We start from the raw sequence: 72,089 nt of genomic DNA, 5'->3' as shown, positions 1-72,089 counted from the left end.
TACAATAAAAAGATGAAATTACTTGGGTTTTTAAAAAATGTTTTAACCAACTTAGAAAAATAGGAATAATCAATATGGACAGACCAGCCACTTTCTGAAATCCATTCTTTTGTAAGTGCTTTGATATTACAGAGACTCCAAGCCAAATAAGATTAATGACAAATAAAGAAGTTGATGAAATTTGCCTTTGTCACCTTTTCCCTTAACTATTAGCATTATTTTACTACTTCACATGGCTCCAACTCCAGTTTCTTTATGCTTTCTTGTAGCTGCCTAAAAATTCTTATTGTAATGTTTTGTTTCTCAGTCCTTGAGGCAGTTCAGCTGGGTTAAAAGGACAGTGTCATTCTTTTTCTTCAATTAAAATAAAACTAAGCAAATTTAGCCTGGGATTATCTTCTTTTCAATGTAGACTTTTCAGAAACTGGGAGAGAGCCCCTTTGTAATTGGTACTACTATTTGAAAATAGGAAAATAAATTTGTTTTCACATAATTTCATACGAAAATGAGATTCATGCTGAGACAAAAAATTAAGTGGGTAGGCTATGGAGAAGCCGGATGCCATATTACCCTCTAGTGAGGGAAACTAGGGAAGCGATGTAGAGAGATACAGCGTTAGCCTCCAGGGATTCCTCTATCCTGTTTATTATCTTTATTCTTTGAAATTTGTGAATGGGGTAAATTCTGGATAATACATCCCACAGTTTGGCTGTAACTTCCAATAAATGTCTTTCTTTCCGCTCATATTGGTCAACCATAGCCAGAGGCATTCTTTTGGCCTTGCCCTCTCCCTAAGTTACACTACCACTGAAATCTCAATTTCAGGCATTCCACTTTCTGACCATGACTCCTAGCCTTTCAATTATTTTTTTCCCTATTTTAGCAATCTCTATTCATATGATCTTGCCTCCTACTTTATTGAAAATATATAAGCAATTGGTTGTGAGTTCCCTTACTATCAAATTTATTAATCTTCCTGCATATGTACTCAAAATCCCTGCTTCTAACAAAGGTCTAAATCCCTTATGATCTGAATCCAATGTCCTTTTGGTCTTCTCAAAGAATCCTTCAGCCATGGTCCACTATTTCCCGAGTCATCATTTATTTTCACTGTCTTCTAGATGTTTCTCATCACCAAATAAAAATGTTTTATCAAATATTTTTAAAGTTTGAAAACCAATAAACCTGAAAAACAACAGAAATACTCTCCTATTCACACATCTCCCCTTCAGCTATCATTTCATTTTGGGTTCCTTTGTAGTAAAACCACTTTATAATATCTTTTGGAGTCACTATTACCAAGTGCTCAAATATTGTTTCTTTCTCAACCCACTCTACGCAGGTTGTTTTTACCAACACTTTATAGAAATTAATCTTCTTTGAATTAATAATGACTTGCATGTTCCTTAAGATCTCTTTAATGATCTTCATTTGAGCAGCTGTGAAAATTATCATTGGTGATTACTTCCTCCTCCTTGAAAAGCTTTGTTTTATTGGTACCTGCGCCACTACCTCTTCTGATTTTCCTTCCTGTCTAGCCTTCTCTGCTTCCTTTGCTAGCTCATCTACTCTTTGGTATCTACATGTTGCAGAGTCTCAATGCTCTGTTCTCATCCCCATTTCTTCTGATTTTATTCACTTCAATGGCTTTAAGTGCTATTCTTAAAGCAACATCTCCAAAATTAGAAATTTTATCTTTGACCTCTCCATTAGGTTGCAGACTCAGAATATCCAAATTTCTGCTGTTCCAATTTGATGTCAGGTAGGCATTTCAAAATGTTCATGTCCCAAACAGAAATTTCCTTCTTAATATAAATATGTTTATGAATTTCAATCTCCACTATTACTTTCATTTTTCACCAGGACTACATCAATATTTCCTTAATTTGTCATACTCTTCTACTCCTGTCCTTCTGCTATCCATATAATTTCCTTAAGTTCTTTTCATTTCCCAGCCTTTTTCTTCCTGGAAGTAACTACGGTAGTATTTCATGTATATGTTCACCCATTTACTACATTGCCTATTTATACCCACTTATTTTAAAAATCTCCTTTAAGTAAAAGTGGTCTGTGATAATATTTAACACCTAAATCAGAGGCAAGCTTGATGATATTTTGTAGTCGGAAGGGTACAAATGTTTTCTTAGTCTAATGAAATGATTATGTAGTATACTTCTGTTAGACCAGGTTTACTGATGACCAAATCAACAGTTAATTTAATTTAAGCATAAAATAATCTTCATATCAATATATGAATATTAACACATACTGAAAAACAAACCTAACTCCATACTAAGAATGTACATGGGAAACTGAAATACATACTTTGATCTACTGCAAAATTTCTTAGAACTTTAAAAAGAAAAAAAAAAATCTATATCTATAAACATAGATATAGATATATAGATATACACATATCCAAAAGAATTGAGAGCAGGAACTCAGGCAGATATTTGCACACCCATGTTCAAAGCAGCATTATCAACAATATCTAAAAGGTGAAAGATACTAAAGTGTCTACTGACAGATGAACTGATAAAGGATGCACAACAGAATATTATTCAGCCTTAAAATTAAGGAAATTCTGACACATGCTACAATATGAATGGACCTTGAGGCTCCTATGCTAAGTGAAATAAACAGGCTAGGCACAAAAGGACAAGCACTGTGTGGTTTTACTTATATGAGGCACCTGAGATACTAAGGTGTTCAAATTCATAGAGACAGAAAGTAAAATGGTGGTTGCCAGGGGCTGAGAGGAGAGGGGAATAGGGAGATGTTGTATAATGGGTAGATTATCTGTATTATTTCCTGCGTATATGTGTGTGTGCATACACACAAATTCAGTGATATGGGGCCCATGCGTCTTCTAGCCTTCAAATCCAGAAGACTCACACCACATTAGAATGGCCCTCTCCTACTAGTCCCAATCCCTGTTTAAAGCTAGCACTTGGCTGCTTTTATTTCTTTTCCCTATAATACTCTCTCATTCTCTTTGTTCAAGGAGATAGTCCCTTTGGGATTTCCATTGATCCAACAGCCTGAGTAAAGTACCCCTGGCATTTTGAGTCTTGGAGAATTTGTGAGGCTGATTAAACACATACTGTTTAGCGATATTAGTACTTTTTAAAAATTAAAGTATAGTTGACATACATGATGTTAGTTTCAGGTGCACAACCTAATGACTCAGCATTTATATACCTTATGATATAATCACCATGATAAGTCTAGTAACCACCTGTCACCATACGATGTTATTATGATAGTATTGATTATATTCCTTATACCAACATTACTGCCCTGTGACTTAGTTATTTAATAACTGAAATTTTGTACCACTTAATCCCCTCCCCCTTATTCAGCAATCCCCTCATCCCTCTCCCATCTGGCAATGATCAAGTACTTTTATGACATGGAAGCAGAGATCACAAGAAATAGCCTGTGGGTCACATGGAAACATTTCATGGAAGAAGAAATGGAAGTTCAAAGAAAGAAAATAATTTAAGGGAAACAAAACAAAATAATCCCTCCACCCCCACAAAAAACACCTAACCTAGTTCTCTTTGATGTCAGAACCTATAATCTTTCCATTATGTCACCTTACTTTCATAATATCCTCTTACAAAATAGGTAAAAGTATAACGTTTTAGAAAGACTTTAAGTTTCAGTTTCAAATTGGCAAGTTTCAGTTATAAGGAACATTATGTTAAACGTCTTCGGACTGGATTACTAAAGAAAAGGAAAATGCTTACACAAACGACACTTTTGTGATATATTTGTATCCATTTAGGGCCCCAAAAAAGAGAATCATCCAAAAATAACTCCATCTTTCCATTTCACAATAGTTCAAATGGTAATGAAACAGAATATTAACTCTTGCCTGCATAACTTGACTCCTACAGGGAGGCAAGATTTTGATTGTTAGGTAAATCGCATTTGTGCAAAAGCTATTTCAGCACATATTCCTCTAACTAGTGATGTAATTCTCCAGTTCAGTCTCATTAGTGTTTACTGTGAGTGATTCTCACTTGTTACTGAGGTACTGGCTGCTCACTCAAAATTAGTTTGACTCTATAAAATCATCGTCATTAAAGGAATACTGACTCCTGGTTAGAGGTCAAAGTACAAAAGGAATCCGCTTCTGTGCATGTGCCCAAGACAGTTCTATATAGTCTTCACCTTCTCTTTTATTGACAAAGAGTAAGCATAGCAGGGACCTCAAAAGCGTAGGGCAGCCAAGTAAGGTTGAGCAATGTTTGTCTGGTGCAAAGATGCCAGGCCTGGAAGGGGTGTGGGCCTGATCTTACATCCAGCCAACACTCAGTCTCCAAGTATCCAGAGAGCAACTTCTTCCAATTTGTCCAGAATCTTGTATAGTCTGTCTCAGGCTGATGAGCTATGTGATCTTGAGCAAATACTCAAGCCCTTTGAGCCTCAATGTCTTCAATACAATACCATGTTTCCCTGAAAATAAGACCTCGCTGGACCATCAGCTCTAATGCGCCTTTTGGAGCAAAAATTAAGACTCAGTATTATATTATATTACATTACATTACATTTATACTATATATTATATTATATTATATATTATATCTGGTCTTATATAAGACCAGGTCTTATGTAATGTAATGTATATAATATAATATAATACCCGGTCTTATATAATATAATGTAATGTAATGTAAAACAATATAATACTGGGTCTTACATTAATTTTTGCTCCAAAACATGCATTAGAGCTGATGACCCTGCTAGGTCTTATTTTTGGGGAAACACGGTAATAATACTAATATTTAAACCATGGGATGCACATATATGTAACTACAGTTGACCTTTGAACCACACAGGTTTGAACTCCATGGGTCCACCTATACACTGATTTTTTTTGGTAAATATTCAGTTGGCCCTCCATGTTCCCAGGTTCCCCATCCACAGATTCAACCAACTATAGATCGAAAACAGTTTTTTCCATCTGAGGTTGGAAATCTGTGGATGTGGAGAGCCAACTGTATGCACTGTTCTAAGCTATTTTATATAAGGGACTTTGGCATCCAAGGATTTGCTGTCCACAGGGGTACTGGGACCAATCCCTGGCAGATAGCGAGGACTGACTGCAAAGCTTTTGGGGAGTAAAAAGTTATACCTGGATTTTCCACTGTGTGGCAGGGGGGTTTGGACCCTAACTCCCATGCTGTTCGAGTCAACTGTACATTGTAAATTCTACATTCAAGCACACATGTGTTTTCAGTCACAATTTTAATGCAATTGGTCCTTTTCCTAGATATATCCTTCCTGATAACAATTTTTCCTGATAACAATATTTAGTAAAGTAACATTAACTGATAATTATTCTGTATTAAAACAAATTCTGTTCCAAAAGTGTTAAAACTGATTCCACTTTGAAAAGAAAATTATTTTGGCAAATGCTGGTGTTACAAATAATTTATGGACAAGTTAGCACAAGAGATTGAATACTCTGAAATACATTTTAAGAAGTTTCTAACATATATCCTTGTTTTGGTTAGAAACAAAAGATGTGGTTTAGAAAATATGTTCAAACTCATTTTGTAGTTAAAAATGAAAGATGCAACATAAATTTCTAGCTATTCATTTCCCACATACTATATCTCTAAGTAGGTACTCCCTGCTGACTTTGCACTGTTTGACACAGAACTCAATGCATTACCCAGAAATAAGACACTTGAATGAAAAATGTCAGTAACCTATGGAAATTTCGTTCAAAAAATTATAAGATGTTTACATCACACATTCCACAGCAAACTTCTTAAAATCGGGCATGTCTAGCTCCAAAATCCTATAGTTCCCAGAAGGCTGTCAATAGGATTAATCTCCTTCAGTTATAATCATGCAGTGACCACCCACCATTTTTCAGCCTCCATCTCCTGTCCCCGGATTCCCCAAAAGCAATTGGTACATTACTGTACTATGCAGAACAGTTCAGCAAACTTGCACACCCACACCTGTTCTACAGGACCAAGCAAGGTCTATTTATCAGGACCCACCGGAGATGGGGATGATGATGATGATGATTAAACCTTGACACTTAAGATACATACATTTTCTTATTTCATTTGCTAGACAAGATTTTACCAAGTTGATTTTTCTGAAGCCCATCTGGCAATCCCACACAGGTGGGTATATCCACTGCATTTTAAAGGTAATTCTGCTGCCAAGGCTAAATTCATTCCTCTGCACAGTCGCTTCCTTCAAACACTTCGGAGTCAGGCAGTGTGAGCTCAGTCATTTGTCTGCAGTGACCTAAAACTGTAGAAGCTGAGACTTTGGAAGATTCTTTTATAAATCAGGAGACTCTTTGGAGAATTTGGTCCACTGCTGCCTGTTGCAAGGATTCCCCCATAGCTGGGAGGTCAGGGGATGTATGTGGGTGCACAGATGCTCTAGGGTATAAAGACCCTGGCATTTTATATCCATCCACTATATGCTCTTCCCCCAAAAATAAAGAAAACAATTACTCATGATATTGAACACATATGAATGTTAGGCTGGTTGCACTAGGTCACAGATGACGCTGGTGCAGAATTTAAATTTACATTTATAATCAATTATTTTTAAATTATAATGATGGGGAAAAAATATCCCAAACTTGATCTGAGATAGAAACATCCTGCTTAATGTAACTGACAACCTCTTTCCTGGCAGCTAAAATTCTCAAGAAATTACCTGATGTACTTTAAGAAGATTAAAATTTGTTCAAGGAAACCAACCCATCATCTCGTCTATCCTCTATCAGTCAAGGGTCTAGAGAACTTTAACCAACATATTTTTCTTGCATTATCTCCTCTGACAATATTTATCTTGCCAATATCCTGTCCCAGAAAATGTCCCTACCAAGAAGGAGATCATTAAGTCTGCTGCACAGCAAGTTTGTAATAAAACTTTGACACGTTCGGCATACTAAATTGCCTGAATTTTTGAACAGTGGACAGTTCCTGCTTCTGACATTACTTGTGCACATATGCACGGGTTGACTCTCACTCACAATATCAATACATATTAGTAGGATGCATAACTGGAAAAGGTGGAGGTTACTTCTTAGAACCCTATACTTTCTCCATGCTTCTCTTTTTTTCAGAATAAAAGTTACCTGTCTTTGACATTTTCAATTTCATATTAACAGATTTATAGTTTAAACTAATCTGTCTCTTAAAAAAAGAAGTGCTTTGATTACCTCAGCCCATAAAACACTCAAACTGTCTTCTGTGGGGCTCACAGAGTATCCTATTATTAATCTGCAAAGTTTGGATTTGGAGAGCACTGTGGGCTCAGGCGGCCAGTCTTTGAGGAACTGCATTGTTCAAATAAAATGCCTGTCTCAGTGTGAGGCCATGATAAATCCTGGGGGAAACACTGCATGTTATCAAATCAGGAGAGTAAAACTAAAACTTCCATAAATAAAGAAAAGGCCTTGGGAGAGGAAATTTAGTGAAGAAAGGAAAGCTGATAAGGAGGTAAACAGAAATGCTAAGTCCAGCTGATTATCTGGAGGCAGTGATTGTAATCCACTGATGATAGGATCACTGCCTCAGACTAGAATAATTTATTTCTATAAAAGTTAACAGTTTATTTCCCACTGATAAAGTGAAACAAAAATTTAAAGAAAAATAAAACATAGGGAAAGTTTTCTGAGAAAATATTGATACAAAGTGATTCTAAGAGTCTAATTGCTGTTCAAGCATATCTATTTCCTTCTTCTTCATTTAACTCAGAAGGCTTTACATAAAGGGTAGAAAAGAGAAATGTCCCTATTGTAGCTACCATGAATGTATCAAAAAATACAAATCACAATATTTAGCTGAACCTTGATTTTTCAGAGACGAGATACAATTTCTGAATTATTTGTGCTACTTTAAAGGCGCCTATCATTTAATCCTCAAAATAACATCTGGTAAACAATATTATCCTCAATTTTCAGATGAGAAAAATAAGACCAAGACTGGATAAGAGACCTACAAAGTTGGTAGAAAAGTAATTCCCATTTAAAAGGTTAAAACAATTGCAAAAACCACAATTACTTTTGCACCAACATATCGATCTCAAAGTTAGTGGGTAGTAAATTCTTGAACCGTAGCTTGTTGTTTCCAGTCCACAGGGGGCTCAGAGATGTGTTGCGGGAGAGGATACAAAGCCAGCATGCCTTGGGAAGAGAAAACAGGAGGAGCGTCCAGAAAAAAACGAAAAAGGAGCACTATCTTCCTCTCTCTGAAAATTCTACCTTTCTCTGAGAAAGGTCTACAGTGAATTGATCCTAGAATTCATTTCTGGCAGGAGGGCATAGTGTAAAAATCAGAGCGAAATAGGTTCAGCCTTTCCATGATTGAGAAAGGTGAGAAAAAAATTAACCCAGATTAAGAGTGGAAGAAGAGTACAATTGAGATACAGAGAGATTTCTCAGCTACTCAGAAAGAGCAATTCTGACAAGAGGGTGAATGGCTACAGATCAGTAGGAAAAAAATAACTGCGATAAGAAAGTCACAGGTAGTCAAGGACAGGACCACGGTGGAGGACGTCAAGGCCCAGAAAAATAGTTTCAAAGTAGCTGACAGAAAAAATGTAGAGAAGGTAACTGGGTGGGAGGGGCTACCACATCAAACTGCAGAGTCAGCCAAGACAACAGCCCAGGTAGAGGGGGCCAATCAGCTTCAGATGTTTTAAGTTTAAAGAACTTACAGATTGCAGACTCAAGGACATATAGTCCCCAGTGCAGCTTAGCCTGTGGGGCATTCCACTTTTGGATCCCCCCTCTCTGAGGAGAGCTGTTCTCCTGCACTTTACAATAAAACTGTACCGCTTAAACCTTGCCTCTCCAATCCGCATCCCCGTTCTTTGGTGACTATGAGATCATGATCCTGGAAAAACACCAGGATCCTATATCAAAACTACTCAGAATTATGAGAATTATGAGATTATGAGAATTATGGAAAAATTGTGAGATTTTTCTAAATAAGAATAAACTCTTCAGAGTTGTCCTCATACTCTGCTCCTGCACATAGTAGGCCCAGATGCCACGTTACAGCACTGCAGCTGTAGAGGTTTTGTACCTTTGAGCTAATTGTCTCAAGCATTTGTTGGATCAACAAAGAAGAGCTAGTTGGCTTTTTTAGTGACAAGAAGAAAAAAATCCTGTCTTCCTAATTCTGTAAACACAAAATTTGAGAACCTCAATTTTGAGATGCTCTTCAAATACAATTTTGATAAATGTCCTTGACATTTATGTACATGGTACATTTTTCCTTTTTTCATTTATATATTCCTTTGGAGAATGTACAGAAAGAAATTAATGTTTGTTGGGTTTTGGTATTAACACCTATTCTTCATTCTGATGAATAATGGAATAAAGATTTCAGAATCCATCACATGCCATGGTAGATATATGTTATATCCAAATACCAATCCTTATTTCTGACGCAGCCTATTCCATGAGCTGAGAAGTCATTCATTCACTCAAGAAATACTTAATGGACACACAATATAGGTGGCAGAACTATGATATAACACAGTGTGGTGAGACATCATAAGATGGCTTCATGAACTATTAAGAAGGATATGTCTTTCTCTCTAAACTCTCCAGTCTAGACCATATTGCTTTCTCCTTTTCCAAAACTATGTTACTTGAAGCTGGTACTGCAAAGTTTAAGATTTACAATGTTCCAATTATTTTGTTGGTATCATCCCAAAACTAGAGTAATTATCATATATTTCTCCCTTTCTTTTAAGTTCCCATGATGCCATATGAAGCGCTGGTAATAGAAAAGATACCAAATATTTGTTGATTGACTGATAGATAAATGAATTACTAAGAATTGAAAATCATAACAAAGTACTCCACAGTAAATACTTAACTCTTCATTATAAAATCCTTTTAACAAAAAGAAATATCTGAGCAGCTCTTTAAAGGTTGCTAGGGAAGAATAAGTAAATAGGTACAATTGTTAAGACAGGGGATTGTAATCGTGGCACTACTTTGAGATTTGGATCGCTGGTATAATTTAATTTTACAAGTGTAACTTAGCTTCGAACTTTTTGTAAGTGTTTCTTTCTTTGCTTCCTATACATTTACTATGTATACCAGTTTCAATGGTCCTGTTCACTTCAACCATGCAGGCCCTGTGACTTGGGAGAGGTTTTACATCTGTGTGGGATCCACTCCTGGCTCCCACTTAAATCTACATAACATATGCAAAGGTTGTGATAACCAGCTTAATTACACCTTCCCCCACTCCCAACTACAGGCCAAAGCAATTTACATCCTGGTTATAAAGTATAAAACTTGAGACCTAACCAAGACTCAACGCCGTAGGTTGCAGTAGTTTCCAGCAGACTCTGCCCAGCAGACCCTTCTTTCACTTTAATAAATCTTCCTTCTCTATTTCTATCTGACTCGTGAATTCTTTCACAGCCAGCAATCGAGCAGACACAACAACAATGGCTTGGCGGGATGGCTAATACAACATATAACTTAATAAATATTTAGTGGCTACTGTACCTGCTACTGTTCTGTGTGCTTGTATATTGCCTCACCTAATACTCACAACCACTCTTGAAAATCATACTATAATTACTCCAATTTTACAAATTAGAAATTTGAAGTGCAAAGAGTTTAGGTAACTTGCCCAAAGTCATAGTTAGCAAGTGACATATAGCAAGATTTTGAATCCAGCAATCCAGTTCCTGAGTCCATGTTCTCAGCCAGCCTAAAATACCACACCTCAAAGTGAAAGGGTTTTTTGTGTGACTTGATAATGTTATAAAAAATAAAACATCAGAATAGAGAGACCAGTTGGGGTCAGATTCTGAAGAATCAATTACAACATACTAGGTAGAATGGAAATAATTTCTTAAACATAGGAATTTATGTAGATTTTAAGAATGAGGAACATTAAATTCCTTTTTTTAAGGAAATACTTTGGCAGGACTATATAGGAAAAACCGAGGATGTGAGGTAAATGGAGGATTTTTAAAAAATAGGGAGGCAACATAGTAATATTTTAAAAATATAAACTGTGGAATCAGTCTGATGTAGGCTCAAACCTTGGCTAGCAAATCCTTAGTGTTTCTCACTGAAATTTCCAGTTCTTCTCCTTCCAGGCATACTGCTTTATCCTCGTTCAGTTCAGTAACCCAAGTGTTCTGCTTTGACCAAAGATAGGTGAGTACAAGTTATATGTGTTTTTTCTGGGCAGAAGACTTTAAGACACATTGTATGATTTGCCAGTACCCCTATTCCTACAGTGGGAAGTGAGTCTTCAGTGTTTTCATCCTTGGAGATTTTGGTGCTTATTACTCCAGCATATCCGGGTCTATCCTGAGAGATACACAGGCTTTAGCATTTCATAGTTTTATCATAAATATTTAACAACTCTGAGCCTACAAACAACTGACAATAAGCATTGGAAACATGATTCTAACACTGTTTCATAAATTAAATTCACTTAAGTTATTTAACTTTCAAAGCCTGTGTCCCTTAACCGGAAAAAACAAACAAACAAACAAACAAACATGAAATGACACTGTATAACTAATAAAATTGTTCAAAGTTGAATTGGGATAATATGTGAGGAATGCTCACTGCAGCTCAGAGCCGGAACTCTGTAAATGTGTGTTTCCTTCTCTTTCTTCTACTAATTCTAGTTATTCTCTTTTCAGAGGAAATTTTCCAACTGACTATCATAAAATTCTCTCTGCATTTTATTCCTTCCAAATAAGATCTTATGGCTGGAAAATAAATCTATATTTTACTAATTTTTAAAAGAATTTTTAATAGACTCAGTTCTACAGTTCTGCAAATACCCACTTTCTATTTTGTTAAACAACATTTCTGATCTGACATGACTGAGTTTAAAAGAAAGGTTCTCAAGCAATAAGAAAAGGATCAATGTCTAAAATGTATTTTTGCTATAGGTGAATTCAACAATACGGTCATGAATATATTCCTCAGATATAACATTGAATCATTCAGGTTTTACAAGTAGGAGTAAAGAGGGGTTCAACTTACTGGGAGTAAGAATTAAGAGTCATAGCATGAAGTAAACCTGGCATCAGAGAAACATCTCATTTTTAAAGAAACATGGAAGAATTTATCCACAGAGTATATAGTAAAGTGAGAACAGTTGAAAGTTCTTTTCAAACTGACCTAGTTTAAATCAAGAACATAGTTTAACAAATGTGGATACTTTTGCAAACAAAAGATATAGGTAGGTAAGAAATATGTTGTAATTATTGATTGTCAAATGTTTTTAAGTCACCCATTCAAACTGTTTTCTATAAGTTTACTCCAAATTCTAAAATTGGGAACAAATGATTTAAGTATAAAAGATAGTCTAAATGATGTTGTGGGAAGGTACAGTTTCTATCAAAGATGCTAGTATGATGGATTGCAAAGAAACACTTCCTTTTAAGGGAAGAGAAAGGTGATGTAACAATGTTTTTTCCTGACTGCATGGTTAGACTATCCATATCTTCTATAAGCATTGCTAAAAAGAATATGCATTATTATCAATTAATTTTATTTATAATGAACAAAGTATGTTATGCAAAAATGACCTTAGTATTGCTATTGATAAACAGGATATTTAAATACATTGTGTAATTTGAGGCAAAATATAAATCAATAAAGTTCCTAAATATAAATATAATAGTATAGCAATCTTCTTGATATTTCTGAATCTCTACTTTTCCCTAATATTTCAACCATTTCAAAACTAAAAGGTGGAGATTTTCTCTCCTGGTCATGATAGAGTAACTGGGTACATCCTCCTTCCTTAAGCAAATTTAAAACTAGAAAAAACATACGAGGCAATGGTCACCAGCAATAAATAACAAGCTACAATCCTTTAGAGAAGAAAAGCATATAATGTGAACTTCACATTCTCCCCATCTTTATGCCCCAAGGTAACTGCCGAAGTGCTTGCAGAGAGATGGAGCCCGAGCATGCTGGTCTCCCTGAACTGGTGAAGCTGGCAGATCAGCCGTGAGCTACCCAAGGGCTAGAACTTGAATGTCAACTCTGACAAAAATAAATAAATTTTTTTTTTTTTACAAAACTGAAATGAAAGCGTATGTTCCTGAATGTAAAATCTAGTTCTCCTTTGAGTTGGAAGTCATGCCAACTACCTGTTAAGCAAGGGCATTTCTTGCTGGAAGTAAAAACGTATCTACCAGGGGTGCCAAAAAAAAAAAAAGTATACCCATGACTTGTATTCATCTTTTGTTATCAATATATATTGAGTACTATAATTTTAAAACTGTTTTTTCCTTTCTTAAAACATGTATATATTTTTTTGGCACCCTCTGCATCTGAAGTATTCCTTGATTTTTATTTTATTTTTTTAAATATCTCCCTTTATGAAGGCAGACATGAAAGGTAGTGGCACCTGATCATACATGGTTGAGCTTATGAAGTTTATCATTAACTCTTTAAAACTGATTAATTCAGTGCATTACATTAAGCATATCTTCTCTAGAAACAGAGAAAGGAACATACTAACAAGACTGTGAACACAAACATTTATCGAACGATTTGATTTTGATTGTCTAGCAATCAAATAAAAATATGACTTCATTTGTAATAGATTATTGATTCCAAGAGTGACATCATATGGCCCTCTCCTCCCCAAACCACAGTTTTTCACTAAACAGAAAGCCTCGTCCTCCTCCACCTCTCACCAAGTTCAGAACACGTACCACCTCAGCTGGGGAAGGTGTTGCCACATAAGTTCCAAATCACTCTGAATGCATTTCCTAGGGGCATACTATAAATCGTGGATAAGTAGGTTGGAGAGTCTGAGTCTTCTTAATTATTTACTTACCTGTTTGTTTCAACATTTATTAAGTGTTCTCTGTGCATAAAGAATTAAATACAAAAATATTGAAGACACAATGTCTACCTTGAAAGACTTCATAAGTTATTTTTGCACAGGAGGCTGTCTCCCTTCCACCTCCACCATACCACACTATAGGGATATTTAACCTTGCATGTGAAAATGTGTTATCACTATTCCTGGTAAATAGAAGTCTCCCAGGAATAATGAGACCTGGAATCAGTTACTTCTTTTGAATTTTATGTTGTTCACTCCATTCTAACAAAATCCCTAATATCATTATGAGAGCCTATATTGATTGAATATGGAAACCTTTAGATTTGTTGTAGCTATATCATCCTTCTGAAGTTTGAAAGACAGAATGCAATATAGAAAAAGTGAGTAAGAAAGGAGACCAAGTAAGAGCCAAAATTAAATAAGTATCTGTGTTATCTACTACCAAACATGGCTCTAAGTGATGTGAAAGAGAATTATCAAAAACACAATGTAAAATCTAATTGGATATAAATATAAAACTGAGTTCTCTCACTGTTATATTGAGTGCTAACTATGTTTCAGACACTGTTCTGTGCTTACCTCACAGAACTAACCACTGCAGTGAATCCCTTATAATAATAACTAAAGCTTTGCTAAAAGTTGGCCTAATGTTTCTCTAACCCTTAAATATCCTATTGATGTAGAAATTACCCTAATTTTGTAATCAAGGAAGTTGAACCCCAGTGATCTTAGGACATGTGCATGTGTTCAAAAAGACAGTAAGTCAAACAATCTAAAAACATTGATCTGTAAAGATACATGTGTTCCGATGTTCACTGCAGCTTTATTTATGGTGGCCAAGACATGGAAACAACCAAAGTGTCCTTCGATAGATGACTGGATAAAGATGAGGTACATATACACAATGGAACACTATTCTGCCATAAGATGAAATAGCACCATTTGTGACAACATGGATGGATCTTGACATTAAGAAATAAGTCAGACAGAAAAAGTCAAGAATCATATGATTTGACTGATATGTGGTTATGTTGAGCAAATAAAATATATTATAGATGTTGGATTGAGGTTTGCAAAACAAGTTGTTTACTAGTAGGGACGCAAGCTAGGAATATGGCCGCACATGTGTAAGACTGATAAGAGTGAAGGGAAAAGCATGTTTTTGTGTGAAACTGAGCATAACAAAATTGACTGATAAATGCATTCACCAAAAGAACTTCTGGTTATTACCTATGAGGTAAACAAGTAGTTGCAAACAACTCCTGGTTACCACTTAAGAAGTAAACAAGTCCAAGGAAAAGAGGATAAAAGCAGAGCTCCAGAGTAATGCTGTGAGCAATCTGGCTGGGCACTCTGGTTAAGACCATCTGCGAGGTGCAAGCTGCAATATTCCGGGACTCTCCAGGGTTCTTCCTTGCAAGACCAGCTTGCCTCAGACCCATCGTAGGCCCAGTTGCCTCTCCCAGACCAGGGACCTTCACCACCTCAATTGACTCTGGGACTTGGTTTGTTATTAAATTTGATTCTATCATGTGTAACCTACTGTGCTTACCAGAGCACTGGCCTCTGGAGGGACATTGGTTCCCAAATAAAGCTGTGTTACTCACTCTATCTGAACCTATGTGTCAGGACTTTGTTCACCACTCGTGTCACGAGTATCGCGCAGGGATGTAGGGCTCTGCTGAGGGGTTAATATCCCCTTCACTTTCAGGAAGAGACTCAAACGTGGCAACTGCCCTTTCAGGCGCTCACAACAGTGGTAGATAAAACTGAAAACAACAAAAGAACAAGACAAACAAATGAAGAAACAAAAACTCATAGACACAGACAACAGTGGTTACCAGAGGGGAAGGGGGGCTGGGGGGTGGTAGACGAGGGTAAAGGGGATTAAATATACGGTGACGGAAAGAGAACTGAGTCTGGGTGGTGAACACACAATGTGATATATAGATGATGTATTACAGAATTGTACACCTGAAACTTATGTAACTTCACTAACAATTGTCACCCCAATAAACTCTAATTGGAAAAAAAAAGATATTAAGTGAAAGAATTAGGATTTGAAACCGAATTTGACTCACTCCAAAACTCCTTTTCTTTTCATTTGGGAACTTTGCCCATGACGCTTCACCTATGGCCCTATAGTATTTTAGATACCTGTAATAGCAGAATCAGGGTATTAAAATAACTTTGTACAGAAGTTTTCATTTTTAATGTTGATCCTCCCAAAAATTCTGAGGAAGTCAAGTCAGTATTTTCATAGCCTATAATGCAGTGATAATTCATTTTAATTATTAGGTCATTGTCGTGTGGGAGACCCTGTTCCCTGTGCCATTTGTCATGCGGGAGACACTGCTTGCTGTGCCATTTGTTGTGCAGGGTGGCCTGAGGGGCCTCTAGTCCTGCTCCCCACATAAGAACGCAGGATATGGTGAGGCCAAAAAGGAACACCCACGGAGCCATAGGTAAGGGAGTCATACCACTATAGTCTCACTGAAGGCACTGTAGTCTCACTGGAGGCTGGATCCACATGACCTACAACCTGCTGTCCGATTCTCTGCCTGCCAACCAACCAACTGACCAACCAACGCAGCCATGGCAGTTATATCAGGAGCTAATTGGCTAACTGGTTACAGCTGATGGCCAACTAGCCACAGATGAGAGGCATCTACTACCCGAGCCAGCACCTTTCCATGTGAGGTTGAGAGCCTGAAAACTGCTCTCTGGGACTCTGTCCCCATAGTCATCTTATAAGTATTTGCTAAAATATCTTTGGCCAGACTGTGAGCTCTGTGATAGCAAGGACAATGTCTTATTCATCGTTGTATCTGGTGGTCTTGCAAAATGCTGGTCCCATAACAGGTCCTTTGTAAATTGTATTGCACTGGATCTCTCAACCTATTTTTTTCATCTTTCCTGATTGCAACAATACAAAATAATGGACAGCATGTTATTACATATTTAACATATATAGTTTGTTTAAAAGGATCTCAGGTAGACAGACTGCAGGTATAATACATATTAAGTGCTTTGAAACGGTATCATTATGTAAATAAAAGGAATTATTTTCCATAGCATACTTCTATTAAAAGCCACAGCACTATTTTGTTCATAAGAGCTCTACCAAGATAAAATTTACACACCTCTATTTTCATCTTTTGATCCTTATGGCAAAGCAGCTGAGGGATAAGAATATGCTGCCTGAGCACTTGTTACATGTTATCTCAGTTAATTCTTATAGCATTACTACTAACTAATTTGTAGGAGAGAGTGATAGCTGGGAGGGGTGTTGGGGGGCAGGATGAAAAAAAGGTAAAGGGATTAAGAAGCACAAATTGGTAGTTACAAAACAGTCATGGGGATATAAAGTAAAGCACAGGGAATATAGTCAATAATATGGTAATAACTATGTATAGTGCCAGGTGGGTACTAGACTAGTCAGGGGGATCACTTGTTAAATTATATAAATATCTAATCAGTATGCATACACCTGAAATTAATATAATACTGAATGTCAACTGTAATTAAAAATTTAAAAAGGGGGAAAGGTAAAGGGAAATAAATAGTTCAAATTTCCAGGTATAAAACATAAAAGTCATGGGGATATAATGCACAGCATAGGGAATATAGTCAACAATATTTTGATAACATGGTATGGTGTCAGATGGTTGCTTATCATGGCGATCACTTCTTTAGCAATATAAATGTTGAATAACTATGGTGTACTCCTGGAAATAATATAATATCATATATTAGCAATATTTTGATAAAAATCTTTAAACTATAAAAGTTTAAAATAGGACAATGTTCAATAAAAATAAATAAAGATAAGGAGACTGAGTTTTATAAAAGGTAAACAACTAACATTACCATTTAATTAGTAAATAACAGGACTGGAATTTAAGTTCAGCCTTTCTTGGTTCCAAATCTTCTCCTCTGGAAAGAGCCTATATTGAGGGTGGAGCCCTCCTAAATAAATTCTATGGAAGCTAAAAATTTGCATTCATTTCTTACATATCTAAGAATCCTAATCTTAAGGTCCTATGCTGTGATATATTCCTTTAACTTTTCTCTATAAAGAAAAATAAAGTTTAATTTGTATGTTGAATTTTGAAACAGACATCACGTTTAGAAACTTCCAGTTTGAAACTAGGGTTGATGAAAGGAGTAGACAATTAAGTAAAGAGATGTATTGGTGACATAAATGCTATAAAACCCACACTTGAGACTCAGTCAGTGAACAAGGTTCGGTTCCCATGTTGTGAATCAATTACCACAAAAAAGGTTGCATTGTATAATAATAATTCAAGCACTATCAGATATTGCCCAAACTTAAAAGAATACCTGAGTTTTTATATCCCAGTCCCAGTGGGAGGTAGCCTGAATGATCTCAATCTACTAGAAAAGGTAGTATTTAGGTAATGTTGTCTGGTTAAAGATAACATGTTTAGGTTAGCTTGAAAGATCAAAGAAGGCAGACACTTGTCTGTCTAATGTTGCATAGCCATCTCTTAGAACATAGCAAATACCTATATTACTTTGAATGAATGTATGCCAATAGGAATACAAAAAAATGCATGCACAGGGCAAATGACTGTTTCTATTTTATGGTGCTCATATATTTTAGGTTGTGCGTGACTTTTCAGATTGACAAATGGTAGATCCACGAGGAGATTTTCCCACCATCCATTAACCCAAATGGCTCAGCAAATTTTCATTAACTTCAACAATGTCAAATTAATAAATAAGATAGGGTCGCTGTGTTCAAGTTCATGAATGCCCAATACCAAAGCACTGATGGCAGTGAAGTCACTCTTCAATGCACAATGGAAAGATCCACCCATGAATAAGACTGGTTGCATCTCCATGGGAAACATGGCTAGGACCAAGAATGAGGGGTAGGTAGAACAGACATACCCAAGAGACCAACTTAGCAAAGTTGGAGCACCAAAGACGTATATCTTTGTCTGATAAATTTGGCTTTTCTGAACATAGAGGCCTGATGATTTCCAATTTCAGCAAGTCAGAGAAATTTCACCACCTTCACAGTACGCGGACAGGTTCAGTTCCTACAATTCATACATTATTGATTATATTAGGCTGCCACACCAAGCAAGAGAGTCTTAGCATATCTTTGAGAGTACAGGCTTAAAAAGGAACCTAGAAATTTGAATTTGTGAACTAAAACACATTCTGCAATCCTCAATTATAATTTCTCCTTCAGTCATTTCTAAATAGGCGAGAATTGTCTCCACTATTTTGTATACGCAGCTGTACATCCACGCAAACGTGTCTAATCCTTTCCCAACTTTCCAATCCTAAAACAAAAACCTGAAAGCATTAATTGTAAAGCATTTACAGTATTTCCAGCCTGGGAAATGTTATGGACATGGTTAAAAATCATTTATAACCTGAAAACTACATCTTATACAAGAGTACTCAGATTCTGTCCAATGGAAATGGCTCAAACTGGCCTTAGAAAGGTTAAAAAACCCTCCAAATTATTGCTCTAGGGAGTCACACAGCTGACACTAGTTATTCTGAAAAACTGCTACCTTGATTTATATTGCTGTTTTTGAAGTACATTTCTTGCACATCACCCAAACCATTCTTGGAATTCTGTAGGGAGTTGCAACATTCCTGGGGACTAGTAAAATACAAAGAAAGCAATGGGCGATTTTTGTTAAAAAAAAAAAAAAAAATCATCAAAAACCTCCAAAATATTTATAACTTGGGGCTATGTTCTTCATATTATAGGGTAACTGCCGGGTGCTGCAAAGTTTTTATTTTTTTTCCTGTCTTGACTCTTTCTGATGCCCAAATTTCCAATATCAAAAATTTATAAATTTAGCTAGAGGCTTCGATCTTTACTAAAGCACAAATTCTCCAGGGTTAGTTTTAGTTCCTGTGGTTCATTTACTCCTTACTGGAGCTTCAGAGGGAAGACTTGGACAGGAGGCAGGGAGAGAAGCTGAGGTGACCAGTCCTAGTGATGTCACTTCACCATTAAACGGAAGCACGGTCCCAACAGTCACTAAGGGTTCATCTTATGTTTAGCTTTTCACAACATATGTGGGGCATCTACTGCTTCAATGCAGCTATCTAGGCACTGGTAAGGCATTTTATTATACCAGCCTCCCAGGAAAACCGATTCTAGTTAGGGAAAACCACGTTTAAATATGAGAATAAATTCATGTACCAAATGAATTCCCATTTTGTATTTATACCTCTTTTATTTATTGAAGAATCGTTGGTAAAATCCCTAAAAGTCCCTAGACTTATATAGAACTACTGTAATGATTAAAGGAATATAGGAATTAACATCAGAAACTATATCCTAAATGAGTCAATGTCCACCTTATGTCAAAATAATCGGCCCATATTATTTTTATAAATATCCGTCTTCTCTTTAGACTATCCATCAAATTTTCATTTATTTTATAGAAGTGTAAGTCATCTAATTGAAGAACAGAGGGAAATGTATTAGATTAGGTACATTAAGTTTCAAGCTCTAACTGTGCATGAATATAACCTTTGTTAAGTCATTTAGCATCCCTGATCTTTTTCTTTCTTATAAATTAACAGAAATAGATGATTTGAAAAGTACCATCTGGGTCTAACTTTATTTAATAATATTATATTCTGTAAGGTTTAAGCTATTGGTTGTAAGGTCTAGGATGATTCACTTGTTAATTATGTTGAATGGATCTAGAATGACAGACCCCTCTAGGGAGATACAAGAAAAATCATGGATCTTTATGTTTAGCCCTCACAAGAAATGTATGTAGTGAATTTGTCACTGAGTTTCGAAAGGGGCACTTGCAAGTGCTTATGAGTTGAGTGAGTTTTAACATAAGAATTAGGTATTAAGGGATTGTGAGACCTTATTTAATATGAATGCTCTTACTTTAAGAATGTGCCCATTGTTTTGGTTTTTCTAATTATTGCAAATCTGACTTTCCTGCTATCCTATCTTGTAATAGAATGATAATTTCAGAACTTTTAGCTTATCGCTACATTCTATAATAGTAAGACCACATTCATTAGATGGCTTTTATAATTTTTAGAGTAGCGTTTTTGCTATATGCAAAAGTAAAAATTAATGGACTGCCAGGCAAAAATATTTTAAGAAGTCCTTTCTCCTTTAGAGAGAGTTTCAAGCTAAAATGCGACCAATTTAAAAATTTCTCTTTAAATAGGATTAATCAGTTCCTTTCTTATGAGCTTTTTTATTAAATAATATTCAACTGACCTGAACCACAGTTTAACTATAATACCTATTTTTTATTAAATTGATTTTTTAGTCTTTGAACTATAAATTTAGGTTTTGTGGACTTGGCAAAATATACTAGTGTTTGAAAATTCTAAATATATTGCAGGAATTACTTTTGTACTTCGATTAGAATATTTTCATTTCTATTCCTCAGAAACACTCATATAAATGCTAACGGAAAGAAAAACTGAACAATTGGGGACATTCTAACTGACATAAAAGTATGAAATGTAACTTAGTAAAGCACATAACAATGTGTCTTGTTGGCAGTTTTAATTCTTACCTAATATGGGTTTGCCTCCTTCTCGTTCCGCCTATTTTTTGAACTTCAGGTGAGATTACATGTTGTGTTAGAGGAAAGGACGTACTCAGGCTACAGAGAATACCTTCCCTAAAATATGTCTCATTTGTACATTATTAAATCATTTCCCTATGAACCTCGGGATTTCGGCATGCACTTTACCTATAAAGGAGCAAACACCTGTGCTAGAAAACAGCTCTATGAGCTTCTCTCTGTACTCAGTTTTGGTACCTCAAGAGAGGCGGTCTATAATTGCCCTCTGAGATGAACCATGTGTTTGGAATACAGATTTTTCCTGATAAACACAAACTGCTCTAATAGCAACCAGAAAATCTGGTCACACCTGCACTTTGAGAACTGAGTATTACCTAAATGAGAGCTGGTTTTTAAAAACATGTTTGAAGTATGAAAGCTCTCTTTTTGATAAAATGCCTCCTCAGGAATGAAGTCTTCTACAGTGCCAATGCCCAATATAAGCTCAAGCTGTTATTCCATAATTATGAAACCAAAAAATCTCCCATTGCTAAAGCTCTTTGTCATGTGTAATGCATTTTTCATATATTGTCTAATTTAATCTCATTGATTTATCATTGCATCGAGCCACTTCCACCTTTTCATCTAAAGCTGCTTTCCTATGAGTGGTTTTACACCATGAGTTTGTTTTTCTTTTGTTTTGTTTTGTTTTGTTTTTTTGTCCCTCATGAGTGGCAAAAGATTTTATTAAAAAGGAATAAAAAACCATGATGGATATTAGATTTTTGGAAAATTTCTCTATGTTCTTACATGCTGACATTGCTAATGATGCCAGGTTTTTAGACTAAAGATCGTGGTGTGTCTTTATTGGCAGATATCTTCTCTTGAGCAAAAATGGATTCCAGAAAGGACTGTTCTGTAGGACTTCTTCACACTCTTCTGCTATACATTTGCAGTATTCCTGCTCCTCTCCCCTCAGTTACTGATTTTCCACCTTAATTTTTCTAAAATTCTGGCACTTACCCAAATACAAATTTCAGTTTCTTTGTGGGGCCCTCTTTCCAATATAGTGCAAAAACGGCCAATAATTTTTTTTTTTTTTTTGGTCAAAAGATAATGTGATATAAAAATGAGCTACACATGATAAACGGGATTTGGAATATGTACTGGTACATCCTGTTTGCATAGGATGTGATTCCTCTGAGAGCTTCTGAATTGCTCAGTGTGCTCAGCAATCTCCTAGGTGGTCCTACTCGTAAAACACCTCGGACAAGCAAAGGTGTCTGTACCTGCACTTTTATCCCTGCCTGGTTCTGCCACACAACTGATTTTGGAAGCCCATCAGACCACATACCAATTACTGGGAAAGTTGTATTTTTTATATTTACCGATTAGAACTCAAAACAAAGCAGAAAAGATGTCTACAGAGGGGACTAAAATACTAAGTTCACAGACTATGCTGTTGTACCTTAAATGAGATAAAAACACTTTTAAAACATATGATTTATTGCTAAATATCAAATTATTTTCTACATGAAGTCAGTCAAATTTTCTGTATGAAACATTTTCTACCTGAAATCTTCAGTACAGGGATTCTCTAAATCCCTCGAAGATCCAACATTCCCGATCAATCTGTATTTGTCAAGCAGTGATAAAGAGTCCTGCACTGCTTTTCACTGCACTGTGGAAAATACTAAAAAGGCAGCTGTTTAAATTTGGCTGCTGTGCTCTAGAAGAGACAAAGCCAATTTGGGAAATATTAAAAGATGTTAATAGAACATGAAAGTAAGACTTCATTTTCTGAGCATTGTTTGGAGAATGAACGTGTTTAACTCAGAAAAGAAAAGGGAACAAAACACTGTTATTAAATATACCATGTACCAGGCAACAAGATAGTGAACTTTAATATTTTAAGGATGTTCTTACAGGGGAAAAAAAGAACACAGAATTCTTCTGGCTGGCCTGTGGGTTACAGTTAGGATGGAAGTGAAGGTCTTATATTCAGCAATATTTTAATTCCACATTAAGGAATTTATTGAAGAACTTTGCAACACCAAAACAAGCTACCTCAACAAGAACTGAACTGCCTTTGAGCATAAACAGTTTTAAAAAGTTGGCAGTTATTCTATTGAAGATGATTAAGTATAGTGTGACTTTTAAGATGCAGATAATCTATGACTGATTGAATATTGAATACGAACAGTAGGCCCCTTATCTTCCAGTGGCTGACATGTGCAAGAGGTGAACAGACTAATCAAAATGACATACAGAATGACAACTTAAATTTACATTCATTGTGAGATTATCATTTAACAGACTGCAGAAATTATAGCCACGCTAAAGCATAAGATTGACATAAAGAGCAGCTTGTTTTCATTTCCTAGGATCACTGGTAGGATGGTACCAACAAAATGCTCTAAGTGGAGGTGCTACAAAGAGATCCCCGCTCTTCCTTGGTATTCATTCCCTAGGACTGCTTCAACAAATTACAACAAACTTGGTGGCTTAAAATAACTGAAATTGATCCTCACAGTTTTGGAGGGTACAAGTCTGAAATCAAGGTGTCAGCAGGATCATGCTTCCTATGAAAACTAGGGAGAAACCCTTCCTTGCTTCTTCCTGGTTTCTGCTGACTCCTGACAATCCTTGGTATTCCTTGGCTCTTACCTGCATCCTCCTAATGTCTGCATCTATCTTCACATGGTTTCTTGTCTGAGCCTCTTTCCAAACATTCCTCTCCTTTCTCTTTCAATGACATCAGTTATGAGATTTAGTTCCCAGTCTAAATCTAGGATGATTTCCTCACCTAATTACATCTGCAAAGACCCGATTAGTAAATAAGGTCACATTTTGAGTTTCTAGGTAAACAGATTTTGGAGACACAACACCTAGGCATCTCAAAAACCACTGAGAGGGAGGTGGGTCTGTGATTTTATTGTATTTCTGTAACCATGGTTCTACTCTTAAGGTTTTGGTGGTATTGCAAATGGCAGAACCACGTCAGGGCAATCAAAAAGATTGAGGTGGTAAATTGAATTTAAACAAAATTTTAATGTCACAATAGTTCACTGACGCTACGGACGCTGTGTTAGGAAATCCCTTGATTGGAGGGGGTTGTCAAATTATTTACATAAGGATCATGGTTAGATATAAATCCCATATAAGCAGAGCCGGGGACAGTGGGCAGCATGGCTCATGATCTTATGCTGTGTTGCACGATCATTTTTACTTCACTGTTTCAGGATCATAACGGACAGAAATAAATTTAAAAGATCAGCATAGGGTAAATACACATTTACCAGCATAGAGTAAATACAGGTTTACATCCTAACACATACATGACATGTAAGAGTGGACCTCAATCATGAGTAAAATTCTAAAGGACAGTGGATTGAAAGGTAAGTACCTGAAAAGAAACTGGCCTAAGCTACCAACAGCCACCTGACTGCCATCCTGTGGATAGCAAAGGATGCTCAGAAAGCAAAAAGCAGCAATAAAATCATCATCCTCTTCTTCACTATGAGAACAATAAAACATTGATTACAGCATCCCTTCAACGATCCACAGACAGCTGTCAGATAGCTGCCTGCCTTGTCTCAAGTAAACATGCTTTCATCTAACTTTTTTTTTCATTAGTTTCAGGTGTACAAAACAATGTAATAGACATTTACACTCCTTACAAAGTGATAACCTCCTCCCCCAATCTACTAACAGTATATAGCTGTTATAATTCTATTGACTCTATTCCCTATGCTGTACTCCACATCCCATGAATATATATATTTAATTATAGTTGACATTTAATATTATTCAGCTTCAGGTATACAGCATAATGATCAGGCATCTACCCAGTCCTTGAAGTGGTCTCCCTAATGAGACAAATACCCATCTGACACCCTACAAAATCTTTACATTACTGATTATCTTCCCCCAACTGTCTTTCATATCCCTGTGGCAATATGTGGCTACTACTTTGTGCTTTCTAATCCCTTTACCTTCTCCCCCATCCCCACTCCCCTCCCATCTAGCACAATGGAGTATCACTTGTCAATAAAGAAGAATGAAATCTTACCATTTGCAACGACAGGGATGGACCTAGAGAATATTATGCTAAGTGAAATATGTCAGATGGCAAAAGACAAATACCATATGATCTCACTTATATATGGAACCTAATAGAACAGAATAAAAGAGCAAACTAAACACTATATCTCCCAATATACCATTTCATCTTCCAAAGATGAATTCCCTAGATTAATTAAAATTTCCCTCTCTCTCTCAGTGCTTACTTTCATCCTAAGAAAGAAGGTGCTTTTGGTTACTCATTGGCTGTACCTGAATAGTTTCTATAGGAGTCCTACACTTTTAAAAATATGGTCTTCTGGACTCTCATGAAAAAAATATGAGCTTCACCTTGCCTGAACCTCCAGAAGGTCCAAGAATGTTTTTAGTATTCTCAATTACTCAGATACGCACAGTACATAAGCCAGTGAAGTTGCTTTGCAAAATATTCATATCTGAATTATTCTGGGTCAAACAAAGAAAGGAAATAATTGTGAAGACTCCTTCATGGGGCTATAACCTCATTATTAAGGTGTCAGGCTTCCAGGGCCACCCAAGGAAATGATAATTACTCATGTGTTTCTGGAATGGAATAAGAAGGCAGGTACTTTATGTTGTTAATAGAGCTGGGGATATAAATAAGACCAGAGATTTTATTGAAGGACAAAGGCCTTTGGAAAATATTGAGTTGTCATCTCTATTTTAGATTTGTGTGTTTGCTTATATCCCATAGACCATATTTACAGACTTTTAATTCCTTCTTGTACTTAACTAGAATTGCAGAAATAACAGAGGATCGGTGTCAATGAACACAGTCAATGTAAGAGCTCATTCGGACTTTTTAAAAAAGGCAATGATTAATAATGATTTAACTATATAAATAAAAGATTGATGTTTTGACACTGATCAAGTATTACATAGTAATGACTGTGAGATTTAAACAAACGCTATCTGTCTCCAAATTCTATATTCACTCCTTTCTACATACTGTCTCAAAAATAAAGATAGAGGCCATGAACGTCCTTCAGGGAATGACAATAACACATTGGTAAATTGTTATGCTTGTTTAATTCAACAAAACTGCCACAAACTCACACATACAGCCATCTGTATTTTTAATATTTCCCTATGAAAATTGACTGCCAGTAGATTCCTTATATTCTTCCAAAATAGATTAGGAAATAACATCAACATAAATAACTATATGGAATCCTTTTTTATTTGCCTCATGGAATTAAAATAAAACTGTGTATACTCGTATATGTTCATTTGGTTTTAGAGTAATGGGTACTTCATTAATGGAATAAAATGTTAAATGAAAATAATTCTTTGTCAGTCAGTGATCTCTGCTGATAACATTCAGAAAAGCAATTACATCTGAAAATTGTTAGTCAGAAGTCCCTGGAAAAGATGTAAATTTCAAAATGGCTGTACTATATCACAAATGTAATATTTGGCCTGTGATGAATTCAAATACTAAATGCTTAGATTGCAGATTCTTTAAAGAGACACAATTGAATACACTGCTAGTTGTGCAAAGTACTGAATTATAGAAAGTTTACATTCCAAACTCTGAATTTCATTTAAAATATAAACTTACCAACTTTCTAGAAACAAGAAAAGTACACCACATGCCCACCAATATCTCAACTGAACAGACCATCAAACTGCTATTCTGGGGTGCCTACATTCCTCACCCATAACAATATTTTCTTTATATCTGTTTAATTCTCTCCTTCTCCCAGCTATTTATTTTCTGCCTTATATTGGTTTGGCATATAAAAAATGCAACGAGCACTCTTCTAGGCTCTGGGATTGTGACAATAATTACCAAAGTCTCCCAGGAAGGAGGATGAACTAACATGGGAAACTGGATGCCCACCTGAACTCAACTCTCATGGATTAGAGAACTTAACCCTGTGAGAAACCCCAAATTGTGTGAAGGAACAGACAATATGTAGCTAGCATGATGTGCGCGTAGCTGATGGTCGATGAAAACTTAGAGCAGAAAAACACTCTGGTAGTGACTTTTCTCTCTGCACATTGTTCTGTGTAGATCTCTGATCACCCTGATTGCCCTGGGGTAGGCGCAGGCAGGCAGTAGATACAGCAAGGTCATATGGGGCAAACAGCTGCCCATCTCTGATAAGAGACAGATACCACATTGCTGGCAGGTGGGCAGTGGACCCCTGAGCATTCATTTCTCCCCTAGGTCCACTCTCCACACAGACTTTTGTCAAGTAGGACTTCCCTCCCTTAGCCCAATCAGAAATTGGTTTGTCATACCAATTTCTTCTCTTTTCCTCTAACTCTGTTTTGTACTTAGATTAGATTATAACTGTAGCTTAAAAAATAAATGTACTAATCTATGCTTCATTTGCCAGAATTTTTATTTTATCTTACATTCAGAGCTCAGATATTTGAAATTGGGAGGTAAATTCTGTCTTCCTGAGTCCTGCTCAGTGCTCTTATGGCAGAATATCAACTCATTTTTACCCAAAAGGAATAGATTTTACTGATAGAAAATTACTAGCCTATTGGAAACAACCCCATTATGGGTTGGGTAATCCATCCAAGATGGCATGGAATCCATCATTCTGAGAAAAATCACTGAACCATTCCACATTACATGAAACTACATTTCTAAAAGTTCTAACATCAGTAGAAGACAACAGTTGATCACTACATTAATGAGTCATCCTGTCTTAAATCTTCAATATTAGCCTTGACTAAATTGTCTTCTGAAAACAAAACAAAAATAATGTCTACCTGAATTTGGATATTTTGATATCTGTAAAGAATGGTGAATTAGCCCATTTTCACATTAGCAAAAATTGCTTTTATGACATAGCAATGCCTTTTGTGTAAGAAGAAAACAAGAAAACATTGTTAAGTTCTGTCATGAAAAAGACACTGAGAGGCAGTGTTAGAGAGATCATTAAAAATGGAGAGTTGAAACCTAACAAGTCATTTCCAACCTAACAACAAGAGAAGAAACAAAATAACATGAACTCATAAATTTTCTTGAGACCTTCAGAGAATTAAAATCACAAAACCAAGAAAACTGAACTTCCAAGAACTTCCAAGGAGATACTGGGGCACACAAACTGTTTTGCTTAATGGATAATGGCTGGGGTGGCTGGTTAGCTCAGCTAGTTAGAGCGTGGTGCTGATAACACCAAGGTTGCCGGTTCGATCCCCTCGTGGGCCACTGTGAGCTGCACCCTCCTAAAAAAAAAAAAAAAAAAAGAAAGAAAGAAAGAAAACAAGATCCAATAATATGTTCCACACAATAGATTCACATTAGTTTTAAGGACATTCATAGTTTGAAAGTGAAGGGATAGAAAAAGATTTTCCATGCAAATGGTAACCAAAAGAAAGCAGGAATGGTTATACCTACATCAGATAAAACAGAATTTCAGTCAAAATCTGTCACAAGAGACAAAGAAGGTAATGATAAAAGGACTTAATTTATCAAGAGGATATAAGAACTACAAATATTTATGTTCTCAACATTGGAGCACCTACATAATTACAGAAGCAAATATTAACAGAGCTGAAGGGAGAAATAGACAGCAATATAATAATGTTAGAAACCTTCAATATCCCACTTTCTACAGTGGATAGATCATCCAGACAGAAAATAAGGAAATAGGAGATGTATATCATAACATTTTAACCAGCAGCAATTGAATACACATTCTTTTCAAGTGCACACGGAACATTCTCCAAGATAAATCACATGTTGGGCCACAAAACAAGTCTTATCAAATTTAAGATTAAAATCATATCTAGTATCTTTTCTGACCATAGTAGTATGAAACTAGAAATCAATAACAAGAGGAAAACTGAAAATTTTCCTGACAGCTTTGCCACTTCCATCAATATATCTTCTTCTTCTTCCTCCTCACTCATTAAGGCTGAGTCACTGTTTTATTCTTGAAAATAGATTCTTATGATTTTGCAGGTATAAGTTGCTTAAGGATTATTTTAAAATGCTATATAGCTCTCATTCTGGAGCGGAAACTGTCAGGAGCACATTGCAATACTTTTTGGCAGTTTTCCTAAAATGGGATCCCCTTCAAGTTCTTCCCTCCTGCTCTCCTTTCTTTGTGCTCCCTCTTCTCTGATATATATTCAGATGACAAGGATTTCTATTCTCTCCCAGGCTCTGCCAGACTTTCCCTCCCATGAATCATCCTGACATCAGGGCTTCCCTCTCTTCATTCCTCTTTATTGGTTTATTCAGTTTTGCTGTAATTTTCCAAAAAGAAGGGCGTTCCTGTAATGTTGGTATTCAATGAGCAATTTTTGTATGTGTCCTGAATAAGAATCCATTTGCCAGAAAAATTTAGTCCAAGTGTAAAGCAAAACTTTCTCTTCAAAGGGAGCTTGAATACTTAGAAACAAAATAAAGAAATTTTTCTTTATTTTGGGGGTAGTCCCAAGACTCACACTAATAAGGTGTTTATCAAGCCTGTGTCAGCGTGGAATGACTTTGAACAGCAATCAAATGCTTGTAGTGAGATCAGTTTATCTCCCTATATTTGATCATGGTGAAATGGAATATTTTTAATTATTTTTTTGCAAAAAATGAAGTACATTTTAATTATTCTTTGCCAAAATACAACAGCATAACACATGTTGATGCTGCTATATGAGGACTGAACTTTGATTATGTAAAATAGAGTCTCAATATTAGATGCACTAAAACTCAAAGATGAAATTCTGGCAAAGCTGTTCCTGTGAGTCAATAAAGTCGTCTTTATCCCCTTCACTTGCCAGAGATGTAATTGCTTCATAATGAACCAACAAGAGAAACAATTCTAAGTGAACTGCTGACAAGTTAAACGGGTCCATGTAATTGGCATTTGGGGAGATATTTTCTGCCTGTTTGCTAGAGGGTACATGCAACTCAAGTTTGGAATGAAAATCCTCATTTGAGTGGAACTAGTTATTTTCAGAGAGTGGAAAGTGCATGGACTTTGGAGTAAGACAGACATGTAGCAAGTCACTTACAACATTAGCCACAGTTTTTGTCATTTATAAAACAGGAATAATTAAACTTATCTTGAAATACTGCTGTTAGTATAAGAGATAAGATATGTAAATTATCCATTATGTCAGTTGATACACAGCAAAGGGTCAATAAATAGTACTGTTAAAAGTGAAAATTTCTTTTAAAAATGAGGTATAAATAACACCTTTTCCCAAAACTATTTTGGGCCTTTAAACATCCATATAAATGCAGATTAAAAGGGGCCAAAGGAGATTATGCTCCCTTAATTCTTAATATGTCTGGTTGCTGCGAAAATGTATGCTTCAATAGTTGCAAAGTTAAATTGAGTATTAAATTGAACTAAATAAAATCATTAATATTAGAGATAAAATATCACTTTTACTTTAAAATGTTTACACTACATTAGCCACAATATGCAAAATGTTACCAATGTTTATAAAAACCATTCTGAATTTGGTTCTATAACTCCCAGTTCCTAATTTCATCTGCGTGGGAAAATCTGATGGCCTAGTAGAAATTGGGTCAACATTCTGTTCCTACCCTACACAAAGTTTCTGGACCCCTTATAAGTTTGTGAGTTATGCTGTTTTGAAAAGCTTCCTGAAATTTTACAAGAATTCAGTCATTGCATCTCCTCTCACAGGCCATTAGGGAGACAAAATGATATTTAATACATAACATTAAATGGGAACATCAATGACCCCTAAGAAACCACAGATATAACTAAGTGGGCATTAGAGCTCAGTAAATAAGAAGTTGAAAGGAAGGCCAGCACATTTGATGAGCTGTCATTTTAAGTTCTTCATCAGTGAGACTTAAAACCTAAATTACTTTAAAGAAATCAAAATGAAAGATTTACATAATTAACTAAGACTGGACTGGGTTGTTTGTTTGTTTTTTCCTTAATTACGTGCAGACATAACATTCTACAGTTTCATTCAAATTCAGTGTGAAAAAAATAATTCTTAAAGGTCATTTCTAGAGATGAGAAAACCATCTTAATTTACACTAAGAGTCCATAAGCAAACACCTAGAAAAGCAAATTAACATTTGATGATTCTGAACTGTAAGAGCTCTACATGTCAGACCAGTTTCCAGATATCAAGGATGACTTGTTCTTTCTCACGCTGAATAAAATTTAGGTATTAGAAAGTAATCCATCATTGAGATTACTTAATTATAACATTGTGAATATATATGTGCATATATATGTATCTGTATATATACACACACGTAACATTGCTGTACCTAGAATAAAAGGTTTTGAAAATCAAGTCCTAAAGCAAATGAAAAAATAATTTAATAGACATCTAATTTTAAATCACTTTAAGAGTGTTTGAAGTTTTCATTTCATTTTTCTTGACATATTGCCCAATTAATTTTTAAAATTAATAAGCACTATGGCTTTATATAGTGGAAGTTTATCTTGGCTTTTATTTCCTTCTAAGTTTAGACTTTCTTGTCTTCTAGTTCTAATTTTATTACTCCCAAATGTACTTCCAGTTTCTTCAAGGCTCATTTACTTGCTAGTATATTTACTCACTTATCAAGAATGAAAATAGTTATTATTTCCAGACTCCTGCTGACATTTTTTTCTGAATCCAGATACACTTCTTCTTGCCATAGCATCACTGGCAAGGTGATTTGTTTGGTGCTGTTTCACCCCTACTTGGAACTGAATCCATTCACACAAATTCTGCTTTTACATAGATTTTGTAATAAGGGAAAGTATTCTACGTGGCGCCTGTGCACACAGTATTTACAGAAAGAAATGAGAAGCATGACATTAAATTAGGTGAACAAAGTGAGGTGTGTTTTTTTTGTTTGTTTTTTGGGTTTTTTTTTTAGAGCTCATTACAGAATATTACAGAAAGAAACTAATTCTGAAATAACATTTGTCCTGGAAGTGTAGAACCAAAACTAAATGGAGTCACTTATGTCAAGAACAAAATGGAGCTGGTTGATGCAGGCACATTAAGGAAAGACAACCTAACCTTACAGGAATTTACAACTCCTCTCAGAAATCAACAGAGGACACCAGCCAATCCCCGAATGACAAGTCTGTTCATGCCATGTGTGGACTTTCTTGTACCCCGACTCAGCTACCTGATCCAAACAGGGCAGAAGACCACTAGGCAGCCAATCAGCTCAAAAAGCCATAAAACTTCTGCACTTACCTCACAAAAATCCCTTAGTCTGTGAACAACTCGACACTCATTGCTCCCATAGCTTTGAGATCCACAGCTTGCAGGTTGAAAGCCTTGCAATAAACTAGACTTTCTGTTTTGTTTTATTCAAAACACAGGGTTCAGTTTTTGACAGAAGGAGACAATAAAGGAGAACAAAAGGAAGAATACAGGCGTCTACATTTATTTCTAAATTGAAGAGGTAATAAGAAATGTAACATTCTAGTGGATATGTGTGAGTTATAAACTGGAAAATGATTTTAAAAAAAAGAAGTTTGACTGTCAGTAAATAATACATGTTTCTTTACATGGAAGAACATTTTCAACCGAAAAAGTCTATGGAAGCCTATAACTGAAGACTGTTAGACTGCAGTGGTAAGGTTTTAAAAGAATTATATGTAAGGATTTCTTAACGTATGAGAGTGTCTGTGTGTTTCAAAGGACAGGCAGGAACGCGACTGCAGAATTTCAAGAAAACAGTAAGTGAAGAGTGGGCTAGGGATTTTCCAACAGTTTCAACTACTCTTAGAACGCAATGAGAGAAAAAAGACTATCTCACGTAGCCCAAATATTTCACCTTGAGGCTAATCCGTGTTTAAGGACAAGTATTACGACTCATTAGGTCTTATCTAAAACATTACGCACAAGGCCTTGTCTGACTGATAAAAACATTGTAAAGTACCAAGAAAAGAAATTAACTTACACCTGCCGTCCAGAGCAGCTCTGAAGACGTGGGACTCGGGCGGAGAGCCTGCTGGAATCAGGCCGCAGAGGCTGCTGCCAGAAGCCGTCTTCCCAGATGGAAGCCCGATCCCACTGCATGTCGGGAGACCTATGGGGCCGGCAGGTAAGTCTCGAGATGAGAAACACCTGGGTGCCCTTGTGCGGGTAGCCCTCATGCAGGCTCACCAGTAAGGAGTCCAGCTCCCACCACCGATCTAGCAAACCCCAATCCTCATCAATGCCTCTGGACACCACTCAGAGTCACAGTGCCTGAGGCTCACCCCAGGGGCTCCCGTAGGCGGATGTGGGAAACCAGCTCTGGCACAGGGTCTGTGCAGGGTCAGGACCGCTGGAGGCAGGAAGGTTGGAAGTGAACTGCGCATACCTGGGCTCAAGTCTATCGACTTCTGGGAGGCTGAAGACCAGGGGCAGCAACTCAGCCTTCTAATGTGAGCTCCTAGTACCCCAATCCCGTGTCTGCCAAGGTCCACGGCTACAGCAATCCAATGGGCCATTTCATTGCACATCATTGGGGCCAGTTTTTCCCCTGCACAGCGCCCAGAGCAGCAGTTGGCCTAGAAGTCATCCCAACAGGCCTCAGCTGCCTGTTCCCACAGTCTTCTCTGAAGAAGAGCCTCAGGCAACTGCGCTCTTTCCGGGAATGTAAATTGGTTCAATCATTATTGAAAACTGTATGGTGGTTCCTAAAACATTTAAAAATAGAACTACAGTATGATCCAGCAATTCCACTTCTGGGTACACAACCAAAGGAAATGAAAACAAGATATGGAAAAGATACATGCACTCCCATTCATGTTGCAGTATTATTTACAATAGCTGAGATGTGGAAAAACCTAAGTGTCTGTCAATGGATGAAAGGATAAGAAGATGTGGTGTATGTACATACAATGGAATATGGATGGACCTCCATGGCATTATGCTAAGTGGGCTAAGTCAGAGAAAGATGAATACTATATGACACCACTAACATGCAAAATTTTAGAAAAGCCAAACTGGTAAAAAGAAAGATTAGAATGGTAGTTACCCGAGCCTGGGGGTTGGGAAATTGGGAATATGTTGTTTACAGGTACAAACTTAGAACTAGTAGATAAATAAGTCCTGGAGATCTAATGCACTGCATAGTGATTAAGGACAACAATACTATATTATAAACTTCAAAGTTGCTAAGAGACTAGATTTTACTTGTTCCCAACACACACACACACACACACACACACACACACACACACACAAGATTATTATGTGAAGTGATAGAGGTGTTAGCTAACATTACAGTGGTAATCATATCACAATATATAATTATATCAAATCAATATATTTTACACCTTAAACCCATTCAATGTTCTATGTCAATTATATCTCAATAAAAACATTTCCTTTTTCTAAATAGAACTTATTGCTCATTGCTGTGTCTCTGACTCTGCAACGCTTTTTGTGCTTCAGTGTTACTTGGCCCCATCATTCACCATGAAGGCACTTGCAACCTGTAATTCCAATCTTAGATACAGATGAATCCTTATCACTTGTTTCTGAAATGTACTGACGAGAATACTGACTCATAGTCGACACATCTGTCATCTCACATGTCATCTCAAAGGTAACCCTGCACATGCCAAATTTAGTTCAGATGTTGAGATATGATACCACATACACATACACACACCAAAAGGTTAAGAAAAAGTTTATGACCTAGATAACCGAGATCTCTGAGGAGAGCAGGACAAATCTCTCAAGCATGTTCAAAGATGGCTTGGAAGAGCAAGAAAAGGAGACTGGCCTGAGTTCTTATTGTGGTTAGGAGATGGGGCCTGGGGTGAGAGTTTCTGCATTAAGTCAGGGGCCTGTGTGGTTTGAATCCCCCTTTGTTACCAAAAGAGGGAGATTTTTAATCAGCTAGCCCAATTGTGGGGCAAAGGAGAAGAGACAAGAATAAGCTTAAAAACTGTCAGCAGTCAAACATCAAAAAATGGAATCAGAATTGTCATTAAACAGACCTAGCAATGGATCGTGTGACCATATGAAATGAAACTTTAATAATTATTATAAAAATTATAGAAGTTATAATAATCCTTGATCCCATCTATGTTTAACACCTCAATTTTCATACCTTATCCAAAATGACAGTTTTGCTGCTCCCTTTGCTTGTTCTCTTACTAGCAAGTTAATAAAATATGACACATGCTTGAGAAAAATTTGTCTAAAAAATTTTATTATTGGTAATTTTTTTTTAATTCCCTTAATTATTTTTTGTTCTCCTTCACTATTTCTCAAACTAAGCTTGATATTGTTGAGTGAGAGAGGAGCCAAAGTTAAAGCCAAAGAGGTAGGCATGATTTTGCATATAATGATGAGAGGCTGAGATTTTTCTCTTAAATCATTTTGAAGTCAGAGAATATCTTTTAACACAGGAATGATATGATTATATTTATAAACTACAAAGTTGATTTTGATAACATCATGAAGAATCATTTGAAGAAGCTAAGCAGGAAGATCAGACCTAAAATAAGGGGAGCTGATAAAAAATAATGAACAAAAATGACATTTGGGACATAAAAATAATAGAATTAATATAGGAAAGGAGCATGAGGACTATTTCTACAAAAGAAGGAAGTAGGAGGTTGGATTCCAAGCCTGCCGCTTATGTGCTCCAAGACACAGAACTCAGGCAGTCGTTAATCAGTCACACAGAACAGACCATCCAAAGCCTGTTGAGCAAAGAGATTTCATTCTGGCCATTCTCATAATTTAACCTGTTAAAAACGAGCCACAAGCTGTACCTTTCAAAAGTTAAAGGTAAACCTGCCCCTATTCTTGTATTTTCAGACGTTCCCCAAACCAAGAAATTTTCCATGGAAACAAGAAACACAAATAAACCGTAACTCGACCAGCAAAGGGCGTCAATCTCTCTTCCCCTAACATTTAGAGACCACCACTCTGTGGGTAGCCTGTCTTTTCTCACTTACTGTCTGCTAAACAAACTTACTATCACTTTAAACTCATATATTGGCTCCGTTTGAATTCTTTCCTATTATGTGAAGCCAAGAACCTTCTTAGCCCAGGGCTTGAGTCTCCACCCTGAGGTATCCACCTCACCAATATCAGAATCCTGAAGAGAAAAAAGTTTTATTTGACTCTGGCTTGGATTATTTGGCCACTGCAATAAATGAATGTATAAATGAATACATATATAAATGTGTGTATGAGACATATCAATCGATCGATAGATGATGATAGATGATAGATAGATAGATAGATAGATAGATAGATAGATAGATAGATAGATGCTGTCTTGACCCAGCTTTGAGGCCCTGATTAGAGGTTGGTCACTTCCCCTTCTTGAGCAACTAAGTTCACACCCCAACTACTTCCTATATTAGGCTCTTTCACTCTGTGGCCACCTGCCCTAGTTGCCCCAGAGCAAGAACCCACAAACTATATTCAAATTCCCCAATCCACAAAGATCCCTGCAAAAGCCCCACCTGCTTAACCTACATAAACTGCCCCCTATAGCTCAAGCATGCTATTACTCTGTCCCCAGGTGCAACCTCTGTGTGGTCCCTCCTGGCAATTTTCATTTGGAGCTGCAAGTAATGAAAAGCTCTGCTGTTCATCTGAGTGCCAAAATGTTGTTTCCTGTCATCTTAAAATCTTAAAAGCAGTCATTTACTCCGAGGAACTAAAGATGGAACATATATTTTAAGAAAAAAAGTATTAGTTTAGTTTTCATCATATTGCACGTAAGATGCTCGTGGGGCAGGCAGATGGAGATGTACAACATGCAGTTGGATATTTCGTTCTACAGAGAGAGAATTTGGAATTATTAGCCCTCAGATGACAGTTGAAAACATGGATGCAGACACAATTGTTTGGGAAATTAGTTTTAAGTGAAAAGAGGTATAACCATTAAATCCTGACAGGGAAGAGAAAGAATTGTTTACGTACTAGACATGTCATTTATGGTGAATGCCATACTCATAGTGATTTATACAACTCTCAATGGAAAACACACACACAAGCAAAGGATGCACCTAGCACCAGAGAAATCTGTCTCTTTGTGTTAAGTCTAATGAAGAATTTGGAAAAGAGCAGGAACTGATATCTCTACCTCCCACCTCCAACTAAGTCAGATAATACATAGGTTTGACACTAATTTGTTATGTATGAGAGAAAAAAAATGTGCTCATCCTATCTGAGACTGGCTTTTAGAAATTTGTAATGGGAAACATGTAGATTAAGCAGTTAGCAGTGGGTTCTGAAGTAGAATAAGAAACTATATGATGATGGTTCCCAAGCTATGCTTAAGTAGTTCACTTAGAGGATCTGAGATGTCAAATGGTTGGCTTTATCCATTATCGGGCTTTTAGAGCATCAATGTGATGGAGAGATGGGTGCTGAATGGTTCCAGGGTGTGGTAAAATGAGGTATTTTAGGGCATACGATGAATAAGTAAGAGATAGAAGCGAAAATAATAACTGAAAGTCTTGGAGAAAATTGCAATATAATTAGAATGGTAGTCATGTTTTCATTGGCCTCGCAGTTGGGGTGGCAGTATGCTCCTGTAGGAAGGGAAATGTGATCCGGAATGGGAGTGATAGCAGAGAATTAGGAAAAAGAATATGCCCACTGCAGGCCTTGATGATTAGAGTTTAAAAGCTCTAATAACCGTTAGTTGAATGACTCCCTAAAGAGTTGTTTCTTCAGTGTGGGAAGAAAAGTTTCAATAAAGTAAAATTGAAGGTAGAGGATTATTTCTATAAAAAGGATGAGAATGAAGAAGAGTTGCTCCTTGATACATGGGATAGCATGAGTGTCTAGAGAAAGTTTCGTACTGGTAAATGAGCTGAAGATGCGAAGAAGATACTGTGGGAGCAGGAGTGAGAGAGAATACACCAGTTTGGGAGCTTACATTTTGTGGAAATGACCAAGGAGACAGGGATACGAGATTTTGAACAACTTAACTGGTTTCAAAGTCATAAGTAACATTTTGGTATAAAGTTTTTTTTTTTTTTGGCTGTGAAACTAGTCTAGGTCTCCAGATATTGGGAAGGCATTGAATATAATCAATAGCCACACAGAGTTTGGGGAGGTGGGAATTAAAGCAAGACTCTATCTTATTGGAAGCACAGGATATCTCCCACAGTTGACTAAAGTATGTGTCTCTCTATGGTCCTTGAAATGGAATAGGTGGCTTCTGAACATTTGTCCCTTTGCTGGCAATTTCTTCTTTGGACTGAAATGTAGCATCCCCCACATAAACCTAATTAAGTGACTAATAATGAGGACAGAGGGGCTTGATGGTGTCTTACTTGCTGCCATGGCCAGAGCTAAGAGAATGATCATCAGGGAGTTACTTAAGGCAGAGCTAGATCTCAGCATCTAATTTATAATAAAAATTGAAGTTGGGTGAAAAAAAATACGCTTAAATGCCAATTAACAAATGTGCATCCATGTTATACTTCAGCTTATGGTTAAAAAATATAGTTTAGTTTCTTAAGAAATTTATAGGGCCACTAAAATTCCTAAATACATGAATTAATGACTAAAATTAAGTTAATTATTTTGCCATAAGGTAAGGAAGGAATAAGCAGTATTCGTCACTAATAAATAGCTATCATTTACAAAATGTGGGCTATTTGAGAGGTCAAACTGAAGTAACTATTAAATTTTTGAATATTTTCCATCTAATACTTAGTAAATTATTAAATTTAAGGCCTTATATTCTATAAGTAAACTTACAATTCATTAAGTATCATGATTCTTTGATCTAATAAATTCTATAAGTCCATATAATATTATAAAAATACTTGTGTTATAAAACAACGTAGAAATAAAGATGCTATATTTGCAGTACAATAATTGTACATTATCTCAATAGAATTCTATTAATTTAGAAGAATTCCTAAGAGCTGTAAAAGCTATTGATGAATGTTAGAGATAAAAATTTTGAACTTTTTTATATTTCATGTTTTAGTAGGAAATAACTAGATCATAGGAATCAAGGGATCTGGCTTCTAATACTATCCTCTTTCCTAATAAAATTAGATGCATGCCCCACACCAAGTCAGTTAAGCTACCAGTACCTCAATATTTCCCTCAGCTATAAATATCTTTAACTTCTTCTCCCAATAATTATTTTCATTCATCAAACTTTTATTGGGCAAAAGCTGTACACCTGTCACTACGCTAGCTTTGGGGTTATAAGATGACTGGTGGGGTTCCTGCCCTCACTGTGCTGGTGGTCTGGAAAATGGGAACATGTCTGTAAACTAGTAAGTACAACTCTAAGTTAGAACCAATAATTTAAGCAACTGTAACAGATAATAGAGGCTAACAGTAAATTCTACTTGGTTAAGTCAGAAAACTCTTCATAGAAAAGCAGTCACTTCCATAGAACAGATATGGTGAAGCACCTGATCAAAGCACGCAAAACGGATTTGCTATGGTGACAATGTATACGACGGTTGGGGGTAACTTTAGGAAGAGCTTGAAGGCAGACATGTCTTTAGATCGTCATTGTCATTGTCTAAGAAAGCATTTCTAAAATTTTTGTTATTCTCATGTTTACAAACTTTCAGTCGTTCCCCAAAGCCTATGAAAGGAAAGCCATACTTCTTATGTCTTCAACATTCTAGCCTCTCCATGATCTGGAAACCTACCTTTCCAGTGTTAATTCTCAACACACAATGGCCGACAAGCAACTATACTACAACAAACAATAATAACAAACTAATTTTTTCGTCAAAATCTTAACACCGATAGGGGGAAAGGATTACCTGTATGTTATGGGTTGAATTCTGTCACTCCCAAAACATACATTTTGAAATCCTAACCCCCAGTACTTCAGAAGGTGACCTTACTTGAAAACGAGGATCACTGCCGATATAATTAGTTGAGATGAGGCTATACTGAAGGAGGGTAGGCCCTTAATTCAATATGTCTGGTGTCCTCATAAAAAGAAGGTCCTGTGAAGATACAGACACATAAGGAGAACTCCTTGTGATAACAGAGGCAGAGATTGGCAAGACAAGGAATGAATGCCAAGGATTGACAGCAACACCAGAAGCAAAAGAAAGGCAAGGAACAAATACTCCCCTAGAGCTTTCAAAAGAACATGTCCCTGTCAGGAACTTAATTTAGGACTTATGGCCTCCAGAACTATGAGAGGATATATTTATGTTGTTTTAAGTCACCTAGTTTGTGGTACCTTGTTACAGCAGCCCTAGGGAACTAACACAGTGTCCCTTCAGGAGCTTCAATAATCTAGCATTATATTTTTGCAAGCAAAGGTTGACACATGGAGTTCCCCCTGGATCCATGAGGAAATTCTTATCATTTTTTGATGCCAAAGGAAAAAAATATCAACTGCTGGTTTTCACTTTCTGTGACCTTGATTTTACCCAATCCAATATGTCTGATTTGATGATAGCCTTCATCAGAATCAAAAACTCTGCTCATTTAAAACACCATCAAGAAAAAGGATAGAAAAGCCACAAACTGGGAGAAAATATTAGCAAAATCTATATCTGAAAAAGGACTTGTATGAAAATATATAAAGAATTCTTAGACCTCAATAATAAGTAAGCATATAACCCAGTATAACATAAGCAAAAATTTGAACAAACTCTTTACGCAAGCACTTACTCAAAAAAGTGCTCAACAAAACTGGTTCATCAGGACAATACAAGTTAAAACCACGACAAGATACTACTATATGCCCTTTTGAATGGCTAAAATTAAAAAAGGTTGAAAATACCAAACAGATAAGAGGATGTGGAAAATGGGAGCTTTCATACATTGCTGAGATAGGGTAAAATATTACAACCTCCTCAGCAAACTGTTGGCAGTTTCTAAATGGGCAAATAGCAGCTTTAGTCATAATAAACAAAAACTGGGAACAATGCAGAAATCTATTTACAGGAAAGTGATAAACTGTGTCATCTTCACAAAATGGAACACTTCTCCAACATTAATAGCAAGAAACTACCAGTGCCTGCATCCCTACAACACGGATCAACCTCAAGAATGTTAGTTAAGCTGAGTGAAGAAAGCTGGACACAAAATTCTATGTAAAAGGAAATAAAGAGTCATGAAAACTGAGGAGTCAGAAATCTATACTGATGGAAAACACATCAGCAGTTACTCCTGGGGTGAGAAGTAGATTAATGGACTAGAGGAATGAGTAACCTTCCTAGGATGATGGGAGTGTTCCAATCTTAATGTGCATTTGTGTAAAAAATGATAAAAAGATATCAAAATATGTAGATATTAAAATATATAGATCATGTATAAGAAATATAAATAATGTATAAATTACATACAGATTATTATCAAATCAATAATAAAACAATCATGACTAATTGAAATAAAACAAAGCAAATAAATGGAAAGAATTGCATTAAAAAATGCCCTCCAGTTTTTGGAAAAAAGGAAGATTAAGTACAAAGATGCTAACATTTTTAATAATGCAAATATTCTGGCATATAGTGAATTATAAACACTTTGGAATAGTGGTGTTTTCCAACACCAACAACCAATTCTCTGATTTTCTACACACCAACCTGGGTATCCAACAACTCGATTAATTCTGGCACTATCTACCTGGAGTTAGAATCAGATCACACATGTCAAAGGGCTTAGCACCACTATACTGCCCCTCACTAAAGATACCAATCACAAGTTCTGGGCCACCTGTACTTCTGACTGACTGGATATAAACCTGGGGTCCTCAGACCTCCTAAGTTTCAACAATTAGCTGAATGGCTCACAGAACTCAGGAACACACTTTACTTATGCTTACCAGATATTACAAAAGATACAAATGAGCAGTCAGATGAAGAGGTACATAGAATGAAGTTTGGAAGGGTCTCCAGCTCAGGAGCTTCTATCTGTGGAGTTGGGATGTGCTACCCTCCCTGCAGATGGATGCATTCACCATCCTGGAAGTGCTTTGGGTCCTGTAATTTCGAGATTTTTATGGAGATTTCATCACATATGCATGATGGATTTTTAACTTAATCTCCAATCTCTCTCTGCTCTCCTGAGGTTGGAGGAAGAGTAAAGCTGAAAGTTCCAGGCTTCTAACCAAGGCTTTGTCTTCATGGTGACCAGCCTAGGGCCCACCAAGAGTTGCCATATAAGGAAAAATATGTTTTTATCACCCAGGAAATTACATGGGATTTAGCAGCACTGTCAGGAACCAGAGACCACGACCAAATATTAGCATAAATGGCTCTTTTCACACCTATCACTCAGGAATTTACAAAGGTTTTAGGAGTTCTGTGTCAGGTACAAAAGACAAAACCAAATATATGTTTCTTCCTATGCAACAGGAATGAAGAAAATTTTCTATGGCTTAGGAAATTTTAAGATGAAGCTAAGAAAGAAAATAATTTCTTCCTACGTTTGCCTAAGATAAATGTAACTGATATAAGATATGTAAATACGATAAAATGGAGTCCTGTACATTCTGGGGGTGAACTGAGAAGAGAAGAGAGTTCCTAAGAGGAATAAATCATGAAGTACTTAGAAAAATAGAAAAGAATTCAAGAAAAAAGTATACATAGGCAGAAATGAAAAAAAGAGAAAATAGAGAAAGGTTTCTTGACAAGGGTTTGCCCTGATCATACATGTTAGTTACAATAATGTGTATTCTTGAGCCAAAGATGGATGGTCATTTTGATTTACTACTTTAATTCTCTAATCTATATTTAGATCTTTATTAGGTAGAGTCTGGTTTGAAAACCAGAAACCATGTTTTTATCCACAAACCTATTTCCCATACACCTTTGTTAGCAATCTTCCAGTCATTACAGTGGTCTGCCCTTATCCTGAGGGGATGACTGAAACCACGAATAGTAGTAAAGCATATATATGCTATGGTTTTTCCTATACATACATAGTTAGGGAAAAGTTTAATTTATAAATTAGGCACAGTAAGAGATTAACAACTAATAATAAAATAGAAACATTATAACAGTATACTGCAATGACAATTATGTTCTCTCTCAAAATATCTTACTGTACTATACTCACCCTTTTTATGATGAAGACAAGAGATGAAATAATGCCTACATGGTGACAGCGTTACGCTACTACTGACTTTGTGACAATACATAACAAGCAGGGTAGCCTTTTTTCTTTTTTAATCTTTCTGAACAGAAATAAAAATATGACTGAATTAGATGCCAGGCATAGTACAAAACTCAAACATATACACTATGTAATTTGATAAATCCTTATCATGAACATTGGTATATTTCATGGTGCATAAAGAAGTATTTTAAGCTTTTTCTTTTGTTTTATAACTAATTAGTGAGGAATAATGTGAGGGATAGGTAGAAGAGACATCACAGAAAAAGACCCTTTTCCTAAAGAACTGAATTAATTAGTAACTGAATTAATGTGTGATAGGGTTGGAAAATTTGTTTCCTTCAGATCTTGAGATTCCCTCATTATAAGCCGTGAAAGCATATGTAGTATAAAGGTTGTATGCTAAAAAGTTGTACATCACATTTTAAGAGGTACTCACTTCGTTCTATCTACTGTTATCCTAATTTGTTTTCTTGTTTCCACCAATAGTTATATAAGTTAATATTTATTTCTGAGCTGCTCTGGGCCATGTACTGTCTGGTACTTTTTATAAACATTGTCTCCAGTCTTAAAGGCCTCTGGAACCTGCATAGCAGATTCCATCTTCATTGCTTAGAGAAGGAAACTAGGTTCAGAAATGTTGAGCCTTTTGTCCAAGAAGCTAGAATATGATCATAGATTTGTGAAATTCTAATCCATGATCCTTCCATGTGCTGTAGCTGTAGACTCTGTGAGAACAAGTCTTGTCCTCTCCATTCATTCCCACAGCCCCTGGCACCATGCTTTCTAAGTCATAGGTGCTCAGTGAGCATTTACATGTCTGACATGAAGTTGGTGAGGCCCAGGAGTCATGTGCAACCAAGACTTCTGGTTCTAACAGTAGCACTGTCACCAATTAATTGGAAGACTATATCATCAAATCACTAAAAGTTTCAATTTACTCAATTACAAAATGAGAATTGAAAAGTTGTAAGAACTAAATGATAGCATGCAGTATAAGTTACTCTACACGTAGTGGAAAACCACTCTACATTCACTCAGAATGCTGTCACCTCACTGGCCAACGAAGCCCAGCCTTTAACCTATCAGGAATGTTGGGTCAGCCTCCTAAAGTTCTCCATAAAGCACACAATATTACCCTCTCTTTTTGTGTCTGTTCAAGACTCGCAACTTCAGGCAATTTTCTATAGCAGCAGTAGGATGTCACATGGGGTTCAGGATCTCCTCTATTACTTAGGCCACAACCCCACACTTTTTTTGTTCACTAATTTGTACCTTTGGTGAGTCTCCCACAGACAGCAGTATATCGATGTTTAGTTTTAAATCATCGCCTGGTGCTTGATTTTTTATTGACTAATGCTTCCCTGCGTAAGCCCAACAGTATTTTGTTAGGCTTTTCACAAATATTAAATCATTTGGGCAATTTTATGGGATAGTGGAAATGTGTTTTCTCTCTTCTTGATTCTATAAAATGCAGTATGTGGCTTGCTTGAGCTGTAAGTTCTATGATCCATGGCAATGGCCAGCATCCTATCATCACAGTGTATGGGGCTGGTCTGGACAGCCATCTCCTGTAATTCGAATGAAAGGCAGCAGTTAGAAGGCCAAAATGACCTACAGAAAAATTTGAATTTTTGAATTGCGTGTCAAAATGTTCCAAATGGTAGGGCTGTGTATCTTTTAAGGTAGGCTGAGAACATATTGAGGGAGACACTTAACCCTTGTCTAGTGAAGAGCAAGAAAAGGATCGAGCTTCCTGATGTACTACATGGTGACTTGAAACTGTCTTCAGGAAAAATGGCTAGAGGATTAATTGCTCCTTGAAAATACCCTCTTTCGTATACTTTGATATCTTTCGCTAAGCCTAAGCACTTGCATTCGTGACAGTGATAGCAAATAGACAGCCAGAAAAATTTTATCTAATAGTGTTAATATTTGAGGCTTGAAATGGTTGGTGATACTGTGCATGTTCTAGAACACCAGTGTTTAAGTGAAACGATTATAAATTTGAAAAACCGTGGATGTGATGTTAGGAACACAGAGAACAATTTTACATTTCCTCTGCACTGATAAGTCCACTTTGTTGTTTTCCTTGTCTTTGCATTTTTGTACAAGATTGTGCTTGTTTATCGAACATGTCAGGGGGTCAACTGTTTGCATCTTTGTCCCAGAATTGTGTTTGTTTGATTGTCCAGGACATATTTTCCTTAACTACTGATTTGATCCATTGTAAAGATGCTAGATGTATTTCTTTATTCTAAAGCCTTAAGATTCAGATCATTAAGGTCATTCAGCCTTTGTGTATCCAATGGCTAAATTGTTTGTTTCCATACCATAAACTTTGCTAACTACTACTGAAGAAAACTTGCTGCCAAGCTAGTTAAAACAAATATTAAACATAATATAAACCACATTAATTATGATCTAGTTAGCCTTTCTCAGGCGGGGGTCAAAAATCAATTACGATTATGAATGTGTTATATAAATGAATAAAATGGGTTTCTGTAATGTCCTAATTAGCTCTGGAACCTGGTGAACTGGAGAGTGCATGACTTGTGCGATAGTATTAAAAATATGTGAATAAACTACTCTGCCAGCCAAACGAAATCCATGGATGAGCTAAGAGAGGCAGCAGGCCGGGACTAAAGGAACTCCAATTCTCTCTGTGGGAGGGAGTGCTGACATGCTGGCCATCAATCACGGCCAGCTGGCCATGGCTTCACTTAAAGCTGTAGGAAGTCTAGAAGGAACACAGCTCAGATCTAATTCAATAAGACATGAAGGACTTAAATGGTATAATACAGTTGACCCTTGAATAGCGTAGGAGGTGTGGGGCGCCCACCACCTGCCCAGTCTAAAATCCTCTTTTAAGTGACCCTCCTTATTCTGGATTCCCAACCACCAAGGGACTCTTGAATAATGCGGGTTTGAATTGTGAGGATCGATTGAACCCAGGGGGTCAACTGAACTGAGCAACACAAATAAAAAAATCGTGCGTATAAATGCAACTATGCAGTTCAAACCCGTGTTGTTTAAGGGTCAACCATATATACCTAGTGGTTGGTTAAAATCTATTTGCTGAGTTTCTGTAGTAACATCAACACAAATCAGTGCTTTTCTGTTGCCATGATAGACAAGATGCAGGACAGTACAATTAGTGGTCAACACCACAGGCTCCAAAGCTGTGTTGTTTGGGATCAAAGATCTTTGTGCTCCAGGTGAGCTATGACGACATGGGCATGTTACTAGAGTTCTCTGCCCTCAGCTGCACAGCTGTAAAATAGGGATAATACCATGTTTCCCTTAAAATAAGACCTAGCCAGACAGTCAGCTCTAATGCGTGTTTTGGAGCGAAACTTAATATAAGACCCAGTATTATAATATATTACGTTGTGTTATGTCATGTCATATCATATCACACCATATTATATATTATATTATATTATATTATATTATATTATATTATATTATATTACATTATATTATATAAGACCCGGTCTTATTTTACTATAAAATTATTGTAGTAAAATAAGACCAGGTCTTGTATAATATAATATAATATAATATAATATAATATAATATAATATGATATAATATAGTGTGATATGATATGATATGACATGACATGACATAACGTGACATGACGTAACGTAACGTAACATAACATAACATAATATAATATAATACTGGTTCTTATATTAATTTTTGCTCCCCAAAAGACACATTAGAGCTGATTATCCAGCTAGGTCTTATTTTCTGGGAAACATGGTAATAGTATATACATCCGTGGTTACTTTAAAGATAAAATAACAATGCACAGGGCTGGCACATAGTATTACAAAAACAGTAGTTATTATGAAATAACGGTCAGACAATGAATTATGGTTAGTTTCAGCCTTTTTCCACATACTAGAAAAAATACTAGAAGTTTCATTTTCTAGACTTCAGTTAAGTGGTGGATAAACACATCTTTTATTGCACATAAAGTCATAGATGATTAGAGCCATTAGGAAACTTCGAGAATGCCAAGTTGAACCTGAGTTTATAGTAAAAGGTATTACATCCAGATAGTATAAATATCTTGTTTTTAGTCATACTGCTTATAACAAGAAATAAGTGAGTGGAATGCATGTGTCCTTTGAACACAAGGTCCGGTGATTTTCCTGAGACATTCTGCTGTGTATATAAAATTAAACATGTTGATTTCTTCCTGACATTGTGAACTAGAAATTGTCCCTATATTTTCAGTGGAACTAACTCCTAGATCGAGATCTGCCACAGGTATGGAATATAGGAGAAACATTTTGTCATCTGCTTAGTGTTGAGGCAGCTATTTTCTCCAGTTAACTGAGTTAACATGTTTAATCTGTTGTGGCAGTTGGTGCCAGTTAGATGTGATCCGTTCAAGTGCAAATGATGTCAGAGCAGAGAAGATCCTGTATAATACAAACATCAGCAAAGAGACCTACCTGCTCTCCTAAACTTTATATGCAAGGGCAAACACACTCTCTTCCTGTAGCTGGAAAGAAATAGATGTGATTAGAAATAGTCTTTTAATAAAATACAACTTACTTGGCAGGAATTCAGATATGAGGAGAAGTATTGCTATGACAGTGGTTCTCAACCCTCATTGTACATCAAAATCATCTGGGAGAATTTTAAAACTACAAATTCTAAAGACCCACTCCAGATATTATGATGAGTATAGTTGAGGCTACAGCCAAAACAAAGGTGTTTTTTAAACATTCTGGTTGAATCTAAATGTGAAACCAAGGGTTAAGAACCATGAACCTAAAAGTAATTTTCTCACTGAACCTCTACTGGAATGGCTTCTTCTCTCATTACCATCCTGTTATTCAAATAACTCCCACTTGAAAGTTGAAGATTGTCATTATATGTATCATTTCCATTCATCCCTTCTTTTATTAACTTGAATATTTATTAAATATTTTTATGTTTCTAACATGAAATTAGGTGTTGGGATTACAACAATGAGCTTTAAGGAAGAAAGGGCTTTAGCTTTTACCGTTTGCTCTGACTGGATCTCTATAAATGTTAAACTTAAGTCAGAATTAATGAATAAAATAAAAAATGGGGGAAATATTATTTGTAGACAGCATGATATAATATACAGATAATCCTAAACAATCCACCAAAAAAACTACTAGAGCTAATCAGCAAATTCAGCAAAGCTGTAGGATAAAAGATCAACATGCAAAAATCAGCTGCAATTCTATATAATTTGAAAAGGAAATTAATAAATCAATTCCATTTTCAGTAGCATCCAAAAGGATAAAATAATTAAGAATAAATCTAATCAAAGAGATGAAGGATTTGTACACTGGAAACTACTAAACGTTGCTGAGAGTCACTTAAAAAGATCTAAGAAAATGAAAAGACATCCTATGTTCATGGATTGAAAGATTTAATATTTTTTAAATGGTAACACTGCTCTCAAATAATCTAGTGCGTCAACATAATCCCTATCAAAACCCCTATGGCTTCTCTCATTTTTATTTTTCCTCAAATGGAAAATTCAATCTTGTAATTTATGTGAAATTCAAAGTGGCCTTACACAGGCAAAACAATATTGAAAAAGAAGAACAAAGTTCCAGATTTTGACACGCTTGCCCTCTTAATGTATCTTATTTTACACTTTTCTACTGCCCCCTCTCACTTGTAAATTCTAAAAGAGCCCCTGTTTTGTAACTGAGCTGCAGGATACTGGATCTCATGCCTCTCCTGTTAGACTTAAAGAAGTAAGTTAATTGATAAAATTTAAGGATTCGTTGAGTATATGCAGTGCACAAACACTATGCTAGGCCCTAAAAGCATACATGGTAAATTAGGAGCAAAGATGCACACATTAGCAAGTTGAGTTGGCAAAAACCCTTGGTGTGAGATTTTCAATATATCTAAAACACCCCTGGCCCCTAAAATACAATTTGCAATCTCATGTAAATTGTACAAGGGAAGAATCAGGACTTGCATCTTTTTTAAAGAGACAGATATTCCAGGGGAGGAAACAAATTAGGCCAGTAAGAATTTTGTTTATATTCACTTCATACAATAAGATGTCTTTTCTTCATACATCTAACTGAGTGCAGCTAACTCTAGGTAAATTAAGACAGTAGTCATTCACATGAAGCTTGTGACATGAATAAGAATCGGTAAATTTCAGCAGGATATATACTAGGAGTGGAAGAGGGCAGATCTCATCAACTACAAGCTGCAGGAAATTTCTAGGTGTTCAGAAAAGAAAGAAGTGGCCAAAAAGAAGAAATGCAGCCAGAAAGTAAGAAAATGAATTATCTTGGACACTTTCATAATTTTTCAATGTCTAACTCTAAATACATAGGGAAGAAGTCAACAATAGACTTTCATATTACAGAAGTGACTCTACGCTGTAGTTTTCAAGATGAGCACTATGTACTTCTGTACAGTCTTTCTGAAGAGCAAGGATGCCAGAAAAGCAAGATATAAAGGTGAAGCTACGACACAGTGGTTCTGTGGCTCTATCTTGACAATAAACCAGTTCTATTCTGACCGTCTTTACATTTTGCACCTTAGCTTCTTTTGAATAATTAATTCTACTGTATAGTTGATAGATTACTGATAATTAGACAATAAATGGATGATAGATGACAGATAGATACATAGATGGTAGATAGACTAGATAGATAATGCATATGTACAAAGAGTATGACTGAATCCTGTGGGTGACCTTCTAATCCTCATGCTTTGAATCAGTCTTGTCTTGTTTCTCTCTTTCCTCAGGTATGGACCTACAATCAGTTGCTTTGAGCCACTAAGTATTATTTAAGAGTGATCTCTGCATACGTCCTGTAGAATAAAAATAGATATGAAGTCTCTGTTTCTAGCCCTTACACCATCTTGTTTCTAATACAACTTTCTTCTTTATTTACCTTGGAAAACCCAGCCATATAACTCTCTTCTAATTTTATTTTCAAACTCAAGAGCCCTATATAATAAGAACAAAAAATCTTAAAAATGAGTAACTAATAATAAAAGCAGTAGTTTCATATTATATTTATTTATGAAGGAAATTAATGGTAACATGAAGAATGAGAGAAAATATACAGGATAAGGATAAAATGAAGTGTAAGTTTCCATTCAGCAAAACTTTTCATTTCTCTTCTTCAATAGCGAACCAAAAAATAACGTTTAAGTATTTAAGTACTTACTCTTTTCTTTAAGATATTCCCTTATTCAGAAGTCGAGGATAAATTTTATACCCACTCTGTGAAAGACTGTCTACTGACCTCAGTGTGAACAAATTTTCTGTGGGTTTTTTTTGCCTTACCTGCTAGGGAAATTCCTGAAATGAGGAATAAAAATAGATATTCAGAAACCAGTGTAGTTATTCGATTCATCACCTTGTCACCAGAGGAAAATTCACATAATTTAATTCCCCACCCTCCTGTCTCTGTATTTTCTCTGCTGTCTGTCACAGGAGTGCAGTGCGGATGCATATTAATGCGACCAGGCTAGGCAGCCACCCAAGGTGTTTTTCACAGTTTAAAAAAGTGTCTCAATGATATTTACAAAAGTCTCTGAGAGGACAGTTGCATAAGCAGTTGTCAACCTTAACAGAGTTTAGGAGACAAGGTGAGATCTAGAGGTGGTACTAAAAAAACATAGCAAACAGTATCTATTTTTTTCTTAGTCTAAAATCATATACTGTTATGTAAGCTTTGCAATATTGATATATTTGTAAGGAAATGTCCTTGATCCATACAGAATTTTATTCCAACTATCATTGAATATCAATAACAAAAATAAATAAATAAAAATATTGACTCAGAATTGGAGGAAGAATCTACTTGTCAACGACTTTCCACCAGCATTTTATTAAGAGACATAACTAAAAATAAATGAGATAAATAAGAGCTGATATGTCATGCTTTGCAAGATAAATGACAAATTCTCTTTCCCAAAATAAGATATTACAAACTGACTAGATACAGAAAGTTTCCCATTTGAATTTACTCTACTACATTGACTTAAATGATAATATCATTTCCTATAAAAATTCAAAAAGCCCAGAAATATGTAAGAAATACAGTGATTAATACATTTGGCTAGTTTACTTTTTTATCTTCTTAGATTTCTTCTCTTTAATAACAGTGCAATTACTTGGATGAGAATAAAGAGAGAGCTGATATGACTTCTTAAAAACTCAAAGTTCAAAATTATGTTAATCATTCATAACACTGGGTAAAAAACAAAACAATGACATTGAAATTATAAAGAAAATTACTGCATATGTATAATATGTATAGTTATATGATTATAACCTAATTTCAGGAAACCACCTTATAAACACATTCAATTAAGTTGTCAATAAATAGTTGCTGGTTAAACAGAGATAGTGCCTATGTATCTTGCATGTTGACAGATGGTAACTAAGTGCTTATAAGGAATTGAAGCTCTCACTTGAAGTTTAGGTCAACAACGATCTTTATTTTTGTGTATGGGCAAACCTTCCAAACGATCCATTAATAATACTGCCTGTGAGGCTGGATAACCCACCTATCAGTGGAGAAAGTATGAAGGTCTGGGCAACTGGGCTGGGGAATAATGGGTCCCAACCAGAAAGCCCAAGAGACGGGCATCCAAAACCTCACTAATTCATTCAACACTGTTAAGTACCTCTGATTCAGGAAAAAATAAATAGTTCAGTGTCTTTGTAGCCTCTTCTTAGTCATCTTTACTGGTCATTATCCTATATCTGACTTTTACATTTTAAATTCCTCAAACATCTCTCCAAACCCTCTCTGTTCTGACTCAGAATCCTCTATTTGATCTTTTTATTCTATGCTCTAATCCACACCATTGCCTTCAAATATAATATGTATGCAAATCTTTTTTTTTTTCAAATTTACATCTCTCTTCTTCTGAGTCTACACACATTTGTCCAACTACTACTTTCCCAGCATGTCTGTCTGAGGTACTTTAAAGGCCACTCAGCTCAGCGTGTCTAAAATTAAATTTATTATCTTTCCCTCAAAATTGTTTCTTATCCAGGGTTACATATCTTAGTGAGTGAAGCCATAATTTGAATAATTGTACAAATCAGATATCTGGCATTGAAACTTGATCACTCCTAGTTTCTCACCATCATAGCTAACACTTTTTCATTTGTTATTGATATTACCTTCTTAATATTCCTCAACACTGTCTTCTTATCTTAATAACCCCATCCTCAATTTCAGCTCCCTTCATCTCTTGGACTACTCTAATAGTCACCCAAAGCCTTTCACCTCTTTGACTCCTGCCTCCTTTCAGTCTATTCTGTACATGGCAAACAGAGTGATAATTTTTTTTTTTTTTTTTTTTTTAAATTACAAAAGGAAATTTATTTCAAAAGCATAAGGGAACATTTACTTTTGAACAAGGTGATAAACAGGTGTCTTGCAAAAAAAAATCATGGCATGAAGTTTTTCATTCAAATTTTTGAAGCAGAAATAACCTAAGTTGTGCACTATTGCCTTAGGAAAGGGAAGGGTACAATGAGGTGGTAAAGGAAGAAACACAGTCAACTCAGTATCAACGTCAAGAAAGTCAAGTCACTTCTGCTCAGCTTTGAGTTTACAAATATTCTTAAAAAAAGAAAAAGAGGAAAAGTTACACTTAATGTTCAAATTTATATAACTGTAGTCCCAATATAGTTTCTGTACTTGAAATGGCTTTGGGCCACTGGCGATCTGCCTCTGAGGCCCAGACTACCTGGTCACAGTTTTCAAATGGCAATTCCATGTTCCTATGTCTGTTCCGATTCCAAGGGAGCTTAGGTTCAGCTCAGTCTTTTGGAATGTTTAGATTATTGCCACCACTCCATAGTCAAGCTGATCCAACTTTTTTGCTCACTGGTATCATTCTAGTACTTAAACATGTGCAGTAATTCTAACAAAGGGGATTTACTTTTTCCCCAATGTAGAGGTAACAGTAATGAAGACACCTGCATTGGAATCACAAACTATTCCTCAAAATATTTGTCAAACTACTAGAAAATGTCGTTCAGGCATTGGATTCGAACAGCAAACTTGGGGAGGGAAGATTAACTGCAGAACAAAAATATATGAAACATTCAAATGCAGAGCAAAGGTCCTAGCTACTAAAAATGCCCATGACATTCAACACTCCACAAACCCCCCATCTGTTGTTTTCACCTAAAGATTCTATTAGCTAACTTATACAATAATTTTGATTAATAACCTGAGAAGTTAAAATCTTCAAAGTGGCAAAAGCAAACTGAGGAGCATCCCTTATTATTGGTACACCATGTTATCAAGTCACTTTTCCTGGGTTGCCCTGGTTATTAAATCCCCCAATTCTAAATTATTCTATGTCATCCTGTAGAAACCTATATGTACATCAGATTCAATATTTTGGCTGTATTTCTCCAACCAGAACCTCCAAACTTATCTTTGAAAACGCAGCCTTTGTTTATTTTTAGTTTTAAATAACAATAATCATGTAAGTACAACTGACTCAAAATCCCTCACTACTGGGAGGAAAACACAGATAACAAGTTAATAATGGATTCAGCCTCAAAAGGGTGATCACCATGTCAAAGATTACCCATTCCTGGAATTTAAAAAAATGATTTATGTTGTGTAGTCAAGTTTCACAGCATGCATATATACACACACGCGCGCACACATATGCTTATGCATGTATGTATATTATACATACACATTTCTATTCAAATAGTAAGAGCCCATATTCAAAAGTTTTATCACAACATATGGAGAAGAGTTACTTGAGTAAGCAGTGGAAAGCAACTTACTTTCTCCTAAAAATGTAATGTCATTTCTACATTTTAAGAAAGTTGGTATTTTGCTCTTATGACACTAGGTAGGAATGAACCATTGCCTAGCAACTTTATTAAAAAACAATGAAAATAAAATGTTAAGATCGACTATTACTCTTCTCCATATGTTGGGCAAAAATAAAAAATAAAAAAATAAGACGGGAGAGGAAAATCAGTAACCTTTCAAAACTGATGATCTTTGCCAGTTACCAGAAATGGACTGAATTTCATAACATTTTAGACTTGAACAGCTATCAGTAACAAATTATTAAGATGTTTAAAAGTAAGATTCACAAAATGAAGTCTTAATAATGATATTGCAAAAACAAGTCAAGACTGTGCAGAGCATCCAAAAATATCGCTGTGGTTTTACCTTGGACACGACCATGGTCTGATACAAAAGTAGATCATACATACAAAGGTATAAAGAACATTAAGTTTTTAGCTGAAGGCAGCAGTCCTTTTAAAGGGACATCCCCGGCAATCCAATGAGTAGTAGAATTTAAGTATATTAAGCTCGTGACAATGCTGACGAATGCGATGTCCTGTTCAGTAGAGTCGTCCCCGACTACGATTTCCTCGCGCTCCCCAACCTCGGCCACCTCTACTTCCCCTGAAGGCTCCTCTCATAATTAAAGTTGCCCAAATTGCTGCTATACTTCCCACTAGGAGGATTATAAATCTGCCTGGCATCCCTTTTTGGTCCTGCTGGAGATTTCTTCGGTGGTGAACCGGAAGTTGTATCTTCATTGGCCCTCTTTTGCCCAATTTCAACCTTCTGTACAGGTTTCCAGGATAATGTTACTGTGCTCTTATAAGAAGGAGGAATGTGGAAGAGATCCTTGATTAAAACATTGATATTATTTGTTATTTTCAATGCAACAACTTTAATCTTGTTCTCTTCTGTTTTTAAGGCCTCGCCTGTTTTACCCTGGAGAGCCAAACGAAGTTGTCTGATGTAAACCTGCAGGCCACGGGCGAAGTACTGCAACCTGATTTTAAAATCTTTGAGCTTTTCTGCATTCAGTTTGGCTGTTAAGAAATCTGGAAGTTTTCGGCCCAACTGGTGGAAGCTGTACAACAAACATTCCACGTAACTGAACTGTAGCTTGGGTTCTTCATTACCAGCATTCTCCCCATTTTCAGCTTCTTCTGGAGGGAGAGGCATGTACTCCAATAACTTATCAAACAGTTTCCTTAAATTTGTTTCTAGCTTTTCCATGTCACCACAAAATGAACTCATCTCCGCCAGTAGTTTCAATACCTCCAACTGTATATCAAGACCTTCCACTGGGGTAGTCAAGGAGCTGAGGTTAGGGAGAACATGCTCACAGAAATAAGTCACAAACCTTGTGGAATGCACATTTTTAGAGAAGAGGGGTACCGCCTGCCGAGTGCACTGTAAGAGCCTGTCCACACAGTCAGGATCTGACGGGTTGAAGGTTTGTTCCAGGTCAGCCTGTTCAGCAACCAACTCTACAAGTTGCTGTCTTCCACTCACTGTCTGTAAGCTTTTTAACCCAGATAGTATCTTCATGAACAGGACAAATTCTTCACCAGTCACATCTTCTAGGACCTTTTTGGATTCAGTTAGTATAAGTTCCTCTACTTCCTTTGTTAAGACTTCATCTGGTAAAGTCTTAAGTTTTGTAGAAAGGAATTTGATTGCTCGTTCTCTAACAATGTCCTCTCCTTGAAGGATTTGGCTGAATAAGCCACCTAAAGTTCCTTTCGCATCCATCTTAAATATACTTAACAGGGCATTGTTCACTAAGTTAAATTCCGCAGAGTCATCTGTCTGTAGAAGCTGGGTTAGAATATCTGCCACTCGGGGAAGATTTTCTCCAGTGGCAAATTGAGGAAGCTCTTTAATTGCTTGCCGTCGAATTGATACATCTTCATCCTCACAGAGGTCTAACTGTGCATTGATAGCAGAATCAGCCAATTCTGGAAAATGCTTGAAGAATTTTGGAATAAACTGAGCTGCTAATCTTTTTTCCTTCATACCACCTTTCACACCATCCAGGATCACTTGATAGGCGTCTTTATGCTGGCCCACTTGCTCCGTGGCATCGGCAAGGATGCCATAGTTGCGGTAAAGCTCCTCCACGGTCGGCATGGTGAGCGACAAGCCCGGGGCTCGCTCCTGCTGTCGTCGTGGTCCCAGCCGGCGCCACCGCCGCCTCTGAAGTTCCCCGAACCCGCGAGCCGCACTACTATTAACGCCCCGAGCTGCCGCCAGTGCCGCCCAGAGTGATAATTTTTGAACAAGGATTTTATTACTCACTCCTTCTCCCCAACTCCCCTGCTTCAACCCCTAAAAGTTATTGCAACTTTTAGAATACCATGCTCCCTCTTTATACTTGTCCTTTCTTCTATCTGCCTAGAATATTCTGTTCAAACTCACTTCTCCTACTAAATTCTGATTCAGCTGTCAGCTCTCAACTCACATGGCTTTTTCTTAAAATAGACTTACTTCATGTCCCATATTAAATCAAAATCCCCTTCATTGGATTTTATAACACCTTGTGTTTTTTTCAACTTAATATGTTTAAGACTTTGTAAGTATATTTGTGTGATCACTTCATGTCTGCTTCACCCTCTACACTATATGTTCCACACAGGCAGGTACCATATGCATTTTCATGATATGCATAGCACATATTTACAAGTTAAAAAATATGTGTTAAGTAAAAAATAATACATGAATAAAATAAAAGATTTAAAAATTAGAAACCACAAGTTACTTGCGGAGTATTGAAAACAAGTTTTGCATTATGTGTGCTATTGGTATTTAACTGTTAATACCCATCAGATTGTATTGATGAGCTATGTAATTTTTTAAAAATTGATCTTAGAGAATTTACTATGAAATGAATGACAAGAAGTTTGAATTGATGTAGGCATTGATCAAGAGACTCCTTTGAACATCTTTAAGATTCTCATTAATTTTTGACTAGTTCAAAGTAATTGTTAGACCCACATTTAAAAATATGCTATAGATTGGATAAATGTGCTTGAGTATAAAGGGAATTTTCCAAAACTACTTTTTCTTCAAAATATTTATTTATTTAATGGCATTTGTTCATATTCTTTATGTTTTTATATAAGAAAAACATCATTCCTTGTATTTCTCATTTTAAAAGTTTAAACACATGTATTCTACTGTATTCACCATTTGAAATAGCAATTGCTTCAAGTTTCCCAGTAAAATACTAATCTACAACTTGAACTAGTCCTGGATATTTTCTATAACTTTTTTCAGAATCAGATTTTGAGTCTCCCTCCTATTAACTCAAAAAGAAATTTTAAGTATTTATGAAGTATAGAACTGAAATATTAAAAAGTGCATGCAGTAAATTCAGATTAACATTTGTTCAAAATATTCTGAGATTCAATTATGTTGTTTTAAACTTGAGATACTTCTTAAAGAAATTTGTAATGATTTATCAGAAGCCACTGCTAGACAGCTCCTCCACTAATGAGCCACAAGACAGTATGTAAACTGGTATGAAAGCCAGTAAGAGTGATCACAAAGACTTAAAATCTGAAAGTACCAGCGTTTTGGATCACTGAGTGTGGGGGTTAATTTTATGTCAAGTTTTGTACGAGATTAACATTTAAATTGGTCAAATTTGAGTAAGCAGACTGCCCTCCATAATGTGGGTAGGCTGCATCCAATCTGTTGAAAGCCTGAATGAAAAAAGATTAACCTCTATTCAGGCATTCAACTGATTGGATGCAGCCTACCCACATTATGGAGGGCAGATTGCTAGCCTTGGGGGTGACTGATTAGCTTAGGTGGTTAGAGTGTGGTGCTAATAACACCAAGGTTGCCGGTTCATTCCTTGCATGGGCCGCTGTGAACTATGCCCTCCTAAAAAACAAACAAAACAAACAGACAAACAAACAAAAGATAAAAAGAGACTAGCCTCTCTAAACAAGAGGGCATTTTTCAGCAGGCTGCCAGAGCTGGACAACTAGCTCTGCTGTGTTTCCATCCTGTAGATTTTGAACTTGCCAGATTCCATAATAATCTGAGCCAATGCCTTATAACAAAGTTCTTTAGACACACACACACACACACACACACACACACACACACCCTATTAGTTCTGATTTTCTGGAGAACTCTGACTAATAGACTAAACATTAATGGTTTTAGGCCTATTCACACTTCAGATTCAAATACCCAAAGTCCTTGAATGTAAAAGAAGGAAAAAAGATCTACCATACAACATTAACCATGATAGTCCTAAAGTGACTTTACCAATATGAGTCAGAATTTACTTAATTTTTTAAAAATGTTAATAGAAAAAAAAGAGGAATGTATTATGAAGAGAACAATGGCCAAATCATTAGGAAGATAAAGAATTTCCAAATATATACACACCTAAAAACAGAGTGCAAAAAAATCCATGAAGGAAAAATTAACAGAGTTAAAAGAAGGAGATAATACAACAAAGTAGTTGGAGACTTCAATAACCTATTCTCAATAATTGATTAAATAGCTGCACAAAAATCAGTAATAATAAAAAAAGACATAAATGAGACTATTAACTTAGAACACTCCATTGCAATACCAGAGAATAATTCATTATAAGTATACATGGGAGATTTACCAGGATAGAACACTGACTAGTCTCAATACATTTATTAGAAATTGAATCATACAAAGTGTATTTCCTCAGCAAAATTAAATTATATTAAAACAAAAAATAATAAAATTTAAAAAAAAAATCCCACAAATACCTGGTAACTAAAATAATGCATTTCTAAATAGCCCAGTGGTCGAATAGGAAATCACAATGTATAGTTTAAAATATTTTAAATATGAAATGAAAAATAATTTAGAACATGTCAAAATTTATAGTATTAATTTAAAGCAATGTTATAGGGAAATTTAATACATAAATGCCTATATTAGAAAAGAAGATATAAAATCAATAACTTAATCTTCCACATTAAGAAACTAGAAAAAAATAAGAGCAAACTAAACCAAAAGTAAGCAGAGGGGAAAAAAAGAGTAAAGATTAGGATGAAAACAAATGAAATAGAAAACAAAAAAACAATTGGAGAAAACCAATGAAACCAAAAATTGGTTCTTTGAATTAATAATATTGACAAACCTTTAGCTAGTCTGTCGAGAGAGAGAGAGAGAGAGAGAGAGAGAGAGAGAGAGAGAAAGAGAGAGAGAGAGAGAGAGAGAGACTCAAATTACTAAAATCAAGAGTAAAATAGGGAATATTATTACTGACCTTTCAGAAATAGAAAGGATTATAAAGGGGTATTTTATATATATAAAGGCTAGATTAATTGGAAAAATTCCTAGAAAGACAGTAATTACTGGAGCTGACTCAAGAAGAAATGAAACTCTGAAAGAAAAATAAAAATAAAATGCATTATTAGTTTAAAAGTTTCCAAAATAAAAAGCCCAGGTCTAGATGGTTTCAGTGTCAAATACTACAGTTCATTTATGAAAAAAAAAAAATAATAATAATGCCAGTATTACAACATCTCATTCAAATTTTATAAAAGTAGAGAACAATTCCCAACTCATTTTACGAGGCCAACATTATCTAATACCAAAACACCAGATGAAGATATAAGATAAGAAAACTACAGGCCAATATCCCTTATTAACACAGGACAAAGTACTCAACAAAATACTAGCAAAGCAATTCCAACAACCTATAAAAATGTCATGATGAAGTACAATTTAAAGAACAAAAACCATATAGTCATTTCAATAGATCCAGAAAGAAAAGCATTTTACAATCCCAAATCCATTCATGATTAAAAACAAAACAAAACGAGAAAACTCTTAACAAACTACAACAGAATGGAGCTTAGTCAACCTGATAAAAAGACTATCTGTCTATGAAAAACCTACAGCAAACATTATATTGCCAAACATTATATGCCAAAAGCCTGACTGTACTCTTACTACTCAAAAGTCAGAAGACAAACAACTCAATTGAAAACATGCAAAATTTTTACATAGTTGTGTGTGTATATGTCTGTCTGTCTGAATGGCTAATAAACACACGAAAAGAGGCTTAACATCATTGGTCATTAGAAAAATGTGAATTAAAACCACATGAAATACTATTTCATACCCATTAGAATGACTATAATCAAGAAGACTGACAACACTAATTGTTGAAATAAATGAGCTTCAAAAACATTCTAAGTGAAAAAAGCCAGACACACAAAAAAAACACATATTATGTGATATAACTTATATAAAATATCCAGAAAGGACAAATCTATATGAACAAAAAGTAGAGAGAACAGGGATGGATTGCATGGGAATACTTTAAGAGAGACGGAAATGCTCTAAAACTGGACTGTGGTACTTGTCCAAATCTGTAAAATTGACTAAATATCACTGAATTTTATATTAAAATGGTTAAATATTCTGATATATAAGTAACACATTAGTTAAGCTGTTTAAAAACAAGAAAGCTCACTGTTACAGAAAGAGCTAAGAAGGATAGCTATATTTTTCAGCACTCAAAAACCATTTATTCATATATATCACGATAAAAATATTCAACCATATATAAAATATGTAAACAATTTTATAACCACACATTACTCATGTAATGAGTATTTGAAAAGAATATTTTTCTGTTCCATGGGGGTATATCCACTGTGTTTTGTGTCTCTCTACCCAAGATTTAGAAGTGGATTAGCTACATTAACTCTGTTGCTTAAGACATTTCCCAGAATAACAAGCATTAGAATAACGACAGAATACTTCAAAAGTGGGCAGGACCTTCAAGATTCTTAATGATTATTTTATAGGCGATAGAATGAGCCAGAACATAAGCGGAAGTGGCTTCCTCAGCTTTCTCTAGTAACTGACAGAACTGGACTCAGGTTTGGTCTGCCACATTTCCTTTCCTACTCTTTTTCTATCTGGGTAAACTGTGGGTAAACAAAACATTCCAGACACGTTGTGAAAAGGCCTATCAGAGACTGGTGGATGGACTCCCCAGCAGGGAGAGAAACAGAAGTCAGCAGAGCCAAGTCACTTCTATGCCAAACCTGTCAGGACTGCAGTTTCCAGGTGTGTCAGGTCAAGAAAGTTCCTTTCCCATTCCACAGAGAGGCAGCTACCTTCACCCTCTGATCTCAGGTCCAACCAGGACGAGAGTCACAATTTTCAGGACCTGGTACAAAATAAAATTATAAGCTCCTTGTTCAAAAATTACTGAGAATTTCAAAACAGTGAGAGCAGAGCATTAAATCTATGTGAGGCCCTTTTGAGTAATAGGCCCTTGTGTGACTACCCAGGTGACAAACCCATGAAGCCTGCCCTAGTTCCAAACAGACTGCAATCCCTTACTTGGTAACAGATGTTCCTTTTAGCCCTCAGTGCTAAGGATTGGCACTCATTTTCCTGATACTGCAGTTTGAAGAACTCTCTTAAACAAACAGTAGAAGTCTGGACTGGGAATGAGTCAGCAAGGCATACCGAATTACTGCCAAGAAGAAAGCTGCCTCACAAGTAAATGGGAGGTAAAAGTCTTTGTCACAACAGTTAAAGACAAAAAACAAAACTACTATTCGAAGTGAGGCAAATTACTAAAATAATGCTTTTTTTATTTAAAAGAAATATTTTCTATTTAAAAGAAACTTTCTACTTAAAAGAAACTTGTACCCAGTACTTTACATTTTTAAGAACATAAGACACATAACGGTGTCTGTTAAGCGTTTCCAGTTTCCAGTGCCTTCATATTTTATAATACAGTACTTGGAGTAACTCCCATACTTGAGATGAATTTTAATTGATAGCATTTCTTACTTTCAAATTCTTTAGCCATTCAAACAGGATGAGAGCCAGACCAGATTTTAAAAAGCATACATAGGGACCAGTGTTTGTTAAGTACATTCACGTTTAGCAAGTAGTGGGCAACAGTCAGAAGATACACATACTAGTACATTTGGAACAAGGCAATCTTAATTTCGCAGTTGAGAGATTCCTATTTACTACTCTCTAGCCATTTAAGCCAGCACCTATTTCACTTGTTTCAGTTCAGCCAAAGCAATCTCTATATTTGCTTTTTGGAACTCCTTACAATATTTTGAATTTCTTTCTGCCATTGTTCTCTGTTCTGTGTGGAATATTGATAATGTCTGAACATTTCCTCAGCACTTGTTAGGGCCTGGGATTTTTCTGATGTCTGGGAATGATGTTCAGAGGAATAGATTCAGGCTTCCAGAGAGTCTCGAATGATTGGACTGGCACAGTTACCAAGTGCATATATACCTGACTTAATACCTGACTTTGTACCTGTCTGCTCTGATCTAATGGGTAATGTTCAGCTCTCAACTCTGTCATATAATTTGTTTTCTGCCCTGAAACATCTTTCTTTTTCAAAAACCGAACAACATTTTTACTACTTCCTGCCTCAAGACTTAACTAGTTTCACATGAAAGATTTCTAGAAATGTGAACTGTTAGCATTTTTCAAGACCAAGACTTACCTTCTTAATTTATAATTTATTCAAATAGCTCCCTCCCTCAAACTGACATTGTATCTGGACCTCCATTTGATTTTTAAATTAAACAATTTTTATTTAAAGATAATTGTAGATTCACGTGAAATGATACAGAGAAATCCCACATATCATTTACCCAGTTCCCAACAACAGTAACATGTTGCAAAACTTATAGTACATTACACAAGGATTGACATTACTATAATCCACTGGTCTTATTCAAATACTCAATTTCATTGTACGTGTGTGTGTGTGGGTGTGTGTGTGTGTGTGTTCAGCCCTGTACAATTGATCATGTATAGGCTTGTTTTTCCACCACCACAGTCAAGATACTAAAGAGTGCCATCACCACAAGTACCCCTCAGTGGGCTTTTATGACCACACTAAACTCCCCACTGCACACATCTGCCCTCTCCTACACGTAACACTTTTTTATTCCTTTTTTCCTTTCGGTGTCAAAAGCTTTGCCTGGCACTAATACAGAAAAAAAAATTATTTTATTTTTTAATAGTTTTATAGTTTACATATAAGCCCATGATCCATTTTTAGTTAATTTTTATTTCATTTTTTTATTTTGATGTCCAATTACTGCAGTATTATTGTTCCACCATTAAATTGCCTTTGCATCTTTGTCAAATATGCTACATATTTGTGTGGGTCTATATCTGTGTACTCTATTCTGTTCTATTGGTCTATGTGTCTTCTGCTGCCAATACCACACTATCTTGTTTATTATAACTATAAAATAAGCCTTAATATTGGATAGAGTGCTTCCTCCCACAGATTGTTTTAATTCTTGTAGGGCATGTGCCTTCTTACATAACTTTTTAGAATAAGCTTTTCAACGTCTACAAAACATCCATCTGAGATTTTCATTGGAATTGCATTAACTCCATAGATCACTTTGAGATAATGCTATCTTTACTATGTCGAGTTTTTCATCTGTGAACACAGTACATCTCTTCTTTTATTTAAGGTTTTTTTAATTTATTGATCAGCATTTTATAATTGTCAGCATACTAATTCTACTTTCTTTTTTTAAGAGTGTAAATGTTTCCTTTTCTGTGGAGCTATCTATGGTAAATGATACTGTGTTTCTACTTTTGGTGCCTAGTATTTGTAGTTGTTTGTAATTAACATATAAAAATATGATTGATTTTTGTGTGTTGATCTTGTATCCTGCAACCTTGCTGAACTCACTATTTAATTCTAGGGCTGCTTTTGTAGATTCCTTGAGACTTTCTAGATAGGAAATAATGCTATCTGCAATTATGGACAGTCTTATTTCTTCCTTTTATTTGTTTTTCTTGTTTATGTTGTTATCAATTATTCCTAATCTTCAGGGAAAAGCATTCCGTTTTTACGCATTAAGTAAAATGGTCATTATGGCTTTTTTGTATACTCTTTATCAAGTTTCAACTTAAGGTAATTCTTCTCAATTTCTAACTTACCGAGAGCTTATTATGAACAGGTGATGTAATTGTCCAATGCTTTTTCTGCTTCAATTGATATATTCATAAGAATTGATTCATTACTCTGATGATATATGGCGGATTACATTTGTTTGTTTTTTTTCAAATATTGAACTAGGTTTGCATATATGGAATAAATCTCATTTAGTTATAGTGTATAATTATTTTTATACATTGTGGATTCTATTTGGTAATATTTTGTTGAGGATTTTTCTGTCTAAGTTCATGATAGCTATTGGCCCATTATTTTTTGTTTTGTGTACTATCTGTGTCTGGTTTTGGTGTCATGCTAATACTGGCCTCATGAAATGAGTTGAAAAATGTTTTCTCTTCTTTCACTGTCTGAAAGAGATATTGTCATCATATGTGCTAATTCTATAAATATTTGGTATTATTCTCTGGTGAAACCATCAAGGCCTTCAGATTCTTTTAGGGAAGTCTTTTAATAACTTGTTTAATTTTTTTTAATGATTGTAGGGTCATTCAAATAATATATTTCAAATTGGTTGACTTTGGGCAATTTGCAGTTTTCAAATAATTATCTCATTTCTTCTAAGTTTTCAAAATTATGAGAATAAAGTTGTTCACAGTATTCTCTTTTTAGTTTCAGCTTAGTGACAACAAAATCTGTTGTGATGCCCTTTTTATTCCAGTTATTAGAGATTTGTATCTTCCATATTTTTATTCTTGCTAGAAATTTATCTATTTTATTGATTTTTTTTCATAGAACCAGGTTTTTATTTAATGATTTTTTCACTATGGTTTCTCAGTCTTCAATTTTATTGATTCCTTCCCTAATTTTTATTATTTTCTTCCTTCTACTTGCTTTGAGTTAATTTTGTGCTTTTTTAAGATTCTTGATATAACAACTTAGATTACTGAGACATTTTTTCTTTTGTAATGTAAGCATTTGATGCTATAAATTTCCTTCTCAGTAATGCTTTCTAAATATTTTGATATGTTGTATTTTTTAATGTAATTTAGTATATGGATCTTTACTTACTTTGAGACTTTCTTATTAAGTCATGGATTATTTGCAAGTGTGTTTTCAATTTTCAAGTATTAAAAATTTTCCTGTCTGATTTATTTCACTTAGCATTATATTCTCAAGATCCATCCATGTTGATATGTGGTATCTAAACCAAAAACAACAAAAGAACAAGACAAACAAATGAGAAACAAAAACTCATAGATACAATAGTTTAGTGGTTACCAGAGGCTAAGGGGGGAGGGGGGTGGTAGATGAGGGTAAAGGGGATCAAATATATGGTGATGGAAGGAGAACTGATTCTGGGTGGTGAACACACAGTGGGATTTATAGATGATGTAATACAGAATTGTACACCTGAAATCTACGTAACTTTACTAACAATTGTCACCCCAATAAAATTTAATTAAAATAAAAAAAGGAAAACAAATTCCTCTTTATATTATTTATTTCTAGTTTGATTCTAATATAGTTAGAGAAATAATCTGTTTTAATTTAATTCTTTCATTTTTACTGAATTTTGTTTTATGGCTCAGAACATGGTCTATCTTGGTGAATGCTTACAAATGCTTGAAAAAAATATTATGTATTCTACCATTTTTGACTGTAGTGTTCTATATATATATCAATTGGATCCTTTTGCTTGATTGTATTCATCTTCATAGCCTTATTGATGTTCTTTCTAGTTGCTCTATCAATCACTAAATGAGGAATGTTGAATTCCCAAACCATAACTGTGCATTTGTCTATTACTCCTCTTAGCTATATCAGTTTTTGCTTCATGTATTATCAGACCTGAAGGATAGATTGCTATATCTTCTTGGTGGATTGATTCTATTATCATGTGATTTAACTTTTTGTCTCTAATAGTTTTCTTTACTCTAATAGTTTTATTTACTTTTTACAATGAGATAGCCAATCTATATCATTGAATTTGAAGTGATTGTCTTCTAAACAGCATATAGTTGGGTCATGTCTCTTTATCTACTCTGCCATTCTCTTCATTTAATTGATACATTTAGACCAATTACATTTAAAACAATTATTGATATGTTATAGTATATATGCCATTTTATTATTTGGTTTCATTTGTTTCCCATGTTTCTCTTCTCTATTTTTTTCTTGCTTTCCTGTGGATACTTCAACATTTTTTAGGATTTCTTCTTGTTTAGTGTTTTTGAGTACATTCTTGTATTACTTTTCACATTGGTTGCTCTGTGCGTTACAATATACATATGTGACATTAATATTTTACCATTTTGTTCTACTTTTAAATATCATTGCCTTCAGTATCAAAAGTGTTACGATTTTTGTTTTCATCATAAAGACATATAAAGTTCATGAGAAAAAGTTAGTCTATTGTAATTATCCCTGTTTCTTCTCTTTCTGTTGTTCTTTTGTCCTTTTTGATGTTTCAAGATTTCTTATTTTATCATTTCCATCCTGTATGAAAAACTTTCTTTAGCCAATTTTTAAGGATAGATCTGTTAGCAACAAATTATTTTCGCTTTTCCTAACTTATTTCCCCTCATTCCTGAAGGATACTTTAATTGGATATAGAATTTGCAGTTGATAGATCTTTTCATTACTACGTCATATCTACAGGTCTCCATGTTTTCAAACGTAAAATCTACTGCCAATTGAATTGACGTTATCCTATAGAAATTTTTGTTTCCTCTATGGCTGCTTTCAAGGCTTTTTTTTTTTTTTATCTTTAGTTTTCAGAAGTTAAAAAATAATGTCTTAATTTGGACTTCTTTGTGTTTGTCCTGCTTGGGATTTGTAGGTTTCTATCCGTCTTTTGTCAAATTTGGAAAGTTTTAAACTATAGTTCTTCAAATATCACCTCAGCCCCATTTTTTTTTCTTCTTTTGATATTCTGATGATATGAATGTTGGGTCTTTCATTATTGCTCCACAGGTCCCTGAAGCTGTCTTAGTTATTTCACTTTATTTTCTCTCTATTGTACAGATTGAATAAATTCTATTGACCTGTTCTCAAAATTACTAATGATGTCTTCTGTCATCTCTACTTTACTATCAAGTCCATCAGCAAGATTTTTTTGTTATCATATTTTTCAGTTATAACTTCTATTTGATTCTTTTTTATAACTTCCACTTCTTTACTGAGAATTTTGATTTTTATATGCTTCAAGATAATTTGTAATTGATTGTTGAATCATATATTTGTGGCTGTTTTAAAATACTTGTCAAATAATTCCAACATCTGATTCATCTTTATTTTGCCATTACTTGATTGTATTTTCTCAATCAAGTTGTGAATTTCTTACTTCCTGGTATGATGTTTTTTTTGTTTGTTTGTTTGTTTTTTGTGATTTTTTTTTTTTTTAGTTGTATCCTGAACATTTTATATGTTATGTTAGGAGACTCTGGATCCTATTTAAATATTTCATTTTAGCAAGCAGTCTCCCTGTTTAGTACACAGCTTCTGGTATACGTCGATGGGCAGTGACTTTAATGAAAAATTTCAGAACCTTTGCTGTGCTCCTTTTCCTGCTGAATTTATCTAGTGCCTTTGGGTTTTCACTGTTCTTTGCCTATGTAGCCTGAAGGGATGGAAGGAGTTCCTGAGGCCATGCCCCCCTGGTGCTGCTAAATGGAGAAAAGGACTCTCTGGCTCTTATGGGGAAGAAAAGCACTTTCCCTCTCTAGTTATAGTTGGTGGGGTTCCACTCTGATAGCAGTGCTAGTATGCCTGGTGTTGCCACCTAGCAGTGCCACCACGTTGCTCTGGGGAAGGAATGCTCTGTGAGGGGAATATGTTTAGCTGATATAACTTATTTGGCAAGGTTGGGGATAAGGAAATGTCTGCTCTAGATCACCTTCTTCTGTTGGTTGGGGAGATGTAACATGAACTACCTATATATTGTTCTTCCATACTTCGGGGTCCCAAACTATTTGCTTCATCTTTCCACCTTCTCCTAATTTATGCCTGACTTTATAAACATTATTTTATTTTTAACTATATAACAATTCTGAGGTATACATTCTTATTGCCATTAAACACATGAAGAAACTAAATTTTCTCAATGTTATTTGGCCAGTAAGTGGAACAGACCCATAGTCTAACACCAAAGCCCATAACTGTAATCAAAATAACTAATTTGAACACTAAGGAAATACATAAACTCATTATATACGGATGGAATGTATGTAAATATTTCAAGGTTAAGAAACGGTGCTGGGGGTGGCCCATTAGCTCAGTTGGTTAGAGTGTGGTGCTAATAACACCAAGGTTGCCAGTGAAATGCTGTTACCGTTTCCAGATATGAGTTAACCATTGCATATATTTTAAATAGATAAGCAAATATTTATATTTATTTATAGAATAAGCTGAGTCTTAAATATCTTTTATAATCATTACCTTTTAACCTGCACTTGCATTTCACAAACACGTTTTAATTCTCAAGCAAAAATATTTATTATCTGAAAGAGAATAAAAATAAATCATTTTTTTCTGCAGTAGAGGGTGAGACAGAGAGACTTTAATCCATAATATAGTGAAATTTGTGCCAATAGTTAAGCTTTTAATTAAGAAACAATTTCTAATTTTTTTTTCTTGTCATAAATTAGGCTGGATTTGTACTATAGAAAGCAAATTATTTTTGTCAGAGAATAAACCTGTGCAAACAGTTTGGCGTACACTGCCATAACTTTAATTTATACAACACTAAAAGAATAAATGTAATTACTTAATCAATTTTCAAATTCTGTTTTAGTTTTAACACATTAATTTATTTATTTTTGCACTTAAATATATTTCGTACAGAACTTTCTAGTGATTACGTTGGCTGTCAGCTTAAAAAACTCCTATTTGGTATTTAGTGTTCACTTTTTTTCCATATCAATTCGACCACAATCTTCATATTCAGAATCAATTCCCATCAAGCTCCCCCTTTTTCCTTATTTTCTAAGTCAAATAAACTTCTGAGCCATTCCTCCAATTTGTCATATACTTTTATGTCTCTGTGGTTTTGCTCAGCGTTCTTCTATCTGGAAAACTAGTTCTACTTTCTCTGCGTGACAAGCTCCTATTTCTCCTTTAAGGAACAGAAACAATGTAGGGTCTCCCTTGGGTGACTGGGTAGACCTGAAATCCTAGACTAGAATTTCAAGAGGAGTAGTAGTTTAAGATGTAACCATGGCGAGTTAAGATTTCAACATGTATCTCCGATTTCTAGGTGGAGATGCCTATTAGACAATTGATATGCAGTTCTGCAAATTTGTAGGAAATTCACAGCAAGAAAGATACATTTGTAACCTAGCCAAGTGCTTCAACCATTGGTCTAAGCGTTCTCATCCATAATAATGAGTTGCACTTGATGACATTTGGTAGCTAACTTATCTTCTTAAGTGCCACTTCTCAGAATCTACTGTTATGTTCATACAGAGGCCACATTTCCCTGGGCTGCTTGGAGCCAGTGACTGAGCAGGATGGAGGTACTAACGTCCAACCTGATGGTTCGGTAATTAGAATCTGATGGTTTACTAGGCTCATTCTGTTGACTCAATCACCTAAAAATTGTGTGTATGTGGTTGGGGTAAAACCTACAAAATCAGTGGAGTTCATTAGTCATTGCAAAGTTGTATTGACAACCTGCAGAGAAATAATGAGAAATTGAGGGATGTGAACAAGCAATTAAAAGCACAGTGTGAGAGAAAGTAGGCCTTTTGGGGAACTTAAAAGAGGCCATTATCTGCTACAGGAGAACATGCATAGATAAGGAGCAAAGTCAAGACTTGATAGATTTGCAAAGCTCCAGAGATGTTTAAATGATCATCCAGATCTGTATACTGAAGTCAGAGTTCATCCAGAGCCCAGGGATCTTGAAACAAGGAATGAGGACAGCTGGACAGATGCCCTGAGGATGTTAGCTTTGCAGAATCTGTGAAACTTCCCTAGCTAGAACTAGTGAATATCCCTCCCACCACCATTTATAGAAGGCACTGAAGATGCCTCTTCCCCACAATGAAACAGGTATACCCTACCATCACCACCACCACTAGAAGCTACATCACCTCTCCTGGCTGTCATGCAGATGTAGATGTCTTAAATCCTAGCATAATCAGGCTGAAGATGTACTGGATCTGAAAATAGAGGGAAAAAAAGACTATATCCTAAAGGGACTAGAAATTAGCTAGCATATTCCAGTAGGAGGCAGAGGAGTATCGCTGGGATTGGATTTTAAGTGTGGTTGATCAAGAGAGCTGGAACACAACACAGAATAAACAAGAATTCACTCACTTGGAACACTTTATTGGAATACACGTTTAACTCCCTGACAAAGACCCCAGAGGATGAGGCAAACTCAGTGATAGGAGACCCTAACAAGTGTGGAAAAATCAACGTCCTACCCTAAGTTAAGGGGAGATGCCTGAGTTTTCCTAAAAGATGGTAGATCAAGAAATAGAAAGATGAAGGAAGTGGGGATGCTGTAATGTATGTATAAATGAGTATAGTACTGTAAGATACCATAAGAATATAATCCATGGAGAGCCTATAGGAAATACCATTGGCCAAGGCTATTGGGAATGAATTGGTGAGAAGTGCTTCAGTATCACTAAGAAGTTCAGTGGTGGCTCATCTCTGCAGGTCAGAGCTGATGGTAAGAGAAATCAGGCCAGGGCTCATTAATATTCATGGAGATAAGACTGCTCTGCACTAAGAGAGACCAGGTGGCATTTTACTGCCAGAAACTAGGAGGATGAACTGGTCATAATAATCATGAAGGTCACAGGGACAAGCAAGTAGTCTCAGCCCACAGGGTGTAACAGAGATGGTTAATGGTGCATGGCACCCCTAGATTAAAAATGGACAGAGAGCCAACAAGGCTACAGCTTAATATCTGTAGCCAGAAAAAGATAAGAATGGATGAGCAAGAGACTGAGCACTATCGCCCCAATAAAAAGCCACGATCCCTTGCTCAGTTCTCAGACCTGAGACAATTTTTAGATTCGGAACTTCTCAACTAAGAAAGTGGACAGATACCTAAGAAGACAACCATGTAATACTGTGGCGAGTATGATTTTCCAGTCCTTCCATTGAAGAACCTACAGCCGTTTACACTAGCCAAATATATTGAAGAAAATCGGACGCAGTTTCCAGGGCTAATTTCCTATCTTCTGGAATGCATTGCCTGCAGTATACAAGCCACCTTGCGCCCATTCTGTATTATCAACATGATGTAATGATGTTGTAGCCCAAACCCTCACGTCATCCCCCATGACTACACCAGATAACCCTCCCCGGATTGCACCTGCGGCCATATTGGGAAGGAGAGGGAGAGGGTCTTGCATAAACAGTTGAATGTAGAGGGAAAAGCTCAAGTTTACCAGTAGGTTAGCTCAGTAAGTTGGATGCAAGGTGAAAGTGGATGTTGGCTAAATTATAACCACATTTAAGGGTAGTCTTACAAGGTAGTGTACAGATAAAATATTCCCAATGGGAAAAACTATAGGCAGTACACCTGGCCATTCACCTTTTATGAAAGAAGTAGCCTAAGGAGAGAAGATGGATAAGATTAGATAGATAGATGTTAGTGGCACACATACACATACATGCATACATATTCCTGGGGAGTAACCAATGACCTGGCCTTCTGGTTAGGTGCCTGGAAGGAAAAAGACTAGAAGATCAGATATTAAATAATCTAGTTGAGTGGCATATAGATGTACATATGGGGCTGTGCACAAAGTGGGAAGATTTTTGTATCACACTTTAACACCCACCAGAATGTATGCACCTGATAAGAGAAAAT

At 35.8% G+C, this 72,089-nt stretch overlaps 1 pseudogene; it reads right to left on the bottom strand.

The window, feature by feature from the left end:
• Nucleotides 1-52,869: 52,869 nt before the first annotated feature.
• On the bottom strand, nucleotides 52,870-56,584 carry LOC148758814 (apoptosis inhibitor 5 pseudogene; annotated as a pseudogene).
• Between the last annotated feature and the right edge of the window lie 15,505 nt (nucleotides 56,585-72,089).

This window comes from Rhinolophus sinicus, chromosome 2 (genome assembly GCF_057876585.1).
Source record: "Rhinolophus sinicus isolate RSI-liver-muscle chromosome 2, RSI-T2T, whole genome shotgun sequence".
In the NCBI taxonomy this organism is placed as follows: Eukaryota; Metazoa; Chordata; class Mammalia; order Chiroptera; family Rhinolophidae; genus Rhinolophus; species Rhinolophus sinicus.
Note: the sequence above shows the minus strand (reverse complement) of the source record. Positions and strands in the feature narration are given on the sequence as shown.